Raw genomic sequence first — 72,089 nt, 5'->3', positions numbered from 1 at the left:
CCAAGATATACCAAAGGCAAAGGCAAAGGAAAAGAGAAAATGGATGATTTGAGTGGTATCATAAAAGACAACGCTACTATGGCGGAAAGTGTTGAAACTTCAGATGGTCGAAGTACTCCGGCACAGAATAAGTTGGTCCTACGTTTCGAGCATAAATTCCTGGAACTATAGGGTGAGCTTGAGCAGGTCCGAAATTTTGCAAACCTCTCCCTCACTCTCAATGTCCCCGACATTAGCCAACAAAACCCGACTACCCAGAACCAAACACCACCACAAAACATGCAACACCAAAACGCACCACCAAATCCTCCCGCACTACACCAGCATCCCACACCTCCCCAAAACCTTAACCCGCCACCAGTACTGAATCCTCAACAATTATCCAACTCAATATACACAAACCATAACTTATCACACTCTCCAGAATGCACCACAACCTACTCCCGATCTCCAGAACTTGACCAATGACCACCCTTATACTCAAGTTCCAGGAATCCATCAAAGCAATCCGATATATGTGGAAACCTTACCCCACACCCCACAACAAACCCTATACATTCCTGAATCGACTGAGAAGGATCTGTACATTAAACATATAGCGGAGGAACTCAAGAACTCACTAGTAGAATTCAGAGTGTTGAAGGTGGTAAAGGCATTGAAGGTCTAAACTATGAGGACCTATGTATTCAGTCGGATGTGGAATTTTTGTAGGGTTACAAACATCCCAAATTTGAAATGTTCGATGGAACTGGTGACCCGAAATTACATCTGAGAACGTATTGTGACAAACTTGTAGGAGTAGGCAAGAATGAACAAATCTACATGAAACTATTCATGCGAAGCCTTACAGAAGACGCCTTGTCTTGGTATATTAGTCAAAACCCAAAGAAGTGGGTTAGTTGGGTGAGTATGGTGTCAGACTTCATGGATAGATTCAGGTTCAACACGGAAAATGCGCCAGATATTTTCTACATTCAAAACCTCAAGAAGAAGCCGACAGGAACCTTCCGCGAGTATGCTACCCGTTGGAGATCAGAATCGGCAAGGTAAGTCCAGCACTTGAATAGGAACAAATGAAAAAATTCTTTGTTAGAGCTCAAGACCCGCAGTATTACGAATGGTTGATGGTTATTGAAAATCATAAGTTCCCCGACATCATCAAGATAGGAGAAAGAATAGAAGAAAGAATTAAGAATGGGATGGTGACCAATTTCGAGGCACTTTACGCCACGAATAAAGCTTTGCAATCATGAGGCATTTCGAAGAAGAAAGAAGTAGGTGTTGTGATGGTAGCCCAGGGTCCCAAGTCTCCCCTCACATACCAAACATCTCCACCCACATATCAACCCCCACCCCCAAGATACCAACACCTTATTGCCACCTACCATACCTATAATACTGAACCTTTATATTACCATTCACCTCCACCCGCCCGCCAAAACTACCCGAAGCCGCGTCCAAATTTTGACCGCAGACCTCTCAGATAATACACCCTAATTGTTGAACCCATAGACCAATTGTATGAGAGACTGAAAGCAGTTGTTTATGTTACTCTTATCCTCGCTGTTGTCATGGAAAACCCTTCCCAATGGATCAACCTCAACAAAACATGTGCTTATCATTCAGGCATGAAGGGTTATACTATTGAGGAGTGTCGCACGTTGAAGGAAAAGATTCAGACGCTGATCGATACTAAGGTCATACAGGCAAAAGAAGTTGCACTAAATATTCGTAAGAATCCTCTCCCGGATCATAGAGGTGAAGGAGTAAATGCGATACTGACTGACGAAGAATGGGATCAAGAGGGGTCCATTAGGCTCATTCGAGAGGGTGATACTCCCAAAACATCTCTGGTCACCCTCACGCCAGTTATGGTACAGACCTAGGCGCCATTTGAAGTCTAGGTAACTATACCCTTCACTGTGATGGTAGCTTCCACGCCATCTTGCATGTTCGATGCCATTCCATGGGATTATGTTACGAAAGTGAGGAGAAAAGGAAAACCAAAAATGGAAGAAATAGGTGCCACGCAAGGTATGAGTATAACTGACAGAGTTTACACACCTGGGAATCTTAAAGGAACAAGCAAGGAAGTTGCTCCTAAGTCGCCTGTTGTCGAAACTGGCTCTGATGATCTTTGGAGGAAGATAAAAGCAAGGGAGTATTCTGTTGTTGACCACCTGGAAAAAAAACTCCTGATCAGATATCCATCTTGTCACTGCTGCAAAATTCAGATGCGCATAGAAATGCTTTGATGAAGGCGTTAAGTGAAGCTTATGTACCTATCAACATCACTAGTGGAGAGATGGCTAACATGGTCAGACAGGTATTGGAGAGCCATAAAATCACTTTCCATGAAGATGAATTACCACCAAAAGGACCGAGTCACAACATAGCGCTACACATCACACTGCAATTTGAAGATAAGTTCATCGCCAGAGTCTTGATAGATGGGGGTTCAAGTCTCAACATATGTCCATTGATCAATTGACTACTCTGAAGAGGCTGGATAAAGGCCTGCATGAGATATGGATGTGAAGTATGAATGTGAAGGTGTTTGATAGATCTCAGAGAGACACCATTGGAGAAATTAACCTCAATCTAAAGATGGGTCCGACTTGGTTTGATGTCGAGTTCCAAGTGCTAGACATATATACTACCTACAACCTATTGCTGGGAAGACCCTGGATACATGTTGCTAGGGCAGTGACTTTAACTCTACATCAGGCTGTGAAGTTTTGGGTGGAATCATCAGGAGTTGATCAACCATGGAGATTGAAGTAACCCCATATACACCAATTATATTGTTCCAGTCATCAAAAATAGGAAGAAGCTGGGTGGGGAAACATACCATCGCATTGAATGAGTCAATGCAATTGAAAAGGACCAATGATGGAGCAACAAGATAGAAAGCATACTGCTATGGATAGGGTATGAACCCGGAAAGGGTCGTGGAAAAAATATTCAAGGGATCACCAAACCCGTACAACCACAGTACCATGGTACGACTTTTGGACTCAGATACGAATACACCTGGAAAGAATACTAGGATTGGTCACCACCATGGCGTGCTCCTTATTATCCACTAGAACAAACAGTACCACCTCGGCACCAGATATTCCATCAAGTTGACATGATGTGAGAATCTGAGGAAGATGAGGTTTTAGCTGGCATGAGGAAGCTGTTTCTAGATGAAGAAGACATGGACTGCAGTGCGATAGTTGAGGAGGAGGAGGAGGAGGAAGACCTTACCATTCAGACCATCCCGGGCCCGTCGAGTTCTTGGGTAGCTTGGCAAATTAGCACGAATTATTTTAAAATAGTTTTGAGCATTTGAGACATTTTTCAGTATTTTGTTTTGAAATAATTTCTCGAGCCATCGAGTCGTACTTGTTGACTTTTTCAAAAATTTACAGTACTGATTTTTGTATTTATTATTATCTTTTATATTTTTCTTTTCAGCACAATTATTACCTATCCCGATGAACCTACGATTGTGACATGTAATGAGACAACGCAACATAAGGACAGTGATTCAGAGGATCTGGAAGATGATATAATACCTGAGGAAATCATCAGAGAAGTAGAAAACTTTGAAAACAAGCCAAAGTCTAATTTGGAGGAAACTGAGGCTGTTAACTTAGGAGATTCTGAAACGGTCAAGGAAACACGTATAAGCATTCTTCTGTCACTATCAGAAAATGAAGAATACATCAGATTTCTAAAAGAATATGAAGACGTCTTTACATGGTCCTACAATGATATGACTGGTTTAAGCACATCCATAGTAGCTCACAAGCTACCCACCAATCCTATGTGTCCATCGGTAAAGCAGAAGCTCAGAAAGTTCAAGTCGGATATGAGTTTGAAGATAAAAGAAGAGGTCACCAAGCAAATCAAAGCCAAGGTTCTCCGAGCGGTCGAATATCCGACTTGGTTGGCCAACATCGTGCCAGTTCCGAAGAAAGATGGGAAAGTTAGAGTATGTGTCGATTATTATGATCTGAAAAGAGTAAGTCCCAAAGATGATTTCCCGTTTCCCAACATACACACACTGATTGACAACTATACCAAGCATGAGCTCCAATCCTTTATGGATTACTTCGCAAGATACCATCAGATCCGGATGGATAAAGAGGATGCCGAAAAGACAGCCTTCATCACACCATGGGGAATATACTGTTACAAAATGATGTCGTTTGGCTTGAAGAATGTTGGTTCCACCTACATGAGGGATATGACAACCATCTTCCATGACATGATACATAAGGAAATAAAGGTGTACGTGGATGACGTTATCATCAAATCTAAAAAGAGTTTGGATCACATAGCAGACCTAGAGAAATTCGTCGTCTGGCTTCGAAAATACAATTTAAAGCTGAATCCTGCAAAATGCGCCTTCAGAGTCCTTGTTGGAAAACTGTTAGGATTCATCGTTAGTTGTCGAGGGATTGAGTTAGACCCATAAAAAGTCAAAGCTATCCAGGAATTTCCACTTCCAAAGAATAAGAAAGATGTGATGAGTTGTAGGGCGACTCAATTACATCAGTCGCTTCATAGCACAATTAACTGTGATGTGTGAGCCAATCTTCAGAATGCTGAGGAAAGATGCTGCAACAAGCTAGACTGAAGAATGCCAAAACGCCTTCGACAAAATCAGGGAGTATTTATCTAAACTGCCCGTGTTGGTCCCACCAGAACAAGGAATACCTCTGCTGCTTTATTTGTCCGTGATAGATGGAGCTTTTGGTTGCGTTCTTGGACAACATGATGAAACTGGGAGAAAGGAGCAGGTGATATATTATCTAAGAAAGAAGTTCACGCCTTATGAAGCCTAGTACCCTTTGCTGGAACGCACCTGTTGTGCTTTGACATAGATAGCTCAGAATTTGAGGCATTATTGTTGTGCATACACTACATATCTCATATCAAGGATGGATTCGCTAAATTACATCTTTAAGAAACCCATGCCTACGGGTAAGTTAGCAAAGTGGCAAATATTGCTGAGTGAGTTCGACATCGTGTACGTAACTCAGAAGGCAGTCAAAGGGAAAGCATTGGCAGATCACTTGGCAGAAAATCCCGTAGGCGAAGAATACGAACCATTGAAAACGTATTTTCCCGATGAGGAGGTGTCATTTGTAGAAGAAGATATCACCGAGGCGCATGATGGTTGGAGGATGTTCTTTGATGGAGAAACAAACTTCAAAATGAGTAGGTATCAGAGTTGTGTTAGTATCATAAACCGGTCAACACTGTCTGATATCCATAAAACTCAGGTTTCCAAGCACCAACAATATGGCGGAATACGAGGCTTGCATCCTGGGACTCAAATTGGCCATTGACATGAACGTTCAGGAGTTGCTGGTAATCGGAGATTCCGATATTTTGGTACATCAGGTTCTAGGGGAACGGGCTATGAAGAACACCAAAATATTACCATATTTGCACTATGTAAAAGAGCTGATCAAGAGGTTCACAAAGATAGAATTCAAACATGTTTCGAGGATTCAGAATGTGTTTGCAGATGCGTTAGCCACTTTGTCTTCCATAATACAACGCCCCAGATAAGAATTTCATCGATCATATCCCAATAGATATTCATAAGCAGCCAACTTATTGTGCTCGTGTTGAAGAAGAGATTGATGAAAACCCATGGTTCCACGACATCAAGGAATACTTGGCAAAGGGAGAATATCCAAAGCATGCTACCCATACTCAGAAGCGCACGCTTCGAAGATTAGCCAACCATTTATTTCAAAGCGGGGGAATTCTGTATAGAAGGACTCCTGACCTGGGATTACTACGGTGTGTCGATGCTAAGGAGGAATCCAGATTACTTGAGTAAGTACATGCCGGAATCTGCGGACCCCACATGAATGGTTTCATTTTGGCCAAGAAAATATTAAGAGTAGGGTATTTCTGGATGACTATGGAAACAGACATTATGTATGCTTAGAAGTGTCACTAGTGCCAAATACATGCTGGCATGACACACGTTCCACCTAGTGAACTCAACGCAACAAGTTCACCCTAGCCTTTCTCCGCTTGGGGTATGGATGTCATCGGACCAATTCAACCCGCTGCTTCAAACGGGCATAGGTTCATTCGATTGGCCATAGACTACTTTAGAAAATGGGTTGAGGTTGCATATTATAAAGTTGTAACTAAGAAGGTTGTAGCGGATTTTGTTCGGGATCGCATTGTTTGTCAATTTGGAGTGCCGGAGTCAATCATTACTGACAATGCCGCCAATCTCAACAGTGATTTAATGAAATCCATGTGTGAAACATTCAAGATTAAGCATAGGAACTCCACATCATACAAGCCGCAAATGAACAGAGCCGTAGAAGTCGCCAACAAGAACATTAAGAAGATATTGAGGAAAATGGTGGACAATTACAAACAATGGCACGAAATGCTGCCATCTGCTTTACTTGGGTATCGTACCACAGTTTGCACATCAACTGGCAACTCCATACTTACTGGTTTATGGTACTAAAGTCGTTATTCCTACCGAAGTGGAAATTCCTTCTTTAAGAATCATACAAGAAGCTGAGATCAGTGATGCAGAATGGGTACAAAGCAGGTATGCAAAACTAGCTCTCATTGATGGAAAAAGAATGAATGTGGTATGTCACGGTCAACTCTACTAGAACAGAATGGCAAGAGCTTTCAACAAAAAGGTCAGGTCAAGGAAATTCGCACCGGGGCAATTGGTGCTAAAGCGAATCTTCCCGCATCAGGATGAAGCTAAGGGGAAATTCTCACCCAACTGTCAGGGGCCTTACATGGTTCACCGGGTAATGCCAGGAGTAGCACTTATACTTGCAGAAATGGAAGGAGATGTTTGGCTGAAACCAATCAATTCAGACACAGTCAAGAGATATTATGTTTAAGATTATGTTTGCACTTTCAATTTGATGTAACTGAACTACGCTTGACATGATTCCCATTTAAGAGGGGATACGTAGGCATCCTTGTAGGTTCGGTCACATCATAATAAAATCTTCATTTCCCCCAGAGTTAGAAACTGGGGAAATATCTCGAGTTTGCCCGATTTCATCACGTTTGAAACAACCAAGGAATGTGTTGCCAGAAGTATGCATTTAAACTGGGGAAGAATTTTGAGGAGGACCCTTAAAGTTCTAATGCAAGGAGGTTGCAATATCTCAAAATGCGTCACAGTCACCAATTCATCCAAATTATTTGATCTTGTACATTATCACATATTTCAAACAACTACATTTTCATAAGTAATTTATCAAATGCACGTTTTTTGAAATTTTGTTTCTACAGCAGCCAGACTACCCAGGGTGACTCAAGCAAGGCCTCCAGACAAAAGCAAAAGCGAAGCAAGGAATCAAGAGCACGGACCAACCTCCCCCCTGCAAAACTCATAACTTTTTCACGCAGGCACAATGAACATAACAGGAACGTCCACAAATATATACACACAACAGGATCATTATCTTCACAACAAACAAGAATTGCCAAACTCAAACATATCAAGCTAAGAAACGCTTTGTCCTCTCGCATCTAATCATTGATTTTCTTGCATAGGGCTAAGCACTGCCCTCCTCATTGCATAAGGTTAAGCACTACCTTCCATTACATGAGACTAAGCATTGTCTCTATCCCTTGCATAGGGCTAAGCACTGTCCTCACCTTGCATAAAGTTAAGCATTGCCCTCACCTTGCATAAGGCTAAGCACCACCTTCTTTTGCATGAGACTAAACATTGTCTCTATTCCTTGCATAGGGCTAAGAACTTCCCTCACCTTACATAAGGCTAAGCATTGTATTTCTTTGCATGAGACTAAACACTGTCTCCATCCCTTGCATGAGGCTAAGCATTACCTTCATTATTGCATAAGGTTAAGCATTGTCTTTCCTTGCTTGAGACTAAACACTGTCTCATTTCCTTGCGTGAGACTAAGAATTGGCTCCACTCTTTGCATAGGGCTAAACGCTGCCCTCACCATTGCATAAGTCTAAACTTTGCCTCTCCTTGCATAAGACTAAGCACTGTCTCCACTCCTTGCATGATGCTAAGAATTGCCTCCATTATTGCATGAGGCAAAGCATTGCCTTCCTTTGCATGAGACTAAGCACTGCCTCCATTATTGCATATGGGTAAGAATTGCCTTCCTTTGCATGAGACTAAACACTATCTCTGCTACACTGCATAAGGCTAAACACTATCTCCTTTCTTTGTATAGGGATAAGCATTGCCCTCATCTCATACAAGACTAATCTTTGTCTTGTCTCGTCCATACATATGACTAAGCATCACTTGTTCCTCTATCAAACGATAGATATCGCTACATCTTAGCATTTCATGGGCTGAAACACCGCCACATTATCTAAAGGCGTCATAGTCCAAAGGCACCATCCTCATAGCCTGAAGACACCATTCCACGGCCTGAAGATCCCTCGAAACTGCACATCATTATTCAAAGGCGACATAGTCTAGAGATATCATCCTTATAACCCAAGGATACCATTTCATGGCCTGCGAATCCCTTATCATACTCTTCATGGACCAAGGCGCCATGGTCTAAGGACATCATCCTCATATTCCAAAGACAACCTTCATGGTCCAAAGAGAATTTGCATCATGTTTAAATTTTTGCAATAACCCATATATATTCGCATGCGCCGTGTTTTAAGTTTTGCAGGAAACTCAGGAGGTAACCATTCTACAAGTAGGAGCAATCTTCGCTTTGTTTTCCGTTCATAACGTTCGCATCATTTGACTACCTCAAACGTAACTGACGACCAGTAATTGACTATTTTTTACTCTATAACCGATCAAATGTTTGCCTTGTGATACACCCGTAACGCCCAAATTCGCATTCATGACCCCACATAAATATTCATTACCTATGACACTATCCTACCTAAAAGAACCTTTTCGAAACATATGACCACTCTTATAGCAACTCAATCGGTTTCGTTGGTCGTTGGATCCAAAACTACACACGGTCTAATTTTCATAACACCAGGTATATGTAGGCAACTCAAGAACCAGGGTTCGACCCCATTTTTAAAAATACATCATTCCTCACTCGTTTCAGAAAAAATTGGTCATCATTTTCTTTACCCGACAACTCTTTCATCATTCCCGGGTAAAGAGGGGCAGCTGTTGATACCTAATTTTATTATCATATTTTTTCAAATAGTATATATACTTTCAAGATATCATTTTTTGCATCATTACTTAGTCTACAAGAGTCATATAAGCATTTTCTATACTATTTCATAATTTCAAAGCATTAAAATTGATATTTAAATTAAATGAATATTTATTAATTACCCCTTTAAATTATTTCTTGATGACTTAATCATCCAAATTTATTATTTTCATCCATATATATGTTCAGAATATTTTACTTTATTTTTTATAATTATATTTGTATTTTTAAGCTATTTTACATAATTTTGCAGTAATAGCCTATATGATGTGCATAATTATATTTTATTACATTATTTATGCTCAAAATAACATTTTTATATTTTTAAATGTTAAATTATTATTTTAAAGCATTTTACTACATAAATAATATTTTATCATTTGTTAGTTACTTTTCATAAATTATTTTTGATATATTTTCGTGCATTTAAATTATGGCCCAGCTTTAATATGAATTTCAGGCCAAAAGCAGGCCCAAAAACATATGGCCCATTTCATTTTTCCTTCAGCAACCCAGACCAGACGACCCTTTAGCCTAACCCGGTCGAGACCCGTCTTATTACCCGCCCCACTCCCTTTTAATCACGGTCGTTGATCTAATATGATCAACTGCCCACAATAACCTTCCCCCTTTTCTTACAACTCCTCATCCCAACCCTATAGAACATTTCTCTCAACCAGCCGCCATTAAACCCTCTCATCCTCTCCTTCTCTAAGAAACCCTAGTCGCTTTCCCTTTAATTCCCTCTCATAATCCCGTTGATAATGGGATTTTATCATTATTTGCTTACCATATTTGGGTTCCTTTGGTACTTGTCATACGTTTATGGCATTATTTAGGTATTTTCCCAATTTTGGCAAATAACACCTCTATATCGGATGAGAATCAACGCAATCTTGGAGATTTGGATAATATTTCATCCATATACGCGAAGAAAAACTGGATTCTTCATACCAGTCGGCCGATTTTTTGTTTTAAACCCCAACTAGGGTTTGGAGTTTGTTTTTTTTTCCTTTCCGGTTTCCCTACTGACTTGCATGCGAGATCTTACCTGTTTGTTCATGTTTACGTGATTTCTTTTCAGGTTTATCTGCCTCATTTTATCACTATATAAACCCATCCTCTAATCCCCTTTGGAGAGGATAATCGCATAACAACTACTATTAATCCTTCATTTTCACTTTCTATTATTTATTCTCTCTCTTGATTGTGGCCGGCGGGAAGCTAAGGCCACCAGAATCTTCTCTATTAACCTCCCTAGTGTGAACTCTAACGTACTAGGATTTCGGGGTGTTTTTACTATTTTGTTGTTGTCACTATTGAGATTCTAGGTTACTCACACTTTTGTTTGTTTATCTTCGCAACTGGTTAGCATTCTTGACTCTCATAGCCTTCATTATTATTCCTTTACTTGCTTATGTGTGTACTCTGTATGCCAATACTGGTTGAATTTTAGGCAAGCATGCCTTAAGTTTTTCTGTTATTTATGAACTTATGGTATTATATTATTGTGTATTTTCTATAAATCTATTGTCTTAATGATGTTTTGCAAGTTACATGAACTCTAGTATCGATGTTCATACTAGCCTTAGTGTCATGTTCTGTGTTTGTTATAAGTTCATACTTGTGCCTTAATGTTATGTTCCGTGTTTGCTCAGAATCTGCTTTAATGAATCTCTTCCTATTAAAACCCTTTAAGAATAATCTATTATTTCCTGCAAACTGATTCCTGATTCTCCCATGTTATAGCACTATTTCACTATATAACCAAACTTGTTTATTTGCAAATTGTAACTCTAGTTGTTATGTTCTTTGACTTGTCAATCCTGCACTCTTAGCATTGTTTCTAGGATAAATGTCAATGTGTAGTTTTCTCTCATGTGGGATCGACTGACATGAATCCTAATGTTTGCTTGTCTTGTTGACCTGTAATTGACATGTTCTTTTACTTACCATTAGTTCTTTAGAGTCTTTGTGCTATAGTAATACCCATCATGTTAAGGCTCATGTTCAACTAAGTGATATGTTGCCAACTGTTCTTGACTATGCCCATTAGCCTGACACTATGTTGTTGATGACCATATTCTCATTAGGCTTTCGCTTTAAAAACTTTCATGTGAAAACTACCATCCACTTATTCATGTCTATGACTTTGCTAGACTCTCATGGTAATTGTCTAAAGTCCTTTAGGCTAATTCTGGACTATGCTTTGCTTTGAAACTCTATCTCGCATAGTTTGCTAATTTATGATGTTCAAACCTGTCATTGGAAACTTGTTTTGTTTATACCATATGTGTTAGTAAAGGATTTTATGTAACCTTATTTGCATGTCTTTGTCTGTAATTCCTTGCTCTCTCTGTTAGCTATAACATTAAAAGATGAAACTCCTAAGTCTTAAAGTTCGCCTAGTACCAAGCTTGTCACTTATGTTGCTACAATTATTTAGCATTCCTTGGGTAAGCAAGGCAGTTGTCTTAAAGTTTCAGATTGTTCATCACCTAAGGCTCCAAGCTCAGTTGAAGATCTAGAATCAGCCTAGGGTATCCTGTATTTGCTGTATCTTGGGCCTATAGCCGCCCTATTAACTCTGTAACAATTTTATCCTATTTGGGCCTATAATAATCTGCAGTAACGAATAATGGGGAGATTAGTGGAATTGGGGGAACGGATATATTCCAATGCTTGCATAAAAAGGGTAGAAAACATCCTTATAGGGTCTATGTGCTATATTCGCCTTTTCGTTTAGCATGCCTTAGTTGTTATTTTGTTTAGTGTGTTCCTATTCTGCCACTCATATAAATCATGCTTATAGGAAATCGCACACACTTCACTCAACCTGTCTAAAGTATATTTAAGTATTGGCTACACTTGTTTCTTGGCTTACTATTGTGCACACTTAGACAACATGCCTATAGGATAAATAACACATGTTTCATTACTACCCATCTAGATACCATGCCTATAGGGTTATAATTAATCAATCAATCAATTATTTCTATTTCTCTTAACACACCGCTCCTTTAGATATCATGACTATATGATTTTAATCAATTAATCAATCACTTGTTACTTCGTTGCATTGCCACACTTGGATGACATGCCTATAGGGATAATTTATATAAAATCAATTTCAACTATTAGAAATCACGTCTAAAGGACATTGTCATCTGCCTGAGAAGCATGCCTATAAAACCAACACTGTAATTAGGGATTCTAAGATCACTTCACTGCCTTATTGTAGCAATAATTAGAAATCACGCCCATAGGATTTGCAATGCTTTAATCTGCCTATACGTTGCCATACTGCCTATATAATACTTAGAAATAAGAATCATCTAGAAACTGCCTATAGGACTTAATGACCCTAATGCGTCTGAAAATGTCTACTGCTTAATTGCCCGCATGCATTGTTGCTTATGTGTGGAGGTTAACTCGAGCCTTTAATTGTACTTATGTGTGGTCCTACATATTTTTAAATGTGTGCTAGTTTTATCATTTTGAACATCCTAAGAGAAGTCTAGAACCACCCAAATAGAGTTTCAAAGCCTCCTGAACCATAGGTATTGGGCGAGTAGTGCACGCATAGGGTACGACCTAGAATTGAATTAGAACGCTTTTAGTTAAACAACTTCAACATAGTAATCGGGTAGCAGGAGATGATAGTCTGTGCCCGCTGAATAATATGAGCAACCCCTACCTCAAGGGAGTTTCGAAGTATTATTTATGTTGCACTGGGTGATCCTTTAGGCTAAAAAACATAGGCCTCATCCCCCCATTTTCCTTTGATATACTTGTTATATACGCTTAGCCATTTAATATAGACTAATGTAATTGTATCTTTGTAATCATGTTGAGATCTGTTAAAATAAGACTTTTCAACTTCTAACCCCTCCTTATTTGATCACTTAGCCTAATTACATAATCCACATAGTTTAAAGTTCGGCCAGGACCCACAGTTGTGGATCTCGAAGAGTGCCTAACATCTTCTCTACAAGGTAATTTGAGCCCTTACCTGATCTTTACCGGCGTTGACTAGTCAAACAGGGTTATTCGCAAATAGGTGCCCTAACGCATCTTAAAAATCGTTAGGTGGCAACTCTTCTTTTAATACCTCATCTTTAAAAGAGTTATCACACATCGAAATCAGTTTTCGCGAGAAAACAGGGCACGACACACAATATCAACACATATGGTGTTTTAGAATATTTATGAACTAGACAAGTAGACAACAATTTTGATTAGTTTTATTTCCTTGACCGATATTGTCTACTCCTTCCGTCCCAATTTATAAGTCATAGTTGCTACTTTGGGAGTCAACCAATTGTACTCTTTGACTATATTTTTCATATATATATATATATATATTATAATTTATACTTCCTCCGTTTTAATTTATGTGAACCTATTTCATTTTCAGTCCGTGCCAAAAAGAATGATTCTTTTCCTTATTTGGAAATAATTTACCTTTGTACAATAATTTATAGTCACACAAAGTATATGTGTCTTATTTTACACTACACGTTCAAAAGTCTTCTCTCTTTTCTTAAATTCCATGTCCAGCCAAAAGGGTTCAGATAAATTAAAACGGAGGGGGTAGTATTTTTATGTAATTTTTTATTATAAAAGTTATTTAGAAAAATATAAAAAATCGATACCTAATTTATGGTCAAAGTTAAAAAAATTTAACCTTCATGATTTGAACCTGTCACGACCCAATTTCCCCTTTGCGTGACGTCGTGACAGCACCTAGTCTCTACAACTAGGTAAGCCTAACACTTTGGGGAATAATGAAATAAAAATATAAATTTAACCAACTATTCAAAAATACACAACAATCCCCAAAACCCGGAACATCGTGAATCACAAACTACAAAAGGAAAAGTCTAGTGTCTCTATACATCAGAATCTAACAAGGAAGATACAGAAATAATGGACATGAGAGAGAGTAGAAGGGGACTTCGAGGTCTGCGAACGCGGCAGATATACATTGAAGTCTCCAAAGTTGTCCCGGCTCACTGATAGTGCAGCTGATAAGGTGCCCCTAGATTTGCACACGAAAAACATGTGCAGCGAGTAGCATGAGTACACCACAATGGTACCAAGTAAGTGCCAAGCCTAACCTCAATCGAGTAGTGACGAGATCAGGTCAAGGCCCTACCGGAGTAAAGATAATAAATTAAACAGTAAAAGATATAAGTAAATTTTACGGTAATACGGTTAAAGTACTTCTCGAAAATTTAACAGTTAAAGGAGCCCTCAGCTCAGAACAAAATTAACACAATGGAAAATCTCCCAGGATGCCGTCCTGTAGTCCCGAATGAATATGCAGTACAAGGGGGATCTACCAGAATACGTCTGTAGTCCCAAAGTAAATATGCAGTGATGGGAGATCTCCCGGAATACGTCTATAGTCCCTATTTAAATATGCAATGCTGGGGGATCTCCCGGAATATGTCTGTAGTCCTAAAGTAAATATGCAGTGCTGGGGGATCTCCCGGATTACGTCTGTAGTCCCAATTTAAATATGCAATGCAATATACAATGACAGGTATGGCCTCGAATTTATACAGTTTACACTAATCACATATAAGGAAAATAGGGATTTAACTAAGCATGGCGCACAGAATGTCAATTAGGCAGTTAAAACACGTAAGCATGTTTTTCTTGTCTAAACCAAACAATTAAAGCTCGTGTACTTACTCGTCACCTCACATACATGGTACTCACACACCAAATAATATCGAAATATCCTAAGGGGAAAGTCTCCAACACAAGGTTAGGCAAGCCACTTGCCTCGAATCAAGCTCAATCAATCGGTCACAATGCCTTTCCCACGAATATCCGGCTCTGAATCGCCCAAATCTAGCCAAAAGCAATTACATATCATAAATACAACCATAATAGACTCATCTAATTAATGAAATCAACATATAACAAAAATTCTGAAATTAACTCAAAAATCGCATGTGCCCCCCACATCTCAAAATCGGGTAAAAGTCACAAAATATGAACACCCATTCACTCACGAGTTTACTCGTATCAAAATTGCTCAAATATGATACCAAAATCCCGATCAAAACCTCAAGCTTCGGCCTAAGAACATTTCTCAAATTTTCACCCCAAATCCAAAATTAAACAATGAATTCATGCATAGATTAGTGGGATATAACCATAAAAGGGTTAAGAATCGATACCCAATCGATATCTCTGAAAATCCCTTAATCCCTCGTCCAAAATATGAGCTCCCAACTTAAGTTTTTGATAAAAATGGCATAACCTCCGTTTTTGAAACTTTAATTCTGCCCAGACGCGTCCTTCCTCGCGAACGCGGCCATACCCTCGCGTTCGCGAAGTACAATTTATTTCGACCCCTTCCTCGCGAACGCGATGCACATGTCTCAAACGCGAATACCACTCACGAGGACCATGTAGCGAACGTGTAGCTTCGAGGTTCCACACCTTCACGAACGCGAGAGCGACATTGCGGATGCGTAGAGTAATTCAGCTTCCCTTCCTAGATACCTTACGCGAACGCGAGGAGTCCCTCGCGAACGCGATGAAGAAAATGCCTGCAACAGAACACAAGAAATCTGCTATCTTCCAAAGTCCAAAAGAGATCTGTTAAGCATCTGAAACTCACCCGAGGCCCTCGGGACCTCAACCAAATATACCAACAAGTCCTAAAACACCATACGAATTTAGTCGAGCTCTCACATCATATAAAAACAAATGCTAAAATCACGAATCACCTTCCAATTCGAACTTAAAGAACTTGAAACTTCAAAATTCTACAATTGATGCTGAAACCTATCAAACCACGTCCGATTGACCCCAAATTTTACACGCAAGTCATATTCAATATTACGGACCTATTCCAACTTCCAGAATCGGATTCCAACCCCGATATCAAAAATTTCACTACCGGCCCAAAACTCCAAAAAATTGACTTTCGCCATTTCAAGCCTAAATGAGCTACGGACCTCCAAGACGCAATCTGGGCACGCCCCTAAACCTAAAATCACCTAATGGAGCTAACGGAATCGATGAAATTCCATTCTGTAGTCGTCTTCACATAGTTCAAACTACGGTCCATATCCTAAGGCTTAAGCTCTCATTTAGGGACTAAATGTCTCAAAACACTCCGTAACTCAAAACCAATCATCCCACCAAGTCACAATAGCATAAATAGATATGGGGAAAGAAGTTAATAGGGGATCGGGGCTATTACTCTCAAAATGACCGGCCGGGTCGTTACATCCTCCCCCTCTTAAAATAATTGTGCGTCCTCGAACGAGTATAAAGACATACCTGAAATTGTGAAAAGATGAGGGTACTGGCTGCGCATATCGTACTCGGTCTCCCAAGTCACCTCCTCGACCGGCTGGCCTCTCCACTGGACCTTTACTGAAGCAATATTCTTTGACCTGAGCTTTCTGACCTGCCTGTCCAAAATGACTACTGGTTCCTCAACATAAGATAGATCCTTGTCCAATTGGACTGAGCTAAAATCCAATAAATGAGTCGGATCACCGTGATACTTCCATAGCATAGACACGTAGAATACCGGGTGATCTCCTGCTAGGCTGGGAGGTAAGGCAAGCTCATAAAAAACCTCCCCAACTAGCCACAATATCTCAAAAGGACCAATGAACCCTAGGCTCAGCTTGCCCTTCTTCCCGAACATCATGTCGCCCTTCATAGGTGATACCCGAAGCAAGTTCGCTCACCAACCATAAATTCCAAGTCACGAACCTTCCGGTCCGCATAACTCTTCTGTCTGGACTAGGCTGTGCGAAGACTCTCCTAAATCACCTTCACCTTATTCAGGGCATCCTGGACCAAATCTGTACCCAACAATCGGGCCTCGCCCCGCTCAAACAATCCTACTGGGGACCGGTACCGCCTACCATACAAAGCCTCATACGGTGCCATATGAATGTTGGACTGGTAACTGTTGTTGTAAGCAAACTCTGCAAGTGGCAAGTATTGGTCCCATGACCCTCCGAACTCCATCACACAGGCACGGAGCATATCCTCAAGAATCTGAATCGTGCGCTCGAACTGCCCGTCCGTCTGAGGGTGAAAGGTTGTGCTCAACTCCACCCTCGTACCCAACTCCCACTGTACGAATCTCCAAAATCATGATGTGAACTATGTACCTCTATCTGAAATGATGGATACTGGAATACCATGAAGGCGGACAATCTCTTTGATATAAATCTCAACCAACCTCTAAGAAGAATAAGTGATCAATACTGGAATAAAATGAGTTGACTTGGTCAGTCGATCCACGATCACCCAAATAGCATCGAACTTTCTCAAAGTCCATGGAAGTCCAACTACAAAGTCCATGGTGATCTGCTCCCACTTCCACTCTCAGATCTCTAACCTATGAAGTAATCCACCCGGCCACTGGTGCTCGTATTTGACCTGTTGACAGTTGAGACACTTGGCCAAAAATCCAACTATTTCCTTCTTCATCTTTCTCCACCAATAGTGTTGTCTCAAATCCCGGTACATCTTCACGGCATCAGGATGAATGGAGTACCGCGAGCTGTGGGCCTCCTTGAGAATCAACTCCCGAAACCCATCTACATTGGGCACACATATCTGACCCTGCATCCTCATCACACCATCATCACCAATAGTCACATCTCTGGCATCGCCTCGCCGAACCCTGTCCTGAAGAACTAGAAGATATGGATCATCATACTGGTACTCCCTGATATGGTCATAAAGAGAAGACCGAGCAACCACACAATCTAATACTCGGCTAGGCTCTGAAATATCCAATCTCACGAACTGGTTGGCTAAGGCCTGAACATCCAAGGCTAAGGGTCTCTCAGCTGTCGGAAGATATGCCAAACTCCCCAAACTCTCTGCATGTTGACTCAAGGCATCGGCCACTACATTGGCCTTCCTCGGGTGGTATAATATAGTGATATCATAGTCTTTAAGTAGCTCCAAGCACCTCCGCTGACGCAAATTAATATCCTTCTGCCTGAACAAGTGCTGCAAACTCCGGTGATCAATGTAAATCTCACAGGGAACACCGTACAAATATTGACGCCAGATCTTTAGTGCGTGAACAATAGCTGCTAACTCGAGATCATGAACCTGATAATTCTTCTCATGTACCTTTAACTGTCTAGATGCGTAGGCAATCACCCTATCGTCCTGCATCAATACCGCTCCAAGGCCAATCCTCGAGGCATCACAGTAGACAGTGTAGGAACCCGGACCTATAGGCAATACTAATACTAGGGCTGTAGTCAAAGTTGTCTTGAGCTTCTGAAATCTCTACTCACACTCCTCGGTCCACCTGAACGGAGCACCCTTCTAGGTCAATCTGGTCATAGGTTCCGCAATAGATGAAAATCCCTCTACAAAGCGACAGTAATACCCCGCCAAACCAAGAAAACTACGGATCACCGTAGCTGAGGACGACCTGGGCCAACTCTGCACTGCTTCAATCTTCTTCGGATCCACCTGGATCCCCTCACTCGATACTATATGACCCAAGAATGCCACTAAGTCTAACCAAAACTCACACTTTGAAAATTTTGCATACAACTCCTTTTCTCTCAAGGTCTGAAGTGCAGTCCTCATGTGCTGCTCATGATCTTCCAGAGATCGAGAATATACCAGGATATCGTAAATAAACACAATAACGAAGGAATCAAGATAAGGATGGAACACACTGTGCATCAAATGCATAAAGGCTGATGGGGCATTGGTCAACCCAAATGATATGACAAGAAACTCATAGTGACCATATCTGAAAGTAGTCTTTGAGATGTCTGGCTCCCGAATCTTCAACTGATGATAGCCAGAACGCAAGTCAATCTTGGAAAATACCCTAGCACCCTGTAACTGATCAAATAAACCATCAATATAAGGCAATGGGTACCTGTTCTTTACTGTGACTTTGTTCAACTGGTGGTAATCAATACACATACGCATGGAACCATCCTTCTTCTTCACAAATAAGACTGGAGGCACCCAAGGTGATACACTGGGCCTGATGAAACCCTTATCAAGCAACTCTTGCAACTGCTCCTTCAACTCCTTCAACTCAGGAGGAGCCATACAGTAGGGAGGAATAGAAATGGGCTGAGTGCCCAGCAACAAATCAATGCCGAAATCAATATCTCTGTCGGGCGGCATGCTCGGAAGATCAGCTGGAAACACATCTGGAAAGTCCCTAACTACTGGAACTGACTCAAATGTAGGGGTATCAATACTGACATCTCTCACATAAGATAGATACGCGTCACACCCCTTCTCAACTATTCGTTGAGCTTTGAGAAAAGAAATAACTTTGTTGGGAGTATACTCTAAGGTACCTCTCCACTCTAATCGCGGTAAAACTGGCATAGACAACGTCACAGTTTTAGCGTGACAATCAAGAATAGCATAATGGGGCGACAACCAGTCCATGCCCAAAGAATCCTGAGATATCCCCAAATGTGGAGCAAAATAAGAAGACACATATGAATACGTAGAGCCTGGATAAAATAATACGGATGCATCCCTATGACAGACAAGGACGATACCTGTAATGATTGAATCTAAAGCAATGGCCTCTGAACGGGCTGGAAGGGCATAGTACTTGGCCTGGCCTCCCCCTTTAGGGCGGCCTCGACTTCCCCGACCTCGACCTCGACCTCGAGCTGGCTGAGGAGGTGGGGTGGCAGTTGGTGCTGGAAGAATGGACGGAGGAACCGGTTGGGCACGTGGAGGCTGATAAGTCTGTGGAGGTGCACCCCTCCTGGCTCTGGGGCAATCTTTAACCATGTGACGAGTGTCACCACACTCAAAACATCCCCTCGGAGGATGCGGCAGCTGAGACTGACTCAGACCTGGCCTGCTGGACTGGCCGGTAATAGCACCTCGAGTAGGAGGCATACTGGATATTGGCGGTGCATAATAGGGCTCCTGAGGTCTAGGAGGAGCTGGAACACCGCTGGCTGCTGGAAGAGCTGAATGAACATGGCGACTCACAAATCCCCTACCATAGCGTGTTGCTGGCGCACGAGCTCCTAAATAATGACTAGTCTCTCGAGACCTCTTGGCCTCTCTCTCATCTCTGTCCCGGGAAAGCATGCCCTCCACTCTCCTGGCAATGCTCACTATCTGCTGATAAGTGATGTCCATCTCCAACTCCCTCGCTATACTGGTCTGAATACTGGGGTGGAGTCCCTTAATGAAGCGATGAACCCTCTCTCTAACTGTAGCAACCAGAGTCAGTGCATGGCGAGCTAACTCACTGAAATGGACTGCATACTCCGACACAGTCATAGCACCCTGACGTAACTGCTCAAACTCTGCGTGCCAAGCATCCCTGAGGCTTTGTGGAACATACTCACGCAAGAACATCTCTGAAAACTGAGTCGAAATGAGTGAGGATGCCTCGTCTAGACTACTCAGATCATAGGCACGCCACCACTGATATGCCGCTCCCTTCATCTGGAAAGCGGTGAAAGAAACCCCACTCGTCTCCACAATACCCATAGTGCGGAGAATACGATGACACTCCTCAAGAAAACCCAAAGCATCATCTGAAGCTAGTCCGTTGAAAGTAGGTGGGTGGTACTTCTTGTACCTCTCAAGTTTGAGCTGATCTGCCTCAGAAGTTGCTCCCCTAACCTCGGGCTGAGCTGGAGCTACCGGATGCATTGGTACAACCTCCGAAACCTAGTCGACCTGAACCCGCTGCTCTGGAGTACCGGCGACAGGAGTCTTTGCTCCTCCCCCGACCTGAGATGTGGCAGGAGCAAGTGGAATCAATCCATCCTGAGCTAAGGTGGTGAACATGCTCAGAAACTGGGCTAGAGTCTCCTGGAGGGCTGGCGCAGCAACAGGTATCTAAGGTGTTTGTCCTCCTGCTTGAGCTACTGGGTGCTCTTCTATAGCGGCTCGTGTGGGTGCTCTGATTGCACCACGTAGACGTCCTCAGCCTCTACCCCGGCCTCGGCCTCTCGCGGCTCTAGCAGGGGGCGCGGGTGCCTGGTCATCAGATCCGCTTGTACGTGTCCTCACTATCAGTGAGAGAATATAATACAGAAGTTTAGAATCTTTGAAGTCAAAATTTTAGCACGACAAGGAATCAAAATAGTGAAATTTTCCTAACAGTTCCATAGCCTCCCGAAGATAAGTACAAACGTCTCCGTACCGATCAGCGAGACTCTAATAAACCGGCTTGTGACTCACGACACCTATGAACCTAGAGCTCTGATACCAACTTATCACGACCCAATTTCCCCTCTGTGTGACGCCATGACGTCATCTAATCTCTATAACTAGGTAAGCCTAATACTTTGCGGAATAATGAAATAAAAATATAAATTTAACCAACTATTCAAAAATACACAACAATTCCCAAAACCTGGAACATCGTGAATCACAAACTACAGAAGGAAAAGTCTAGTGTCTCTATATATCAGAATCTAACAAGGAAGATACATAAATAATGGACATGAGAAAGAGTAAAAGGGGACTCTGAGGTCTGCGGACGCGGCAGATATATCTTGAAGTCTCCAAAGCTGTCCCGGCTCACTGATAGTGCGACTGATAAGGTGCACCTAGATCTACACACGAAAAACATGTGCAGAGAGTAGCATGAGTACACCACAATGGTACCCAGTAAGTGCCAAGCCTAACCTCAGTCGAGTAGTGACGAGGTCAGGTCAAGGCCCTACCCGAGTAAATATAATAAATTAAACAGTAATATAAGTAAAATTTACGGTAATACGGTTAAAAAATTTCTCGAAAATTTAACAGTTAAAGGAGACTTCGGCTTAGAACAAAATAAACATAATGGGAAATCTCCTAGGATGTCGTCCCGAATGAATATGCAATACAAGGGGATCTCCTGGAATACGTGTGTTGTCCTAAAGTAAATATACAGTGTTGGGGGATTTTTCGGAAGAGGTCTGTAGTCCCAATTTAAATATGCAATGCTGGGGGATCTCCTGGAATATGTCTGTAGACCCAAAGTAAATATGCAGTGCTGGGGGATCTCCCGGAATACGTCTGTAGTCCCAATTTAAATATGCAAGATACAATGACAGGTATGGCCTCGAATTTATTACACTAATCACATATAAGAAAAATAGGGATTTAACTAAGCATGGCACACAGAATGTCAATTAGGTAGTTAAAACATGTAAGCATGCTTTTCTAGTCTAAACTAAACAATTAAACATTTTTAGTGCAATTCAATAAGAGAACCCATTTATGATGTAAAAAGGGTACACGGGATTTTTGTAATAATAGCCTGTGTACGTACTCGTCACATCACGTACACGGTGCCCACACACCAAATAATATCGAAATATCCTAAGAGGAAACTCCCCAACACAAGGTTAGGCAAGCCACTTACCTCGAACCAAGCTCAATCAATCGGTCACAATACCTTTCCCACGAATATCCGGCTCTGAATGGCCCAAATCTAGCCAAAAGCAATTACATATCATAAATACAACCATAATAGACTCATATAATTAATGAAATCAACATTTAACAAAAATTCTGAAATTAACTCAAAAATCTCCCGTGGGGCCCACGTCTCGGAATCGGGTAAAATTCGCAAAATACGAACACTCATTCACTCACGAGTTTACTTGTACCAAAATTTCTCAAATCCGATACCAAAATCTTGATCAAAACCTCAAAATTCAGCCTAAGAACTTTTCTCAAATTTTCACCCCAAATCCGAAATTAAACGATGAATTGAAGCATAGATTAGTAGAATATAACCATAAAGGAGTTAAGAATCGTTACCCAATCGATATCTCTGAAAATCCCTTAATCCCTCGTCCAAAATCCAAGCTCCCAACTTAAGTTTTTGATAAAAATGGCATAACCTCCGTTTTTTAAATTTTAATATTACCCAAACGCGTCCTTCTTCGCGAACGCGGCCATACCCTCGCGTTCGCGAAGTACAATTTACTTCGGCCCAAAAATCCTCCATCGCGAACGCAATGCACATGTCGCGAACGCGAAGACCACTCAGCTTGACCCTTCGCGAACGCGGGATCTCCATCGCGAACGCGAAGCACGAAATCTCGCCTACCTCCAATTCTTTTTCGCGAACACGAGGACCATGTCGCGAACGCGTAGCTTCGAGGTTCCACACCTTCGCGAACGCGAGAACTACATCGTGAACGCGAAGAGTAATTCAGCTGCCCTTCCCTGATACCTTACGCGAACGCGATGAAGAAAATGCCTGCAACAGAACACCAGAAATCTGCTATCTTTCAAAGTCCAAAAGTGATCCGTTAAGCATCTGAAACTCACCTGAGGCCCCCGGGATCTCATCCAAACATACCAACAAGTCCTAAAACACCATACAAACTTAGTCGAGCTCTCAAATCATATAAAAAAATGCTAAAATCACGAATCACCTTCCAATTCAAACTTAGAGAATTTGAAACTTCAAAATTCTACAACCGATCCTAAAACCTATCAAACCACGTCCGATTGACCCCAAATTTTTCACGCAAGTCATATTCGATATTACGGACCTATTCCAACTTTCGGAATCGAATTCCGACTCCGATATCAAATATTCCACTACCGGCCCAAAACTCCAAAAATTCGACTTTCGCCATTTCAAGCCTAAATGAGCTACGGACCTCCAAACCACAATTCGGACACGCCCCTAAACCCAAAATCACCTAACGGAGCTAACGGAACCGACGGAACTCTATTCCGGAGTCTTCTTCACACAGTTCCGATTACGGTCCAAATCCTAAGCTTAAGCTCTCATTTATGGACTAAGTGTCCCAAAACACTGTGAAACTCAAAATCAATCATTCCGGCAAGTCACAATAGCAGAAATAGATATGGGGAAAGCAGTTAATAAGGGAACGGGGCTATTACTCTCAAAATGACCGGTCGGGTCGTTACAGAACCATAACTAATAAATTGATACGGAGGGAGTATTTACACGAAGATTCATCTTACTGCGTACAAATGAGTTATGTTGCATGAACTCTCCAAAATGCCGCCGCAATCATGTCGGATCCTTCAAAAATGTACTACTCTTGAAGGATCTGACACGCACCCAGAAAAGTTTTCGGACGTTCAGAAGAACACAAACTCCCCCACTAGTTTTGCTTGAGTTGAGCTTATATTGATTAATGAATGTGTTGAGAAGATACCACTTTTTCCATTCACCAGAAAATTTTGCATCTGAACTGATACTGCTGCATTAAAAAGTTAAGAGATAAAAGTAAGAGTAGAGGTTGAAGAAGGAACAGATGTTTCATTGGAGCAGTTCTGCCGCTTAGCTTTCACTTTCAAGGCAGAGAAAATACAGGAAAATGAACAGAGATGAAATGCTGTAAATTTCGTCTTAGGGTTAGGTAACTTACAGTGGAGCTGTACTCTGATTTTTTAACATAGAACAGACTTCTCTGACTGCTTTTCCTTCATTAATATCTTTAGAGAGGAAATCCATTTGTAGCTATGCTTCACTACAAGAAGATACATTTTCTCAATTCATGAATACAAGCTTAATCCCATATCACACTGTTTTCAACAAATATTTTAAAGTTCATATATTGCTTGCAATCACCAGGAGCAAGTGATGATATTAGGGAATCAACAAATATTTGTAAGTCCAAATTTGTAATTTTTGGGTTTAGCTCTTTGTATTATGCCCAAGTTTGTATAAGATTGTACTTTGTATCTTCCCGATTGGGACGAGGTGGATCGGGTATGGTCCATTTATAAATAGTTTCGGGCCTTCCGGAATATTCTAGGTCGAATCAGTTTCTCTCAAAATATATTTTCTCCTCTCTTTGCCGTTTGTTCTCTCACAAAATCCTAATACAGTTATTGATGTTTTGTCATTTTTGCATGCTATTTTGAGCGGACTCTCCAAAATGATACTGCAATCCGACACGCACCCGGCAACATTTTGTGAGAATCCGAGCAACATTTGCATGTTATTAACAGAGTATAATAAAGAACCCTTAATGTTTGATAATCATTAAGTACAGGTAATTAGATATTATGAGCTCAAGCAAAGCATTTATGCTAATAAGGATCGTACAGCCGCTCCAATTAGCTTGGGCCATGTTAATTTCATCCTATATGAATAACCGTGTCTTTGAGATGATTTGTGGATGTTTCCTACTCATTCTCTCTTTATTTCTTTCTTTCTTTCCATTTGGCTCTAATTTTCTGATTTCTTAAATTATTGGACTACTATTATGTTAAGTTTGCTCACCTCCCTTAGCGTAAGGACTGAAACTGAGGGAAAAAAACGAAATAAAGCAGTAATTCAGGGAGGGGGGACGGTATGCACACGCTACAAAGAGAATAGACAGCATTTTGCCTCTTCACGTGTATCATCTACCTAAGCAGAAGGTATGCAACACGACTACAAAGAGAATAGACAGCATTTTCTTCACTTGCATCATCTATTTAGACAAAAAGATCTATCACAAATTGAAATGCAGTAATCACAACGCTAGAAAACAAATAGTACGAAAGAAGAAAAGTTCATTCATGTCAGCATAGTGAGCTAAAGAAACAAGACGAGCATTCAAGGTCGCATGAAACTATTAAAGATGAAGATGACAAAGATAGATTCCACAGCTGTAGAATGTATATTGCTCGACTGGTGGGAAGTTTTCGATGACCATTCAAGAAATTTGATCAGTTTCGTTTCCTGTGCTACTATTTACATGAAATCCATCTCACTTGAACAATTTTCAGTTATTACTATTTACATGAAATCCATCTCAGTTGAACAAATGACCAGTAGTATTCTTGGTACCTTACAGACATGTAAAAAAGAACACAGACTCCTTATGCTTCCATGAGATCAGCGTGCATTCATTGATGAAGCTGTTCCGGAGAGACAACTGCCTTGTGGCAGAAAATCCACTTTACAGATTTGAAGTGATATTGCTGCAGGTAAAAAGATATAATATATATATATATATATATATATCATGTGCATAGATGGGAAGGAAAGAGAAATTGGATACAAAATGCAGTGTGATCACATGGGGAACACAAAAGATTGCAAGAATGAGTGTCATGCTTGCTATCTATTACAGTAAAAGAAGGCATAGTGAAGTGCCAATCACTTCTTTCGAACTCTCAATTGGTGGAAAACTTGGCAACTTTTTTCCATTATTGATGTGGCCATAGTATGGTTATGGCAATTGGAGAAAATGAGATTAGAACTAAACTCCGCTAATTTTATATCTAAAATGTAGCTGCAATGATATATCCACAGATAATCGCCAACCTAGTAATACAACAATATTAGAACATTTAAAGTTACCACTAGTAGAGGCGTCTAACAAAGAGAGGAATAAAAAGGAAGAGGAAATAACACCACAAAGGAGATTATATAAAGTGGGGCTGACACATGAAACGTTGAAATGTAAACCAAGATAAAACCAGTTATTGCGAGACATACTTCTACTGCTGCATTTTAGCTGAAAAGTAACTAAGAAATGAATATCTGAATTTTGCTAGTTGCTTAAAACCATACTTTTAAAAAATCACATTTCGTCAGTTGAGACACAATTAGACAAATGTAATTACAGAGATTAGACCCGAGGTGGTTACTTACTGCAAAGCTGCATCCTCCGTAAACAGTATTTGCAGAACAGGTGCGATCAGAATCATAGACAACATATACTCTGCAGAAGAAAAGTAGAAGTTGAGACGATATAGCATCTGCAGACAGTCTGGCAGCTCTGCCACTTGAGTTTCACTTCCGAAGGGAATGCTTGGAAGGAAAAAAAGACAAAATGAACTGCTGTAAAATTTTCTAAGGTGAGGTGACTTACATTGGTGCTTTACTCAGATTCTTAACTGAAAACAGAACTTTTCCTGTGACTTCTTTTCCTTCATTAAGACCTTCAGTTAGGCGATCGACAGTAGCTCTCTCATATGAAGGATCCACTACAAGAAAGTATTTTTCCATATTTATGGATTAAAAGCTTAATTCAATATCAGATTGTTTTTGGAAAAATATCTAAGACTCATATAAAGGTTACAATCAACAGAAGAAAGTGATGATGCTAGGGAATCAACAGTAGGAAGGGATGATGTTGGAGAAGGAAGCTGCTTAGCATCGTGCAGAACCTAAAAAAAAGGATCAAGTTATTCAACTGCCTTCATAATCTCATGCGCATTAAAGGATCTTAAAGGCATTAGAAGAGTTAGATATTAACAAACCCAAAATCTATGCATGGGATATCATTAGTGTTTTCTCTTGCTTGAGAAAAGGAAGAAAAGAAAGAAGAAAAAATGATAATTTAAACTTGAGGAATACCTACCAGTAAGGTCAGTACATTTTCGAGTCATTCAGCTTATTAAATGGGTAAGAGAAAGAATGATAGACAGACCTGAGAAAACCTCCTATCTTATAGACATGTAATATACTGAATGCATAAAGCTATTCCTGATAGAAATCTCTTTTCCTGTACATTTGATTTTCCTAGATGCCATTTATACTTATCAAGTGTTTCAAAGCCCAAAATTTTGCAGATACAGAACAGTACTTGAATGCATCTCAAAATACCATCATACCAAATGTTCTTTGTTACTGGGAAACACATCCAAAGTATGCAAGTGTTAACTCATATTTGAGTTCCACACTGGTGACAGGCAATATGTGTGAATCCAATAGAGTAACTATAATCCGCTAATAACAAGATTCCTAGCTGGGACCTTCCCTGCTTCATACTTTGAAAAATCAATGATGAATTAGATGTGTGCTCTCATGAATTATGGCACGTTAACTAACTCTTTTAACCTGTTATTGTTGCTGAGACTTAACAGAGATCCCTAAGAGTTCTACTGCATTCAACGATGATTTTCTTAATGTGTCCAGCCTGATCAAATAAAATATGATTGCAAATAATCCTATTAAAAGTAGCCACAACAAAATAACCTTACCTGAAGCAAAGAGTCTATATTATCCAGAACATCACACAGATTCAATGATTGCTTTAGAGATTTAAGACTAGGATCCATTGTTAATCCAGCACTTTCAAATCCAGCGAGGGCCATCCAGTAGTTCTCTAGAAATTTGTACATCTGTAGAACCAAGCCTTTATTACATGCTTTTCAGGAAGTTATGTGCTAGAACAATTCAAAATGAGAACTGGTATGTAGTCTTACCATCGAGCAGTTGTAACAGAATTCAGCATTGCGCTTCATTTTTTCGTTTTTCTCCTGAAACAGAACAAAAAATTAGAGGCTCTGAGTAAGAAACACGAACAAAACAACCTTAAGAAGGTATATATAATTCTGAAGTCCATGAGGAAATTGATAAGAGGCAGACTGCGAAGTATACTCACAGCATTCTTGTTTGCTTTCACTGACTGAACAAGCATATCATGATCCCAAGTTCCAGTCAGAAAATAGACAGGGGGACGTGCATTTCCTAGGGCCTCTGCCAAAAAGATGAAAGATCACTCAAGAAACCCAAGTTTGGATTTAACCAAATCTTGATAATGGATAGCGGATCTTGTGATATCAATTACAGAAACCAACTATACCAAAAATGTTGCAACTTTGATAAGAACATATGCTAGTTTATAGGTCCATTTTCCAACCTACATAGTATCAGTTCCTTCATTTTTCAGCTTTCTACAGAAGTTCTCTGGTATTTCTTAATACCAGAGAACAACCCAGTGGTCTGAGTTACAAGCGTAATTTTCCAAACAGCCCAAATAAACAAGGAGAAGCATTCACCCACACATGTTGAGGGATACTGAAATTAGAAGCAACTGATTTAATTTGCTAATAAATCATCCAAAGTAATTAGTGGAGAAAAGTACATGCATCATAATAAGGTGAGTTACCAGCAAATTTGTATCAGATTAGAAGAAATCCTTTTTTCCTTTAACTTATATAATGTGACAAATTAGATGAGCCTAAGGACAAAAAGACATCTTATTGGACATTCAGACTTTGCAACACAGTTGATAAGCACAAATTTCAGGACTCAATTAGATGAGATTAAAGAAGACAGTTAATCATAGAGTAGTGCAGCTCAGTGGACAGGTGACAGTTAATCATAGACTAGTGCAGCTCAGTGGACAGGTTAGTAGGAAATCATTAATCCTGACATGGACTAAGAAATGTATCATTCTTCCTTAAAGCATTATATATAAGTTCTCAGGAACTGCTACATATGCATCAAATACAAACAAATATATCCAAGGAGCACAAAAATGCAGTCTTACACCATGATATTCCATCCTGGACATCCAGAGCAATTGCTTCCTTGGCATGTTTGATACTTTCACCTGTGATTTCTTCTGGATTTTCAACCTCTGGAAAGTAGAATACAGTCAGATAATGCTATGACACTTGGGAAAAATGTGATTATGTGAGTATAGTCTTTCTATAGAAGAACATCCCATGATTAAGGTTCAAAATTCAAATTGCTAGAAGTTCCAAATGTAGAAATAAAAGAATTATCATATATCGCCACAAAATTTCACCTGTTTCACCTATGCACTGGCTTCTTTTAAACACTGATAATTGACGTAATAACTCCTTGTTCTTCGGATCCTGAATACCACAAATACAAATATATCCATCACAGTTTCTGGACTAAATTGATAACTAATGAAACTTGTAATTAAAATCCAAGAAGCAGCATATAAAATGACCTGTTCAAGGCCAAATTTGTAGCAACTTTTAGCTTTATCAACATCTCCTCTCTTCCAAACACAAGTTCCTAAGCATATCCACGCATCCACCCCAAAGCGATTCAACTTAAGCTATGTTCCAAATTTTATTACGTTAATCAACAGTTAATAGAAAAGCAAAAATAATAATTAGACGTTAGAATACTGAATCAATTCAAACAAACATACACACACACATACAAACTAATGCACAAACTCACTAACTCCGACTCTCTCTCTCTCTCTCTCTAACAGGTCTGGCTCCCCTCCAGTTCATCCAGTACATGATTAAACGAGTAATACTTGTCCACGGTCAATCGATGCTCCAGATTTGATTACGTTAAGTATTTATCTAACTGTACTTAAGAAACACCAGAAATTAAAGAGCTGGAGCATTTAATTGGGGATTCCCACCAGCCACCACAGCCTCAACCTCAATCCCCCACCACATAATCCCCTCCCATCGTAGCTGGGTTTGCAATTTTGTATCAAATACTTTCACCTTCTATAAAACCCTTCAGCACAAGTCGATGGTGCGTTAGTTAACTCTAATCCCATCACAACTGAGACTAAAAACAAAAGCAGTGCAGTACTATCTACTTCATTGTAAGCTTGTATATGGCAAGAACTAGCAAAAACCCAACTCAATTTGTCTAATGCAAAACTCTGAAACAGAAGATATGGTACTAATGCAGACTTCCGGCAAAATGTCCAAGCTGACTCTGCTGTAATTTTACTACAGTACCTTTTTTGATAAAAATAATTGAAACAACAAAAACGACCAAATGCGTAGAAGACTTTAATTCAATTTCAAAGCTCTGCATGGGTATAGCTCGAACCGGCTACTCTATTTTGTTTCGGAGTAGTTTAGGAAGAAATGGAGTTGCTCTGAGATACTCGTTGGCGTGGTTGAAGCTGGCACATTAGGCTATGACATACATTTTACAAGCTGGCACATTAGGCTTGTTCTCTTCTTTCTCATATCGATCAAGGCTTTCCTTGAGTTTGAAATAAGGGGCAAGAAGCAAGGGCGTAGTAGCTGCGCAAAGTTGCGCCAGTTGTTTGACTTGTATGCCACATAGTGAAATATTGCTTAAGTTTTGTCAATTATGTGTGTTTGCTTGACTTGAGAGTTGAACAGAACCGTCTTGATTGAATCATGTGCAATGTGTGTGAGGATTTGTGATCTTCTGTGCTATCATGTGTAGTCTAGAACTTTCCCCGTGTGTTAATCGAAGCGAAATTATTAAGTTGTGCTAATCTAGGAGATGACATAGGCGTTTCTTGCTTGATCATAGATGTGTTTGTCACATAAAAATAAAAAAATTCCATTGCTAGCCCCCTTAAGCCTATAGACCTTTCTTTTGGAACCCACATTACAAGTCATACACCTATTTTGTTCTTTATTTGAGATTATTGAACCTTTACCTCATAAGGCATTTAGTCGCTAAAAGAAATAAGGTGATAGATTGGGGAGTCGCTTTTGAGTGGAACCATGGAAGGGCCCTTTGGTGCACTAAAGTTAAAATCAAAAGTCATTAGCCGATGAACATTAATATATGGAGTGTGTGTAGAAAAACAAAAGAGAGAAAGAAAAAGAAAAATAATTGCACGAAAAGAAAAAAAAAATGATAGTCAAAGTATGTAGAAAAACACACACCTCCTAATTTTACTAATTTGTGCTAGTGGGAGTATAAAAGTGCTTAATGAAAAAAGGGACTATGTTGTATATGGTTTGTGGCAAGTGAATTGGTTAAGAAGAATATGTGCTCGATTTGTAAGTGTAGTGTACTAAAGTGCCTAGGAGGGTTAGGCACTATTCCTAAATGTATCATACCCGCCCCTTAGCATACATTACAATCTTAAAGTCCTAATTGATCCTAGATTTGGCTAGCTTCGATTAGTAGAGATGTACACTACGGGCAAGCTTATGGTACGGCCACGGGATGCATATGAATTCTTTGTGAGAGTAAGCGAATTTTGTTCAATTGTGTGATGTCCTTAATTTATATTCAAAAGCATATTTGAATGTGTGGACTAGTCTATATTCACTCTTTTGTTTGTTGGTGAGGGCACATGATCTCATGAATAATTGGTAATGTTGTAAACTTTTCTTGTTGTGTGAGTACGTGAGTTGAGGGTGCTTAGTGGTAACGAGTTGGCTTTTGAGGTTGGGTGGTTACAAATAGGTTGTTAGAATTGATTGAATTGAAATGTTATACTTGGGCATGCTTAAAACGGGATGAATGTGAATTTTGTATGTCCATGCTTAATTACCGGTATCGATCATAGTCAAGGGTAGAGTGTATGGTTAAAAATGAAGTGCTCCTCTATAGTTGAGATTTGTACGGAGTTGGGGTATATTTGATAGCCATATTGCTCGAGGACGAGCAAGAGTCTAAGTGTGGGATGTTGATATTTAGCTTAAAGTATATATATTTATACGTATATCGCCTCATGTTTTACTCGTGTTTCGTGGATTTCGGATGTAAAATATGTTGATTTATATTAATTCGGAGTATTTTTATGTGTAGGAATCATCCGAAAATCAATTGGGGGCGAAAGGTGCGAGATTAGAGCCAAAATGGACGAAAAAAGAAAAAGTTAGATTTCCAGCGCCACAGGCTTCCACGTCACTTATGTCGCCAGAGGCAGAAGGTTAAAAAAACTAGCGCCAGGGCCAGCGTGGGGCGCTGGGCTAGACGCTGGTGACGTGATTTTGTCCAACTTTGCCTGGAACAAGGTTATTTCGGCCCTAGACCTACCCAACGCGTATAAAAGCAAGACTAAGCCTATTTTTGGAGGAGGGACGCCACTTTGAAGGGAGAATACACACGAGAAACATTCGGGAGCTAAGAGATCTCAGGTTTCTTCATCTTTTCTTAGTATTTTCAATTATCTAACACTTATGAATTTATTTTATACTATCATGAGTGGCTAAAACCCATAGTTCTGGGGTTGTGATTTAGCCACGAATATTGTTGTTTAACGTTAACTTAACCTTGATTACAATTCACTAATATATGGTTGCTTCTTCAATTTTGTGATTAATTGCTTAATTGTCTAGCCAGCAATTAGGTTCTATTTACTATCTATGTTATGCTTGGGAAAGCCATGTTTAGATTAGAGAAGAATTGAAGAGAGCACGATCTTAACTCTCAAGGGGGGCAAATTTGTGGTTAGGATAGGAATATACCTAGTCATCGTGCTTAATTAAATATCTTAATCTTAATGCGTTCTTAACATATTGATTTCATAGGAATATAGACGTTAATCTATTTTGAATAGGCGAGTAGTACTTCATGAGAAGGCTACGAGAGCAATTGTTCGATTAATTAGCAACCATGAGTGAATTGTATGAAAGGGAGAGTTAACTAGAACACAATAAGATTGGTGAATTGATCACAACCCTGTAATATGTTTCTCTACTGAATACGCAACAACCATTTCACTACTTGATAATTTAGTTACTACTTAAAATTATAGTTTAGTATAATCATACTCTTGAACTCGAAAATGGACTGAATAACAATCTTGGTGAATTTAGTGGGTAGTCGATACAAGTCTCTGTGGGTTCGACACTCGACTTATCATTTTATTACTTGTACGACCACGTATACTTGCGTGTGCATTTTGGAGCAATAATTATATATGGTTTAGGGAGAGGAGTATGGGTTCACATGAACCCATACCCTAAGGCCTAGATACCCTAAGGGTTAGAGGTATATAAGACATATTGTTGTCAGAATTCTTTTTTACTTCTTTTAAATTTGAACACCTTTGGGTTCATTTTATATTAGCATTATAACTAAGAGGAATTTTGCCATTATGAACGAAGTTTTAAATTTATTTACCCGACTTTATCTTGGTTTTTCTATATACAAAGGTTTTACAAATTCGATCAAAAACTATATATTGTATATAATTTAAATATAACTTTTTGTTGTAGAAAAATCGGTCAAAAGCTACAACTAATATATGTACAGAATCCGATCAAAAATTAATTTACATACAACTTATATACAAATATATTAGTTGTATATATTTCATATATTGTTTGTATATCCGACATACAAAATATATACAACTTATTTATATCTTCTATAACGACCCGACTGGTCATTTCGCTTTATAGATCCTCATTCCCCTAAATAAGGCTCCACGTATGTGCTTTTACTATTTTATGACTTGCGGGATGGTTAGTTCAGGTTCGGAAGGGTTCAGGTTGAAATCAGAACACTTAAATCCTTAAAAAATTGGCTTTAAAAGGTTAAGTTTGACTTGGGTCAACATTTCTAGCAAACGACCTCGGAACCGGGATTTGACGGTCCCAATAGATTCGTATGATGATTTTGGACTTGGGAGTATGTTCGGATTGAGTTTTGGATGACAAGGGAACGTTTCAGCGCTTAAAATTGGAGGTTGTCTCATTGAAGGTTTTAAAGTTCTTTAAATTTGGTTTGGAGTAGATTTTGGTGTTATCGAGGTCCGTTTGGGATTCCGATCCTGGGAATAGTTCCGTATGGTGATTTAAGACTTGCACGCAAAATTTGGTGTCATTCTTAGTAGTTTAAGTATGATTCAGAGTAAGTTTGAAGAGCTTGAAGTTCATAAGTTATTTCGATTTGATTTGGAGTGTGATTCTTCGTTTTGATATTGTTTTATGCGTTCCGAGGGTTCGAACGAGTTCGTTTTATGATCACAAACTTGTTGGTATGCTTGGGCGAGGCCCCAGGGTCTCGGGTGCCATTCAGACGATGCACGGAAGTCATTTGGACTTGGAAGGATTGGCTGAAGCATCAGGCTTCTGGTGCAATCGCACCTACGGAGGGCTAGACGCAGGTGTGAGCTCGCAGAAGCGTAAGGGAGAGGATTGTCATGTGGTCGTAGAAGCGGGGAATGAACCGCATATGCTAAGGCACAGATGCGGGATTTTTATCGCAGAAGCGGTCTAGGACTGTGGCATGTAGACCGCAAAAGCGGAGGGTGTTTCACAGGAGCGGACACGCTTCTGCGAGGAAAGGGACGCAAGTGCGAGATAAGGCTGGCCAGTCCTGGACCACAGATGCGACGTAGCTTCCACATAAGCGGTTCCACAGAAGCGGGAGACCGTCCGCAAAATCGAAATCTCTGAAGGCAGTGAGGTCGTTTAAGACGAACTTAGACCATTGTTTTGACTCATTTCTTTCATTCCTTGGGTGATTTTGGAGCTTTTGGAGAGGGGTTTTCACCTAGATATTGGAGGCAAGTAATTGTTATCCAATGTAAGTTAAATACATAGATTATGGTTGGATTTTAACATGAAAATTTGTAGAAATTATAGATTTAGTTGAAAAATCTAAGTTTTGATAAAAATGGAATTTAACAACGAAAATGATTATGAAATTGAGTGAAAATGATATATTTGAGTTCGTGAGGTTATGGGTAACAATTATCTTTGAAAATTTTCGGAATCCGGGCACGTGAGCCTGGGAGGGTGAATTTTAGGAATCTTCCAATTGGGGGTGGGTAATTGCCCTAATAGTTATATTGTGAACTTTTGAGTATATATTGACTTATTTATATAATATTTGGTTAGTTTCAGGTTGTTTGGCACCGAGATGAGGATTTAAAGTGTATTTGTGGATCAGAAGTGAGCTTGAGAACAAGGTAAGTCTATTGCCTAACCTTGTAAGAGAGAACTCATCCCCTTAGATGTATTTTGTTGTGAATTAGTTGTGTGGGGAGCTACGTACGCACTAGGTGACGAGAGTCCGTGTGCAGCTATATTTCATGTGATGTCCGGGTAGTCTTAGATTCACATCATGCTTTGTTTGCACTGTTATGTTGATTATGCATATTAATTGTCTTAAACAAAGCTGAGATTAAGGATTTTAAGATTTAAAGTATCCAGTTTAGATTTCTTATTTTTGGAAAGAATTGAAGAATTATGTAATAACTTTAAAAAATTCATGTCCACTCGCGTCGCAAGTATTTTCGCGAGCGAGGTAAATTCCTCTGCTCTCAAGGGATCGGGCCCTTCTCCTCGGCAGGTTAATAGATGCATCTATGGTTCATGTCGTTCGACCCTCGGCAATGCACACCGTTTATTATTAAGATCGGGTCGTACGACCTCAGCATAAATCGTGCGTGACAATACTCGAAGCCTAAGTATACTTGATAATATGTTATGGCTCGAGAGGCTATACTTCTTTAATTTAAAACTTGACTTGGGAATTACTATTTGTCGAAAAATTATTCATTCACTGCTTGTTATTGAGTTCTTACTATTGTTTACACATTCCATGCTTATTTAGAATTTCTGTATTTTATTTGTTAGCCCATAGTAAGTGTCGTTGTCGACCCCTCGTCACTACTTCTTCGAAATTAGACTGGATACTTACTGGGTAAATGTTATTTATGTACTCACGTTACACTTCTGCACTAATCATGCAGGATCTGAGGCAGGTGCATCTGGCATTCACACCAACGCGTACCACCGATACCCCGAGGCCTGGTGGTGAGCTGCTTTTCCTTAGCCGTTCTGCAACACCCTGAGCCTCTCTTTTGCATTCAGTTTCTGTCTATTTTATTTCAGACAGTAGTTAGAGTTTTGTATATGCTACTACTTGCTCATACACTTGTGACATCGGGTCTTGAAATTTATGCTAGCAGACACTTGATGACTTTTGAGTATTTATTTCGTCACATGTGTTCTTATAATTGTTTACTCTTTATTTTATTAAATTTCTCACTTCTTACTTATCTAATAATTAAAAATCAACTATTTCTAAATTGTTAAAAGGAACAATCACATGGTTAGTTCACTGTTGGATTGCTTAGCGTTAACGTTGGTCGTCATCGCGGCCTATAGGAGCAATTGGGTCGTGACATCTTCTTCTTGGAGTTTCTATTTGAAATTACAACCAAAACTAACTCGAATCTTGTAACAACCGACCAAGCATTTTGAGTTCTAGAACCTAATTATACTCCTTATAACATAGGCGGACCTAAGAAATCTAGTACATTGGTGCACTACTAAAAAAAGGAGAAAAGATGTGTAAAGTGGGAATTAATCTCTAACCTCTTGGTAAATAACTTAACTTTCAACCAAGTGCACCATTCCATCTTCTTGCAACATAGGTGCCAACGGTTAATATTGTATCAATTTTAAAAAATGCGTACATAAAATATTTAATTTTGCGGAGAAACCATGAGTTTACGTGCCCAATAATCTTGCCTATGCATCCGCCCTCGCATATATATATATATTTCAAATATCTCTTTGGAATGCACGTGACCACTGTTTTAATTAAGTCACATTTGTGTTCAAAAACACCATAATATATGTATGTCATCATTGATTTGCATTGTTAAGCATATTAAAATAAGTAACTAGATATTGCATTTTATGATAATATGAGAAACCAACCAAAAAATAGTACTCCAAGTTAAGAGCTCATTACATGTAAAATACTCTTTGTAAAGCATGTTAAATGTGTATTAACGGAAAGCATACAAATATATACAAATACTATAAGCTTTTGCAAAGCAATATTATAATTGCACATATTTTGCATTCATTCGAGTAAAAGTTTTCCTCGAAAATAGTGCATGAGACTACATGCATTTCTCGCTGTATATTTTTCCCTAGTTTCTATAGTCCGACCGTTAAATCTTATCTAATTTGTTAGATCTAGTTTAGAATTTCTTCTGCCGTATGTGTCTTAAAGCTGCACAACTAATTTCAATAACCTTAAGTAAACTAATTTATTACGATACTCATCTAGTCATCTTTTTCTATTTTTTACCCTTCTATTCCCTTTAATTTTCATAAACAATTTTTTTTTAATAAATTTTCTTAAAAAGCTTATATTCAAATGTTACGATATGCTCTATTGAGCTAATGAACAAGATCAAAGAAATTCAAAATCAAAGATAAGCTGACAATTATCAAAATCAGAGGTTTCGGTTCGAATAAAAAAAATGAACCTTAAAAAAAAAGATATATATATAAAGGTTTTCCTTTAGGGAGCCATATGTCATTGAAATTCGGATTAATCAAGCAATAGCAGATTCAGGCGAAATTAGTCTTCAATTTAGCGAAAGAGAGCCTTTCTTTTTTAGCACAAGACTGATTATTTAGCAGGAAAACAAAGTAATATAAATTCTCTCTCTCTGACACCAACTTCTCAAAATGAAAACCATGAAACTCACTTTACCCCTAATTATCCTTTTCATATTCATCGCCTTCTCTGTTCCTTCCTCCGCACGAAAACCCCACGTCATCAACTTCCGATCACGGAATTTCTACCCGGAATCATTCACCTGGGATCTTAAATCCCAGCACTTCATCGTCGGAAGCACTCGCCGCCAGAAACTCCTCTCCGTCTCTGACGCCGGCGTCGTCGAAACTTTAATCTCCGACACATCTCTTCCTCCAAACTCCTCCTTCCTCGGCCTTGCCATCGACCGACGCAACAACCGCCTCCTCGCCTGCATCCACCGCATGCCGTCGTCAGAATCTCCCGAGCCTTTCAATGCCCTCGCCGCCTACGACCTCCGATCACGCCTCCGCCTCTTCCTCTCCCCTCTCGTCGACACCGTCACCGAGGAAGCTCACTCCGCCGTCGCAAACGACGTTGCTGTCGATTTCTCCGGTAATGCTTACGTCACGAATTCCGGCGGTAATTTCATTTGGAAAATTGACATAAACGGCAACGTTTTAGTCTTATCTAAATCTAAGGCGTACAAATCCCATCCCGTGGACACGACCACAGAGTATCACAAATGCGGCCTAAACGGTGTCGTTTACAGCTTCAATGGTTACTTACTAGTCGTCCAATCAAATACGGGGAAAATGTTCAAAGTCGACGTTGATGACGGAACGGCAAGGACCGTTAGATTAAACAAGGACTTAACGGCAGCTGATGGAATGGCCGTTAGAAAAGACGGCGTCGTATTAGTCGTGAGTCAACACAAGCTGTATTTCTTAAGGAGCAATGATGGGTGGGGAGAGGGAGTGGTATTTGACGAAACTGCCCTTGAAGGGGAGAGATTTCCTACATCTGTGGCAGTTGGAGATCGGAATAGGGTATATGTGTTATATGGGCATGTAATGGAGGGTAAAATGGGAAATACCGAGAGAGAAAAGTTTAGTATAGTTGAAGTGGAATCTGAGGAAGAGAATAAAGAAGATAATATTTGGTTATATGGATTGATTGGATTAGGATTAGCTTATTTCTTGTTTTGGAGATTCCAAATGCGTAAGTTAGTGGAAAATATGAACAAGAAAACTGCTTGAATTCTTTTTTTTTGGGGGGGGGGGGTTTATATTTGTTTGTAGTTTATAGTGAGATATTACAAGTATTTGTTGTTTCCACTATAATAAAATGATTTTATGGTTGTTAACTTATTATATGCACTTTGCTCTACATTAGACTAACAATACTTAATCCTAGAACATGCTCCAACTCCATCCAAGCAAGTTAGATAAGCTATTTGAATCCTAATGTCCATGTCCTACTTAAACTCGTCTTAATTCAATATCATAAAAGATTAGCTTCTCTAGCATTAGAAGTTCTTTACATTTTCTACTGTCATATAAATTTCTAACAAGGCTGAAAGATTCATAGCAAACATTGTAGCTAAAGTATGCATACTAACATAACTAAAACTTAGTCTCAACTAATTGGTATCATCTCTATGAATCTTTTTCTTTCATTATAACCCTTTTTTTTTCCACAAGGTTTGCATGATATTAATCATGTAAGGCATTGTAATTTAATGAAAAGATAGAATAAAAATCTTTTAACTGAAAATACTTCAATAGTCTTGACATTGAGGTCATTGATCCATACAAACCTTGTCTAACGTAATCATTTAGACATGAGTTTAGCTACAATGATTTGTAGCACAAGAAAAGTTTGTCAAAGTTTCTTGAAAAGCTATCTGAGGACAACAGCATTTCCAAATGAGAAGTTAGGGAACTGAGGAATTCAAAAGATTGGGAAGGGTTGGTGCAGCAGAAGAAACTGACACTTTTGCCTTCTCTGAGTGATAAGGGGTTGGTGCCTTCTTATCATCTCCAATTTTTGGCTTCTTTTCATCAGCTTCATGCTTTGGTTTGTTTACATTGCCTTCCATTTTTGCCTTCTTTTCATCAGTTTCACTCTTCGGTTTCTTCCCATTGTCTACTACTTCTGGCTTTTTTACCTCACCTTCACTCTTTGGTTTCCCTTTTTCATCCATTTTTGGTTTCTTGTCATTTTCAACTTTTGGATTCTTTTCGTTGCCAGCTCCAGTTTTTGGCTTGCCCTTGAAAATCCCCAGCAGCTCCTTGAGCGAACTCCCGATATCAGCTACTTCAAGTGCCTCTGCAGGCTCAGTAGCAAAAAGGGCAAGTCCACCTAATGTTGTAGCTGCCAAGCCTATCAATTCTCTTCTTGAAACAGCAGCTGCGGTCGTCTCCTGCAGATGTAGCTCCTTTTCTTTGCCTTTCAACTGGAAGGGAAAGAGACATGCTAAGGTACAAAAGAAAGAACATCTAAATACTGTTGCAGAACCAACTACACCTGTCTACGTTGAAAAAAAACATTTATCCTTGGAATTACTCATTTAATGACACTCAACTTCATATCTGATTAGCAGAAGGAAATAATATCACGAATGGAAAAGCAGAGCAACTTTGCAAATAGCACACGGAAGCTTAATCGTTGATTTTGCTTGTACACATATCAATCGGTTAGTAAAAAAAAAGTACATAGGAAGCATATATCATAGCACACATCTCATTTGCTATAGTAACATGCATACAAGGCTCAGTCCTTATCAAATTTTACATGGAAATATGCATCTTTTTCTAGTTTATGACTTTATGTAACAAGATCCTGGTTCCTACACTAACAAAACAGGAAAAAGGTGGTTTCTGCCTTCAGAATCAAAAGCCAAGTAAAAACACCTATTATCATGGGGTGCTGATTAATACACTTGACATAAAAACGTGCCACATGATTTCATCAATTACTTCAGTATGCTGTCTTTACTTTTGTCTTATGATATTTACAAACATTTAGTATTATGGACACTAATGAGTCTGCTGCAACATGAGTTGCTTACATGTTTTACAATAGTAAACATTTGAAAATCCTAAACTCTGCATAGGCCACCATGTAACTCAAGTAAGCCAATGTTATATTTCCGGTGACGATTCGATCGATCTAAAATAAGGAAAATGGTATAGCAATCGGAACTCAACATTTTAGAAGTCTTCATGAGGTAATCTATGGTTGTTAGACTATCCTACAGACCACTTCACATCTAGTTAGAAAATGCTACTCTCAAGTCACTTCCCAAGAAGCTAACATCAAACTCCCCCCTACTTGTCAACCCACATTCCACTTTATGTAGCAAATTTTCTAGCAGGTTGGTATTACAAATATTTGGTATATTTCTTCTATAACGCTATATCACACACAGTTCAAAAGTTCAACTCCTTGATCCCTATACTTTATCAAATCATGTGCAGCGATAGGGTAGATAGATTAACATGCAGCAACTTTTAAGCGCTCAACATTAACAGAACAAGGGCATCTAAACTGCCATAGGACAATAGAACAAACAGAGGGAGACTGCAGAAAGTCTACTATACCAGTTTGATTGATATAAAAAGATAAAGAAGTGGTTGATCTTGCATTTAATTTGAAGCACAAAGAGCAGGGACATATCTCAGAAGCAGATACCAATATTTGGTCTCTTATAGCTACAAAGATCCAAATTGTATGTTCTTTACCTCAATATTCTCCCATTTAAGATTTCTATAAGAAATAGATGTGACTGAAAAACGGAAAATGCTGCAAGCTGCCCAAATGTAAAATTCCAAGCTAATATTGACTTCTCTTTCTTCTTTGAAAATGCAAGTGTTAAGGGTATTAGGACTCATTTGTGCTGATCTATTGTAGATAGATGATAGCTTGTAGGTAATATTGTTAGATGTTGCACTCATCTTATACATGATGTACTTGCCTCCTCTTTTTTTTTTTTTTTTGGGGGGGGGGGGGGGGTGTTAAGGTAGGTGATGTACTTATCTCTTTTATGCATTCCTCTCACTATAAATAGCAATGCAATAGTGGCTCAGTTTAATGAGCCATTCACCAAAACATTCTCAGAGAGAACAATTTCCACTCTTCTAAAGGTTGTAACTTGTAACCCAGGGCATGTCCTAGTAGCATGATGTACATTTGCGGAAGGGAAAGTTACTGACCTGATTTTCTTTATTATTATTAAAAAGTGACTGGTCTGATTTTAGTGGAGAGGGTCAAGAGAAATTATGCAAGTCTGTTTCCAGGCTTACATAAAGAATTGAAAGATATATTTTCTCTACATCCAGCTAGATTTATTCAATGTTGTTCCCTTCATATAAGTTCAAATTTTTACTGGTACACGGAAGTGTTAAGAGTCAAGGTTGAAAGTAGTTTTTGTTTGGAAGGAGAATGAGCAGAGTAGATCAAATACTGTTCAGCATGACTGTGGTTTGGGTAATATGACCGGAAAGAGGTCGGAGATGCTATGAAGGCAAGGCTTAACCAGTACATAGAATTATATAGAACAAATACTATTCAACTGATCAAATACTATTCAACTGATCATGTTTTGGGTAATATGGATGAGAAAGAGTGAGGGCAAGGCTTAACCAGTACATATACTTATATAGTATATACAGATGCTTGTACCTTTTGGCCTTTTGGTGTAGCTTATTGAATATATACATATGACTTAGATACTTCACAGATTTTCTCAGCTCCTTTCATGATTAACGAGAAGCTGTGTCTTTGTAACCGTAACGATTCATCCTTGATGCTGCTTGATGAAAAGAAATTGCTTACTTAGTTAAAAGGTCAAACATAGTTCTCTACGTAACCTTCCATCGATTCTCAAGTGTGTTAGCTTGCTTGGATGCTTCTCAGCTCTACATATATATCTAGCTTTCCTTAAACAACATATATGCTGCAGTCAAGTCTCATCCTCGGGGCTCAGCTATCCCAGCCTTGAATTCAGAATAAAACTAACTTGGATATGTGCTTGAGAGAGAACAACAGGCAATGCTCCAACATGCAAGTTAGTTAGGCTCAATGAATAGCATAAGGGAGTTCTAAATGTTAGGAATGCTATAACTAGTAACAGTAGCAACATGAATAGGGTACTACTTGTTAACACTTGAGCGGTAATTAATTACATTATCCCTGACATCACCTTCAAGAGAGAGCGGCAACCTTGTTTTGAACTGCTCTTCAGGAGTGTAGGCAGATATCTACATCGGATTAAGTCTGGACCTGATCCAATGGGGAATAATAAGTCTGAGTGTATCTGGTAATGGGTGAATCCTCTTCTGAGTTCTGACCTTAAGATCCTCACATATAACAGTATCACGAGGCTGATACATTAAATGATGTGGACTGACCAGTAGACTAACTTTTGTTATTCACATTCACTCTATTGACACCTTAATTGGACCATTATTCTGTTCATAACCAAATACACCATATGAGGAATATAACTAGCCAGTTTTTTGTTAGTCAATTGTCATTCATTTAGACTGTAAAACCAAAGAATTAAGTGATGTTGCTGCCAAATTGGCACTTCATGTGCACGATTGGCATGAGTCTCTAAAGGAAATGTTAAACCTTTTAAGTTGGTATGATCTGTGAATTTATGATATGGACCTCTTATGTTAAGGAAGAACATTCTCCTCGTGGTAACTTTGAGTTGTGAACTAGATATTAACTTGATTACCTATCCTTTTCTCTCCTCAGTGCCTATAAACATCTGCGAATATGGCGGGCTCTTAGTAATAATCTCTACCCCTCTTGCTAATGATTTACAGAGGAAAGTGAAGGCTGGGGCGTTACCAGCCTAAAGGAAATGCCATGTTTCGGGATAACCAGTGAAATCAGTTCAGTAGCTAAGGATAACAAAGGAAAGTCGAAACAAATGAAGAGGAGATTGTGAATATTTACTATAACGAACCTCCTAGATAGCAATACGCTCAACCTCAATCTAAGCTACAATCATGTCCTTTATTATCCTTGTGGCTCAAATCACTCATTTGATTTGTTCCAAACACACCAACAAATTGACACTGATGAGAGACCTTCATAAGTTACAGCGTTTCATGTAATCACTTGTCAAAACCAGTGTTTTGGATAGCGTGCGGCGACAAATAGCGACGAGGGCCCGCTTCACTGAGGCGAGAGGCGAACAGCGAAGCGCTCACCTTTTTAATGTGAAGCGACAATTTATACAAAAAAATAAAATATTATATATATAACTAAAAACTCAATAGCAATAATATATTAATAAATATATCAATTCAAAAATTAAAAACTCAATAGATAGTCATAGTAGATTCATAAACTATAAGTCTAAAACAAGCAACATCTATTCTTCTTCAAGATTTTCAAATTCTTGAATTTCAAGAATGTTAGCATTATATTGGCTATCATCTTCTTCATCCTCGGAATCTTCATAAAAAAAACAGAGCTTTTCTCGGACTGTTCTGTTGAGTGCAGCAGCAGTGATAAAAAACAGAGCCAAAAAAAAAAAAGAAGAAAAAGAAAAAGGAAGAAAAAACAGAGCAACATAGACTCTGTTCTGTTGCAGCAGCAGCGATCAAAAACAGAGCCCAAAACAAAAAGAAAGAAGAAGAGAAGAAGAAAAAGAAAAAGGAAGAAAAAACAGAGCAACACAGACTCTGTTCTGTTGCAGCACCAAGAAGAAGAAGAAGAAGAAGAAGAAAGAAGAAAGAGGAAAGAAGAAAGAGGAAAATTGGACAGAGTCACAGAACATAAACTCGAAGAAAGAAGGAGAAGAAGAAAAGAGATGAAGACAAGCATACCTGATGAAGAAAAAAGAAAGGAAATTGCTGGCCTGTTGTAGGTCTGCTGTCGACTTGAAGGAGAAAGAGTTAAGAAATCGCGAGCCCTAATTTTTTATTTTAATAGATCGTTGTTGCTGACTTCTTCTTTTCTTTTTTGCAAAAAGCGATGCTACAGCTCGCCTCACGCTACAGAAGCAGAGGCGCTCGCCTCTTTGAAAATGGTACACCACACTGTAAAATAGTGATGGCAGCTCGCATCGCCTCACGCTATTAGCGCTGAGGCGAGCGCTATTTACAACACTGGTCAAAACTAATATGACCAACTACAAATAAACATAGTCAAAAAGCACTAAATGCACCGCAAACCCCTAACACTTGAAGCATAATCACCCTCCAACACGAATACCAACATTTTTTTCTGATACGACTTAGATGTTGCAGAACATTCTTTACTATCTACACGTATACACTGAGTGTTACTAACTCGAAAGTCAAAGCCTTCTTGCAGCCCAACTTTCATCCTTTCACTTGTACAGGTGCGCAGTCAGCTACATTCCCAACCATGTTGCACAGCCACCTGAACCCGAGGAAAGCACTCACTACACCTGTAATGAGGACTAAGGTGGTCTATCAACAGAAGTTCATCAATCTAGTACTTGCTTTTTTCTAGGATTGAGATAGTGAGAATGATGCTTAATTAAGCTTAAAGGGTCAACATCAGAACCCCCTAATCATTTATCAAGCTCCATTCTTCCATTTAGCTGGTAAAGAATACGCAACACCTTTTTTTCTTTTCTGATAAAGTAAGTTGCTTCATTGAAAGGCATCAAGCAGATGCAGTGATTACAAAAATAGAGATGCTAGCTCCTTTACAAGATGTTATGATAGGATCTAGGAGCTAGCCAACAACCAAAATATTATACCTTAAAGAGGCTAGTCTAGAATACACAACACATTATACTCTATTCTGTTTTTTTAAATCAAGAAATCCCCGAAGACAAGTGGCGTCCGGGTCGGAACTCGGTCGATAATGGGTCCGGCCCTCTACCCCTCTCTACCTAAATACCAAGTTTCTGTCTACAATGGGGTTTATTAGGCACAATGCTCTTAGCACTAGACCAAAGCCCTGGGGGCATATAGAATATACAACACATGCTCAAATCAGTATAGTAAGTGTTTCCAAGTCATATGCTACTCCATTCATTACATTAAAGTTTTGGGTGGGATGCTCAGATTCTTTCACAAATAGCTACTCCACTTAAAAAGCACTCCAAAGGAATTGGAGAAAATGCTCTGACTTGGGAACCGTGCCCTCAATCTTTTTAGATAGCTTCTCTTTGACATGGGTGATAAGTTAATCCTTATTACAGGTGTTAAATCTTTTGAAGTAGCGGCTATTAATGATGACCGAATTAGATAGTTCTCCATCACAGAAAGAAGCAGACGGTTTACAAGCACAATAAAGGTGGACGAAAGCAACCTCCGGTGGATTTGCTCAGTACTGCGTCAAGCATCAAAGGGGTCAGGGGATTTATACAGAAGATGGGGGAAGAAACAACAAATTTATCTTTACAGGGTGTATCAAAACTACAACATTCATGGACGATTCTTGAGAGTAGAAACTTGGCTGGGTGCTCGGAAGTCCGCCATTATTATCCCTGAACCAAAATATGGAGCTGGTTGGGAGGAGATCGCAGAAAGGATCTTCAGACATTTGGGGAATCGAGTGTGTACTGTGACTGCTCCAGTACCTCAAACAAAAACCTACTCAGAAGCTGCAGATATACAGAAATGGCCAGACTCTGCACCAACTTCATCTTGGACAGATGACAACCATCCTCTTTCAAGAAGTCTAGTTGGAAGATTCAATGATGCTTTTAATCTTAGCCCAAAATCGGAGACTTCACAAATGGTTCACCTCTAGATGGAAAGTAACGGCTGGACTCACAATTACACCCATGGACCATAATCTCTCTCTTTGAGTTCCCCTCAAGACAGGAGGCAATGAGAATCCTAGCAGGTGATTGGTTCTGGAACGGTCGCCATTTAACTTTGGAATGGTGGTCACCGGCGATTGATTCAACCTTAACGAATGATCGGCCACACTGGGTTAAAGCCTTCGGTATTCCTCTTCATGCATGGTGCTTGAGTACTTTCCGCACCATAGGAGATCTATATGGGGGGTTTGTCGATACAAACCTGGACACCAAATATAAAATACACCTTCTCTGGGCTAGAATTTGTGTGAAGAATCCTATAGGCCAACAACCTGAGAAAGTAAATATTGAGGTTGGTGACTGGAAATATGAAATCACTATTCTGTCAGATAAATTGGTAAAGCTCAGTCCAATCGGAAAAAGTGATGCCGGCGAAAGCTCATTGGGCTTATCGGAGAAGAAGGTACTGTCGACTGATGGGGTTGGTACATCAAGCCAACAAAAAGTGAATCCTACTACTTCAGAGAGTAGGCACGTGGGAGAGCAGGTGGCTTCTTCTAATCCATCGATTAAAGCCAACTTAGGTTTTAATCAACTGGGCCAGAATGTGGACCAAAGCTACTATATGGTCGGCCCAAAGCATAAAGCCCAAGTGAAAAATACCAAGTCTTATTGGAACAGGATGGGCCTATTTAACACTACCCATTGCTCCAATCAGTTCAGTGTATTATTAGAGGAGCCCATATCCGAACCGGCAGATGGCGATATAAACTCTAATAGAAATATTAAAGTCCCTCCGCCAGCTAACTCTCTTCTCTCTACTATCTCTGACGCAGATGACGAAGCCGACCCAGAGGCAGTGTTGAGAAAACTACTAAGAAGCGTGGTTCCAGCACCAGAGAGGTCTCTCACCACTCAATCCGACTCTGACTTCTTTTCTCCTTCTGATTTTCTATCTCTCCCATGGCATGAGGAAGGCCAACTACTCAAATTATACAAAACCCTTATGTGGCCGAGACTTCAAGATGGACCAAAATGGTGATGGTGAAGGCTAGCAAAGCCTTCGGGGTCAACATGGCTGGATTCGAACATGAGTTTTTGGACATTATTCTGCGTATGGAGGAAGGACGGCAATTGCAAATACAACAGAAAAAATTATCAGAGAAACCGACAAAGAAGAAAAAGTCAAAGAAGGAGGCAGAACTAGAGAAGCTAAAAAATTTGGTGAATTATGAAGGTGGACAAAGTTTAGAAAGAGGAAGCACCAGTATTGAAAGGGGCAGGCAGGATTCACAAATTCCATTCAGAATGAAATTACGAATTCTGAGTTGGAATGTACGGGGGCTCAATGAAAGGGAAAAGAGGAGAACTTTGAAGTCTTTAATTCAAAGTTGGAGAGCTGATATTGTGTGTATTCAGGAGACCAAAATCAATGAATGGTCAGATTGTCTTTCACAACATTTGATGGGATCTAGATGGGCTGGATGGGCAGAGCTACAAGCTATTGACAGCAGGGGCGGGGTGGTAATTTTATGGGATAAAAGAAACTGGAATTGCATAGACATTCATCAGGGATCCTATACAATCTCCAGTATGTTAGAAAGTGCCCATGAAGACTTCAGGTGGTGTTTTACAGGGATCTATGGCCCACACACAAATCCTGAAAGAAGGGTATTTTGGGATGAACTTGCAGCAATCCGAGGGCTATGGAATAATCATTGGGTGATTGGAGGTAATTTTAATGTATGCAGATACGAGCATGAAAGGATCAATTGCAATAGAAGATCAAAGGCAATGAAAAACTTCTCTGATACAATTGAAGATCTTTGCCTTATTGATTTGCCCCTTCATGGTGCTATTTATACTTGGACCAGGGGTGAGAACATACATCAGGCTTCCAGAATTGACAGGTTCCTCATAGCAAATGACTGGAGTGACACCTTCAGGAAGCTAACTCAGATGGTGCTTCCTAATGTTATTTCAGATCATAAGCCTATAATGCTGGAAAGTGGAGACTGGGAGGTTAACCCCTCATACTTCAAATTTGAGAATATATGGTTACAAACCGAGGGATTTCTTGACAGAGTAAGGGGGTGGTGGCAAAGCTATGCAGTCAGTAACAATCCTAACTTCGTTCTGACTCAAAAATTAAAGCTGCTCAAGAAAGACATCTCTACCTGGAATAGAGAAGTTTTTGGTAAGGTGGAAGTACAAAGAACCAATGCTTTGAATGATCTTTTAGCATTGGAACTGCAGAAATCAGGACCCTCACTGCAGCATAACTTTCCAGAATGGTAACACTAAAGTCTGACATCCAAAAATTAGCTCATGCAGAAGAGATTTCATGGAGACAGAAATTCAGATGCCTCTGGCTTAAAGAAGGGGACAGGAACACCAAATACTTTCAGAAGATAGCTAACTCCAACAGAAGAAAATACAACATTGATAAACTCAAGATTGGTAATGACTTGATCGAGGAGAAGGATCAGATCAGCGAGGAAATTGTGGGATTCTATCAAACACTCTATTCTGAGAATGAACCTTGGAGGCATACGGCTAATTTTGAGGGTCTAGCAAGTATCACAGAAGATGAGAGAATTGAGCTGGAAAAAGATTTCACAGAAGAGGAAATTCTAGCGACCATCAAAGCATGTGCTCCAAATAAGGCCCCTGGCCCAGATGGATTTACAATGGCTTTCTTCCAAAGTGCATGGGAAATCATCAAATCAGACATCATTGGCACCGTGAATCACTTCCATCAAAATGGCCAGATGGAGAGATATTACAATGCATCCTTCATCGCTCTGATTCCAAAGAAGAAAGGGGTTATGGAACTCAGAGATTTTAGACCAATAAGTCTAATAGGAAGTGTGTATAAAATCGTTGCAAAGCTGCTTGCTGAAAGACTGAAGAAAGTCATTTGGAAACTTATTTCTGGGCAGCAAATTCTTTCATTAAAGAAAGGCAGATTACAGATGCATCTTTAGTTGCTAATGAGATTCTGGATTGGAAATTTAAATCAGGGGAAGCGGGTCTCTTATGCAAACTGGATATAGAGAAAGCTTTTGACCAGCTAAACTGGAATTTTCTCTTTATGATGCTGAGGAAAATGGGTTTTGGAAACAATGGATTAAATGGATTAAGTTCTGCACAACCACCGTGAAGTACTCCGTCTTGGTTAATTCAAGCCCAGCTGGTTTCTTCTCTCCTCAAAAGGGTCTTTAGGCAGGGGGATCCTTTCTCACATTTTCTCTTCATCGTTGCCATGGAAGGTCTCAGTAACATGCTAAACAAAGCCAGGAATTTACAATGGTTCAAAGGGCTTGAAGTTGGTGGCAGATCTGGGAATAGAGTGACTGTCTCACATCTGCTATATGCATATGACACCCTAATTTTCTGTCGGGCTGAAGAATCTCAAGTGCTGCATTTAAATATGACCTTGCTTATTTTTGAAGCTCTTTCAGGTTTACACATTAATATGATGAAGAGTGTCCTTTATCCTGTCAATGATGTTTCTAATCTGGAGGGCATGGCTGACATCCTATGCTGTAGTACTGGCACACTACCAACTACGTATCTGGGGCTTCCGCTGGGAGCAAAGTTTTTTTTTTTGATGAAGTAAGTTGTTTCATTAACAAAAGGCATTTAGGAGATGCAACGTTACAAGGAAATTGGAATGCATAAATACTACTACATGTCAGTCCTTCTACATCTTATCAAAGACAAAGGAGCTAACAAAATCCATTAATTGGTCAGTACTGATTACAGTAGCTAACTTAGTCCAGCAAAAAAGATTGAGTAAGCATTTAGCTTTGAGAACGTGATTTGGAGTTGAGATTCCATCAAAACATCTGTAATTCCTCTCATTCCATAAACACCAAAAAATAGCAACAGGGATCATCAACCAAATTTTTTTGATGGTCTTATCAACTCTCCATAAACTCCAGCTCATGTGTGCATCTCTCAAATTCTGTGGCATGACCCACTTCAAACCAGAGAGACAGTAGAACATGTTCCAGAGGTCGGTGGCCACTGGGCAGTGCAAAAATAGGTGGTTGATAGTTTCCTCATTCTCCATACAGAGGTAGCATCTGTTGACCAACTGAAAACCTCTTCTGTTTAGGTTGTTTTGTGTTAAACATGCCTCATTGAGCGCAATCCAGTTATGAAAAATGACTTTAATAGGTAGCTTAGTCTTCCATATTAACTTCCAGGGCCATGCATCTAACACTTGATTCTGAGTACCAAACTGTCTGTAACATTCTTTCACTGTGAAGGTGCCCATTCTCCCCCAACATATGGTGTCGGGTTGGTTCATATCCATATTGAACCCTTCCACTTTTGCCATCATATCCATCAGGCTATCCACTTCCCAGTCCTGCACTGGCCTTCTAAGATGAACATCCCAATTACTGCCATTTCTGTTATGTGCTATGGAGGAATTTTTGTCTAGAGCAATCTGGTATAAGCTAGGATACTCATCCATGAGTGCTGTATAGTTTAGCCATTTGTCTTTCCAGAATCTGATGTGAGTCCCATTACCTGGTTTGAAAGAGATATTTTGAAAGAATTCATCCCCCAGTTTACTAATATACTTCCAAGGACCACTCCATATGGTGCATTAGAACTATTAGAACTCCAGTTGTCTCTTTTCCCATGCTTGGCATTGATCACCTGCTTCCAAAGGCTTGACTCTCCTGTTCCATACCTCCAAAGCCATTTCATTACCAGACATTTGTTGTGGAAAGCTAGATCTCTGACTCCCAGACCTCATTTAGTTTTAGTTGTGTGACTTTGCCCCACTTTATTAAGTGGTACTTGTGAGTGTTGCTATTGCCCTCCCAGAGAAAGTCTCTCTTGATTTTATCTAATTGCTTTAGCACCTTCTTGGGAATAGGAAACAGTGACATGTAGTATGTTGGAATGCTATCTAGTACACTATTGATGAGAGTTAATTTGCCCCCCATAGAAAGATATTGAAGTTGCCAAGAAGTTAATTTCCTCTCGAATTTTTCAATAACACCATTCCATACCTCATAATTTTTGAATTTGGCTCCCAATGGAAGACCCAAGTATGTGGTAGGTAGTGACCCAATACTGCAGCCCATGATACCTGAGAGCTCATCTATGTTGGGCACATGATTGACAGAATAAATTGTACTCTTCAATACATTGACATGTAATCCTGATAGAGCTTCGAAGAGGAGAAGTGTTAGATTCAGGTACATAACTTGAGATTTCTCGGCCTCGCAGAAAATCAAAGTGTCATCAGCATATAACATGTGAGAGATAGTGATTGAGCTCCCAATATCTGAGCCTATTTTGAATCCCTGAATCCAATGTAATTCTCTTGCCTTCTCCAACATCTTGCTTAGCCCCTCCATGGCTAGAATGAACAAGAATGGGGAGAGCAGATCTCCTTGCCTAATCCCTTTCTGGGGTGAGAAGAAGCATGTTGGTTCTCTGTTGACAAGCACCGAGTACTTGACCGTTGAAATACTGAATTTGATCCACCTTAACCATTTATCTCCAAATCCCATCATCCTCAGTATAGAGATTAGATAAGCCCAGTTCAAGTCATCTGATATATGGAGTGGAGTCACGGAAAAAATTGAAAGAAGACTAGCTAACTGGCAAATGCAATACCTTTCCATGGGAGGGAGACTCACACTCATCAACAGTGTATTGGATAGCCTTCCCACCTATCTTATGTCTTTATTTCCCATCCCCGGAAAGGTGCTGAAGCAGATAGACAAATACAGGAGGAATTTTTATTGGGAAGGAAGAAGCAAAACTCATAAATTCCACTTGGTTAATTGGAAAAAAGTAACACTACCAAAGTCACATGGTGGCCTGGGAATTAGAGATCTCACGGTCCATAATAAGAGCATGCTTATGAAATAGCTGTGGAGATATTCACAAGAGGATCACGCCCTTTGGAAGGAGGTGGTAACTGCAAAACATGGCAATAAAAATCACTGGAGTACCAAGGTTGCTAGATCACCATATGGAGTAGGGCCTTGGAAGTATATCAGCAAGCTAGGGGAGGCGTTTTATCACCAATGCAAGTTTAAAGTAGGCAATGGAGCAAAAATAAGATTCTGGGAAGATAAATGGCTGGGGGACTCAACATTGCAAGCTCATTTTCCGAACCTCTATTCAATATCCACAAGTAAACAGTCAACCATTTCACAAAACAGAGCTGATTATTCCTGGAACCCTACGAGGAACATACAAGATTGGGAGCTGCAAGATCTTCTCAACCTGCTGGATAGACTAGGGACAGTCTTATTGGATGATCAGGCATCGGACATACTCATTTGGGGGAATAAAGCCGATGGTAAGTACTCTGTGAAGGCATACTACTACATGCAATGTACTCAAAATGAATTGTTAATCGATTGGCCGTGGAAATTAATTTGGAAAACTAAACTACCTCCAAAGGTGATTTGCTTTAGTTGGATAGCCCTCTGTGAAGCATCGCTCACTCAAGACAATCTTAGTAGAAGAAGCATCCCCACAGTCAACAGATGCTACATGTGTCAACATGCCTTAGAGACCAATAGACATCTTTTTTTACATTGTACAGCTGTTGCAGATGTATGGAACATGTTCATCTTAGCTTTTGGTCTTAAATGGGTTATGCCTGAGAGTGTTAAAGATGCCCTGGTTAGCTCGAGCTCATGGAAGGTTGGGAAATTCATCAGGAAAGTTTGGAAGATGATCTCTGCTTGCATTTTCTGGTGTATCTGGACAGAAAGAAACACTAGATGCTTTGAAGGCATTACTACTCCAAATTACGTTCTTAAGGCTAGATGTTTAACAAGTCTTTGTAGTTGGAGTAATCTCTCCCCTGTCAACTCCCCTGAATCTTTTTTGGACTTTGTTAGCTCCTTAACTTTAGATTAGGCCCTTTGCAATAGAGCTAACATTGTCTTCTTCTTTTTTCTCTATTCCTTTGCTCTGTAAATTCTGAATTCTGCATCTTCTTGATGCTTTCTATGAAATACATTAACTTATCAAAAAAAAAAAAACTACTCCACTTAGTCCTTGCAAATACTACCAGCCAACTAGAAACTTCAATATAAAGTCAAATACACATTAAACCAACAATAAATTACAATTACCCATCTAACAAAATATGAAGTTAAAACAGCTACATAACATAAAAAAGATCAGAAGACAAAGCCTGAAGGGAAGGTGGTAATGTTTTGTTCTAACTTCAATATCAAAGCCAAATACACATTAAACTGACAATAAAGTACAATACCCATCTAACAAAATGTGATCTTTAATCAGTTTCATAGCATTAAAAGATCAGAAAACAAAACCTGAAGAGTTTTGTTAAACTTGAGCATTGGTAGTGAAAAGGGAGCCGCTTTTGGTTTGGACCCATTTGGTTCTTGACCTGTTGGAAGTGAACCCACTACTACTTGTTTCAATGTAGAAGATGACAACATATTTAGCCGACCAGAGCTTTTTCCGGCGAGATCACAGTCTTCGAATTTAGTAGACAATAGCCTGTTCTTGAGTAGTGTGAGTTGGACACAAAAAAAATGAAATTTTTACGGACAAATGTGGTAGGTAGCTACTTTTGTTTAATGTTATTTTTGGTACGGTCCACTATACGCAAAAAACGTTTTACTACTATTAAAATCACATTTCTCCAATTGTCATATTTTCCTTTTTCTTTTGTTTGATCGATTTTAATAGTTTATGTTCAAAGATTATATTTATATTTAAAAACTTATTAAATATATATACCATATTAAATTTAGAATAGCACATGAAATTATTATTCTAAAATTTAGAATCCGTAAAATTAAAATCTTTGACTTCCTCTTTGGGAATACAATTTTTCAACCATAGTATTTAAAAGCAACAGAAAAAATCATTGCATTTAGTTCAAAATGTAGTGCAAAAATTTAGGTATGAGCTACCCATTACTGGCCTACGCCCTACTGTACGCAATGAAGAGAAAAGACGGTAAATGAAACATGTGAGAGACCAAACCCATGTTTCTTTTATGTATCCATATTAATTAATGTTAAAAAAGACCACTAGGATTTTTGTTTGGTAAAATAGAGGTCTGTGATTAATACCTAACCAAATTCGATTATCCAGATTATACCCTACATCATTGAAATCTCATGCGGGTTGGACTGATTTTGGATCGTGAAAATTAGACGTGTCAATAAATAGATGAGTAAATGACCTGCTCAAAAGTTGATTGAGCTAAGATGCATTGGTTCGGACCTAAAATTTAGGTCATACCCCCGCCGTCAAACTCTTACCAAATTTTAGTTAATGTGTGTTATTTTCTTATGAATTGTTTATTACTCTTCCGGTCCACAATAAGTGACCAATTTGTCATTTTATTTTAGTCCAAACTAAGTGTCCATTTATATAATCAAGAAAAAATTCAATTTATTTTTTTTTTTCAAAATTACCCTTATGTACGTATCCCTAAAAAGTCTTTTTGCTCCTTACATTAACTACGCAGCAATATTTAATTAAGGGTAGTTTAGTCACACTAACTATTTTTGTCTAGAATTTTGTATTTCCTTAATGGGTGTGCCCAAGACAAATTGGTCACTTATTGTGGATCAGAGAGAGTATTAAATAAGATATTTTTCTTTTGTTATGGTAATATATAACATATCAAACGAAAAAAAATTATTTTAATAATATTTTAGCAAAGTTGCTTATGGATCAATTTGGACTAAAAATTAGCCCAATTTATATGAGTTGAGATGAGTTAGGTTAAGATAGACTGAATTCAACATTAAGCGGATTGGACATGTTATATAGGTTTGGGCTTAAATTGCCGCTCATAGTTAAATGCATGTAAATTAGTGGGATGCACTCTACTACTAACTATTAAGGCAACTCAACCCCCAAAAATCTTTTCATGTATCCCCTTCTCTTTAGAAATAATCTTTTCAATTGTTCTATTTATCCACAACTTTAATTTCTACTCGAACAAAAAAATTATTTAAGAAAATAACCCCTATGATTTGCGAACTTGCAAACTGATTCTCTAGTATGCATACCATGCTTTTGAGTCTTAAAAGTTAAAACTATTAAGAAGAACAAAGCCGAAATGGAAGAGTCTAAAATTATGGTACCAATATTGTTTAGTGACATTTATGTAACAAGGGTGCAAAAATATACTTGAATATAGTGACATTTATGGTAGTCATGCATTAGCCGAATATCAATTAGCTAGGTTAATTTGGTGTTTTCCTTTTGCACTTAATTAGCAAGTAATTTAGTTTGGTTAGTTCGTAGTATGTCAGGATGTCAGTGTATAGCTGTCAGATCTCTCTATAACAACATACATATATAATAACCATTCACTATAAAAGCCAAGTCTTCCTCGGAACTGATATTTTATGTTTTGTTATAATATATGTCCTCTATAATAGCATTTCACTATAACAGCCAAAAAATATTGAAACAAACGAAATTGTTATAGAGAAATTTGACTGTATTATATTGAACAATGTATATAATATATAAAACTAATTAAGAAACTTGAAGAAGGGAACGTTATACGGTACAGAAAATACACGAGTTCCTTCTTTTGCAAGTTCTCACAGTTACTCTTCGAGCATAAACCTAACAAATAACCATCCATATTTATATTCTTCTGCTCTTAATTAATGTCTGTTTGATCTTATCTTTCCTTGATTTTATATATGTATACGGTCGAAATAGATTCCGGCCTTCGTACGATCAAGCGAGACCAAAACATAATGGATCGAAGTAGGACTTCGAGATGGGTCCGGAGATGGTACAAACAAGTTTCGAATCCCAATGGACCGATCAATGTCAAGCTCGATATCATTATCAAGCTCGAATCCAAATCGAGTTACGATGCAGAGAAAAGTTATCGAGCTTATGATTCAGAGACCAACCAATACACTAGTTCCTTCTTTTGCAAGTTCTCACAGTTACTCTTCGAGCATAAACCTAACAAATAACCATCCATATTTATATTATTCTGCTCTTAATTAATGTCTGTTTGATCTTATCTTTCCTTGATTTTATATATGTATACGGTCGAAATAGATTCCGGCCTTCGTACGATCAAGCGAGACCAAAACATAATGGATCGAAGTAGGACTTCGAGATGGGTCCAGAGATGGTACAAACAAGTTTCGAATCCCAATGGACCGATCGATGTCAAGCTCGATATCATTATCAAGCTCGAATCCAAATCGAGTTACGATGCAGAGAAAAGTTATCGAGCTTATGATTCAAAGACCGACCAATATTGACCCCGAATAAATTCAAGGATCCGAGTCAGAATCGAGTTCAAGTCAAGATCGAGAGCCCAAGTCAAGACCGAAAACTCGAGTCAATATCGAGCTCATAGACAAGAACCGTTGCGATCCCACTAGAGGAGAGAATCTTGGCAAGAATTATGGAAAAGCTGATTTATCATGGGTCTCCCACTATGTATTTTTAATTATATCTAAAGTAAGATTCCTCTACTATAAAGGGGATGGTTATTATTTCTGTAAGGGGCAAGTTTTTCTTGGCTTACATGGGAACAAAAGCATCATAATACTGAAGAGTTATTCCTTTAAGCTTCATACGCCGATTCATCTTGCTTATTCCTTAAAAATTATCTTCTTTCCAACCTTGTTTATTTAGTATCCGTATTTAAGATTCTATTTATCCTTATGATTTGTATTAAGTTATACCACATATCTTTAGAACCACGTACAAATTTAACTTTATCCGATTTTCGGATAAACAGTTTGGCACCCACCGTGGGGCTAAGGATAACAGTGGTTATTTGATACGAATCCGTAAAAACATGCCATTTTGCGCTTATTTCCGAAAGTATTTTGAATTTTGAATTAGCAACGATTAAATCAAATGGCCTTACCTAGCGACAACGAAGCTGGTCTTCAAGATGAAAACAATAACCTGATCAATGACATTGGAGCTCGAATCGAAGTACCGATAGACATCAACTCGCATGTGGCTATTGAGACGAACCTACATTCTGAACCTGAAAATAGCATTCATGGCGGTATTCGATCTGCACCTCGAGACACCCATAACATTGAGGAAAACAGAATCAAGTTGCGTATGATTTTTGAAATGTTGCAAGCTCAACAGGTAGCAATAGCCCAGTTGCAGAGTCAAATACAGGTACCGAGCAGACTGGAGCCTACTCCACCCCGAGAGATCATCCGCAGAACAGAGCCAGTTCTAGCAAGGTCAAACGATCAAGAATCGGGGACTAATCTCGAAGTTGTTAAGATGTTCGATGAACTGTCAAAACGGATTGAAGAAAACAACAAAAAAGTGGAAGCATACAACTCCAGGGTCGATCAAATCCCGGGAGCACCCCCGATACTAAAAGGCTTAGATTCCAAAAAAATCGTACATAAGCCTATCCCCCCAAGCGCGGCCCCTAAACCAATCGTGTCGACTATCGGACGCATCAAGGACACTAAATGGCCTCGACCCATATAGACCGATCCTGCTTAGAGGAACCCCAATCAAATGTGTGAATATCATGGCACCCATGGGCACAAAGAAGATTGTCGGCAACTAAGAGAGGAGGTAGCCCGATTATTCAATAAAGGGCACCTTCGAGAATATTTAAGCGACAGAGCCAAGAACCATTTCAAAAACAGGGATTTTGGTAAACAAAACGATCAGGAAGAACCTGAGCACGTCATCCACATGATCATCGGTGGTGTCGATACTCCTCAGGGGCCAGTACTGAAACACATTAAAACACCGGTTATGAGAGAGAAACGATCTCAAACTTGGGATTACACACCCATAAGAACCTTGTCCTTTAATGACGAAGATACAGAAGGGGTCATGCAACCTCACAACGATGCACTGGTAATATCCGTACTTATGAATAAAATTAAAGTTAAGCATGTGTTAATTAATCCAGGTAGCTCGGCCAACATAATTAGATTGAAGGTCGTACAACAACTCGGTCTATAGGACCAGATCATACCCGCAACCCTGGTTTTAAACGGATTCAATATGGCATGTGAAACCACCAAAGGCGAGATAATTCTGCCGATAAACGTGGTCGGGACCATCCAAGAAATGAAGTTCCACATGATCGAAGGCGATATGAGGTACAATGCCCTTTTTGGAAGGCCATGGATCCACAGCATGAGAGTTATACCTTCGACCCTGCACCAGGTTCTTAAATAACCAACATCGGAGGGAATCAAAACTGTACACGGGGAACAACCGACCGCAAGGGAAATGTTCGTCGTCGAGGTAACAACTCCGATATCATCGCCTTCATCGACAAAGGGTTCGGGCTCGAAAGGGGAACAAGATACCAAATAGCAATCATAGACATCGGCTTTAGCCTGACCAGATAATCAGAAGATCGACGAAGATGATGATCAAAGGATCCCTCGATCCTTCGTGATCCCGAAGATTCCGACACTACCAAATCAACGATTGAGGAATTGGAGCAAGTCACGCTAATCGAGCACTAGCCCGAACGGAAGGTATACATGGGAACGAAGTTGACCCCCCGAACTCAGGAAAAAAACTTTTTCAATTTTTTATCAATAACATTGATTGCTTTGTCTGGTCCCATTTAGATATAATAGGGATCTCACCGGATATAACGATGCATCGTCTAAGCTTGGACCCTAGGTTCAGAACGGTAAAGCAAAAGAGGAGACCCCAGTCCGAGGTAAAGCACGCATTCACAAAGGACGAGGTAACCAAACTTCTCAAGATAGGGTCCATTCGGGAGGTGAAATATCCCGAATGGTTAGCCAATGTAGTTGTAGTGCCTAAAAAAGGGAACAAACTTAGAATGTGTGTAGATTATAAGGATTTGAACAAAGCATGCCCCAAAGATTCCTTCCCACTGCCCAACATCGATCGCATGATCGATGCCACAACCGGCTACAAGATCCTTACTTTTCTCGATGCCTATTCCGGGTATAATCAAATCCAGATGAACCCGAAAGACTAGTAAAAAAATTCATTTGTCACCAAATATGGAACATGTTATTTTAATGTGATGCCCTTTGGGCTAAAAAATGGAGGAGCTACTTACCAACGCCTAGTAAATAAAATGTTCGAAGAAAAGATAGGTAAATCAATGAAAGTTTATATTTATGACATGGTAGTTAAATCCCTACGTGCAGAGGACCATTTGACCCATTTGCAGGAAATGTTTGAGATTTTAAGGAAAAACAACATGAAACTCAACCCCGAGAAATGTGCTTTCGGGGTCGGTTCGGGCAAGTTTTTCTTAGCTTACATGGGAACAAAAGCATCATAATACTGAAGAGTTATTCCTTTAAGCTTCATACGTCGATTCATATTGCTTATTCCTAAAACTTATCTTCTTTCCAACCTTGTTTATTTAGTATCCGTATTTAAGATTCTATTTATCCTTACGATTTGTATTAAGCTATACCACATGTCTTTAGAACCACATATAAATTCAACTTTATCCGGCCTCGGCTTCATGGTGTCAAATCGGGGGATCGAGATTAACCCCAATAAGATCAAGGCCATCGAAGACATCACCATCGTGGACAACGTGAAAGCCATACATAGGCTAACGAGACAGATTGCAGCCTTAGGCCGATTCATTTCGAGATCGTCAGATCGAAGTCACAAATTTTTCTCTCTACTCAAAAAGAAGAACGATTTCGTTTGGACCCCGGAATGCCAATGGGAATTAGAAGAATTAAAACGATATCTATCGAGCCCACTGCTACTTCATACTCCAAAAACAGACGAAAACCTTTGCTTGTACTTGGCAGTATCGAAAACCGTGGTAAGCGTTGTCCTAGTTCGAGAAGAGCAAGGTACACAATTTCCCTTTTATTATATAAGTCGTACCTTAGGAGAAGCAGAAACTAGATATCTGCACCTAGAAAACCTGGCACTTGTACTGATAAGTGCCTCTAGAAAGTTAAGACCGTACTTTCAATATCACCCCATATGCATATTAACCACTTACCCGCTTCGAAATATTTTGCACAAGCCCGAACTATCAGGCCGATTGGCCAAATGGGCCGTTGAACTCAGTGGGTATGATATCGAATATCAACCCCGTACGACCATCAAGTCTCAAATTTTAGCAGACTTCGTGGCCGATTTCACGCCAACCCTCATACCCGAAGTCGAAAAAGAACTCTTATTGAAAGCAGGTACGTCATCGAGGGTGTGCACCCTTTTTACGGATGGGGCTTCGAACGTGAAGGGGTCCGGGCTAGGCATAGTTTTAAAGCCACCCACGGGTAACACTATTAGGCAATCTATCAAAACTACCAGGTTGACTAACAACGAGGCCGAGTATGAGGCCATGATTGCAGGTCTCGAGCTAGTTAAAAGCTTGGGAGCAGAAATCATTGAAGCCAAGTGTGACTCTTTGCTGGTGGTAAATCAAGTAAACAAAACTTTCGAAGTTCGAGAAGATAGAATGCAAAGGTATTTGGACAAATTGCAGGTCACTTTGCACCATTTCAAACAATGAACTTTTACAACATGTTCCATGAGAGCAAAACAGTGAGGCTGATGCACCTGCGAATTTGGGATCATCGGTCGAGGAAGGTGAGTTGGGCTCGGGGACTGTTGTTCAACTCTCGAGATCCGTGATCGAAGAAGGTCATACCGAGATAAATTCTACAAGCTTAACCTGGGATTGGAGGAATAAGTATATTGAATACTTAAAGAATGGAAAGCTCCCATCAAACCCTAAAAATTCGAGGGCCCTACGAACCAAAGCTGCTCGATTCACATTAACTGCAGATGGAATGCTATATCGAAGGACATTCGATGGACCATTGGCAGTATGCTTAGGTCCAAGAGACACTGACTACGTCCTACGTGAGGTGCATGAGGGAACTTGTGGAAATCACTTCGGTGCCGATTCATTAGTCCGAAAAATAATCAGGGCAGGGTATTATTGGATCGATATGGATAAAGATGCAAAGGAGTTTGTTCGAAAATGTGACAAATGTCAAAGATTTGCACCAATGATCCATCAACCCGGAGAGCAACTTCACTTAGTCCTATTCCCATGGCCATTCATGAAATGGGGAATGGATATCATCGACCGTCTGCCATCGACCCCAGGTAAAGCTAAATTCATTTTATTTATGACTGACTATTTATCTAAATGGGTTGAAGCACATGCTTTCGTGAAAGTAAGAGAGAAAGAGGTTATAGACTTTGTCTGGGATCATATTGTATGTCGATTAGGGATACCCGCCGAAATAGTGTGTGACAATGGGAAACAATTTGTCGGCAGCAAAGTGACAAAATTACTCAAAGACCACAAAATAAAGAGGATATTATCAACACCGTATCACCCCAGTGGGAACGGATAGGCCGAATCAACAAACAAAACTATCATTCAAAACATAAATAAGAGGTTGAACGACGCTAAGGAAATATGAATAAAAATCCTACCTCAAGTTCTTTGGGCATATCGAACAACATCAAAATCTAGTACGGGGGGACCCCATTCTCCTTAGTATATGGCTCCCCCGTTCTCCTTAGTATATGGCTCTGAAGCCTTGATCCCAGTCGAAGTCAGAGAACCCAGTGCCAGGTTTTGGTATACAACAGAAGAGTTAAATAACGAGGCTATGAACACTAGCCTCGAATTATCGGATGAAAAATGAGAAGCTACTCTCGTCCAATTGGCCGCCCAAAAGCAACGAATCGAAAGATACTATAATCGAAGAACCTAGCTTCACCATTTTAAACTCGGGGACTTAGTGCTAAGGAAAGTCACCCTCAATACCCGAAACCCAAACGAAGGAAAACTATGACCAAACTGGGAAGGACCGTATCAAGTTCTCAAAAATGTCGGATAAGGATCCTACAAGCTCGGTATTATAAACGGCAAACAACTATCAAGCAATTGGAATGTGCTGCACCTAAAATGATACTACTGCTAAGGTACGACCCTCCCATGTTCATTTATATTTCGAAACTAACCCTTGCAGAAGCCCGATCAGGAGCAAGGATGGATCCTTTAATACAAAGCCATAGGCCTGAAAGCGCACGTTGCACTCTTTTTCCCTTAGATCGGTTTTATCCCAAATGGGTTTTTTGGCAAGGTTCTTAATGAGGCAACCATTGATCGTGCTAAACTTAGAAACAATTTGACAGTATCCGAAGCCTCTTTACAATCGACCTCGAATACTAGGGGCATTAGCCCTCAAATATATCAAGTTCTGATGCAAGAAATTTACTTCATAACAATAGGGTTCCAATAGGAAAAATTATAAAGAGCCAAGTGGTCAAAACGAACCTTGTTCATGTAGTTGGCCCGAGCCCTGACGCAAAACATGAACATATGTATAATGACTTGCAAAGAAAGTTTTCTTCAACCGATCTATTATATCCAAGAAAACTTCCTCTATTTCGAGGTTTATTACAAAACAGGATTGAGATAAATCTCCGAGTTTGAGCAAGCACTCACTCGACCATTACGCCTACGGGATACATTACTTCGAGTTTGAAACATTCACTCGACTACTAAGCCTACATGCTACTTTTATTTCGAGTTCGAGCAAGCACTCACTCGACCATTAAGCTTACGAGCTACACTACTTCGAGTTCGAAATATTCACTCGACTACTAAGCCTACTGGCTACTTTTATTTCGAGTTTGAGCAAGCACTCACTCGACCATTAAGCCTACGGGATACATTACTTCGAGTTCGAAACATTCACTCGACTACTAAGCCTACGGGCTACTTTTATTTCGAGTTCGAGCAAGCACTTACTCGACCACTAAGCCTATGGGCTACATTATTTCGAGTTTGAGCAAACACTCACTCGACCATTATGCCTACGGGCTACATTACTTCGAGTTCGAAACATTCACTCGACTACTAAGCCTACGAGCTACTTTTATTTTGAGTTCGAGCAAGCACTCACTCGACCATTAAGCCTACGGGCTACATTACTTCGAGTTCGAAACATTCACTCGACTACTAAGCCTACGGGATACTTTTATTTCGAGTTCGAGCAAGCACTCACTCGACCACTAAGCCTACAGGCTACATTATTTCAAGTTCGAGAAAACACTCACTCGACCATTACGCCTACGGGCTACATTACTTCGAGTTCAAAACATTCACTCGACTACTAAAGCCTACGAGCTACTTTTATTTCGAGTTCGAGCAAGCACTCACTCGACCATTATGCCTATGGGCTACATTACTTTGAGTTCGAAACATTCACTCGACTACTAAGCCTATGGGCTACTTTTATTTCGAGTTCGAGCAAGCACTCACTCGACCATTAAGCCTATGGGCTATATTACTTCGAGTTCGAAACATTCACTCGACTAGTAAGCCTACGGGATACTTTTATTTCGAGTTCGAGCAAGCACTCACTCGACCACTAAGCCTACGGGCTACATTATTTCTGGTTCAAGCAAACACTCACTCGACCATTACGCCTACGGGCTACATTACTTCAAGTTCGAAACATTCACTCTACTATTAAGCATACATGCTACATTATTTTGAGTTTGAGCAAACACTCACTCGACCATTATGCCTACGGGCTACATTACTTCGAGTTCAAATCATTCACTCAACTACTAAGCCTACGAGCTACTTTTATTTTGAGTTCGAGAAAACACTCACTCGGTCATAAAGGCTACGAAGTCCAAATTCGATCAAATTTCCTAAATCCTTATGAAAACATTCGTAAGGCATGAATGAAGTCTTCACAAGGCAAGAAACAAAACGGAAGCAAGTTAGGAAAAAGATATTTGTATATATATACAATATTGTTTACATGATTGATTGCAACATAAAAACTAAGGGCTAAGCTTCTGGGTTATCACCGGGAGCGGTCTCTTCTCCACCAGGCTCCCCCCATTATCGGACCCACTCTTACTTCCATCACCATCATCATCATCGTCGTCGTCATCGTCACTATCAGAAGCCAAGGCTTCAGCATCGACTTCGAGCTTTTTGCCCCTTTTTATCTCTTCAGCAAGATCGAAACCTCAAGCATGGCTCTCCTCGAGGGTCTCCCTCCAAGATCGACACTTAGAAAATTTAGTGACCCAATATGCTCGAGTGTCGGCAGTTTCGGCTGCCTCTCTTGCCTCTATCTGGCCAACTTCAACATCAACCCGATAGATGACCACGAGTGCATCCGCATCAGCTTTTGCCTTTTCGGCATCAGATTCGGTCTTGGCAAGTTCGGAGGCCAACTGAGCCTCGAGATCCTCTATTCTTCTTGCTTGAACCAAGACTTTTTCCTTCATTATTTGAAGTTGGGTTTCGGCCGATGATAATTGGGCTCGAGTAGTTTCTTTCTCTGCAGCAAAGCGGTCCATACCTTCTTTCCGCTGCAGAGACTCTGCTTTTCCCGATCATCTCATTTTTTTGCTGCAACTGTGAGACCAAATAATTAGCCATCGTTCTGGTATCAAGCCCATAGGCTTTTAAAAGTATCATTACCTACTCTAACAGATCTGTATGATCTCGGTAAGACTTGGCCAACTCAGCCCGTAGGTCTTTTATTCCTCCCCCATTTTCCCTAAGAGAAGTTTAAGGGAGTTTCTCTCCTCTGTAACCCGCTGAAGGTCAGCCTCATATTGACGCAGCTCATTTTGGGACCGAGAACATGCTTCTCGATGAACTGCCGCTGCCTGCAAAGAAATAAAAATGAAGTTAGAAACGAAAAGTAAACATGAAGGTAATACCGACAAAATAATTTAAGGCTTACCTGATTCAAAACGTGTTGCACCCCGTGAAAAAGATCTGATGCATCACTAGTACTGGTAACGTCCTCGATACCGGTAAACAGGTCACGAAAAGGATCTTCTCCATCATGAGGCATGTCTAGTTCGAGGGCCCCCAAAGCTTGGGCTTCCCGAATCACCCCTACGGAAAAAGCGGGGAAGGTGGGCGAGTCTTCGATTGCTGCTGCCCCAAATGAATCACTTAGAGCATTCTCTTTGGTTCGAAGAGATTCAAGGAGAGCCCCTTCAGATGTATCCCCCATCTGTTGGCTCCGATAGGATGCATCTTCGATCTCCGATAACTCAGGGACTCCGCCCGAATCTTTCTATGGTATACCCTCAGTTCGAGGCGGAGCCTTATGAAGCATCATCGATCCAGCTGCCGATGGGACATTAGTGGTTATCTTCGTTCGGGCCGCCAGCGCGGACCCATCATCTTCTTCTTCTTCGTCTTCATCCCTTAGACACATAAATGATTCTACTGTCAAAGGAATGGCATTCTTGTTCGGCTTACGAGCCGTCCTCCTTTTTGGTTTTGGATCTTCGGGAACGGAGGCTCTTTTCCTTTTGTTATATTTCACTAGTTTTAGGACAGAGGCCAGAGCCTCTTCCTCATTGGACGAGGGCCTCAAAACTGCATCGTTTCCCAAACCTACATATGAGAAATTTTATTAAAATATAAGGAAAATATCCCGTTCGAATTACCAAAAAGTACGAGAAAGGGGTTTGCCATGAGCATGAGCTCTCGGCGTATGTGGAGGTCGAAGCTAGAGCTCGTACCCAGTTCTTGAGACTGAGAACTGCTCCGGGAATCCAGGGAATCGTTGCATCACAAAAAGAAGAGTATCGATGAGAAAAGAAATGAAAGAATAAAATAGAAGGAAGTAACAACAGAATTACACTTACGTTTCATATTCCACTCCTCGGGAAAGGGCATCTTTTCATTCGGAATGAGGTCTGAAGTCTTCACTCGAACGAACCTGCCCATCTAGCCCCGATCCCTGTCCTCGTCAATACTCTAGAATAGAGCCTTGGTAGCCCGACGCTGAAGGTTTATTAACCCTCCTTGAAAAAGTCGAGGACGGTATAATCGGATGAGATAGTCGAGGGTGAACGACATCCCCTCGATTTTGTTCACAAAGTATCGAATCAAAATAGCGATCCGCCAAAAAGAAGGATGGACCTGGCTAGGGTTATTTGGTATTAACTATAGAAGTCAATAATAACAGAGTCGAGGGGGCCTAACATGAAAGGGTAAGTATACACATTCAAAAACCCTTTCACGTAAGTAGTGATATCTTCATCAGAAAAGGGATTATTATTTCTTTTTTCTCCCAATTGCAATATCTCTTTAGCTGTTTGAGGTGCTTCTCGGTTATCGAACACATGTACCTCAATACTGGCTCACATCGGCCAGGGACTGATGAGCCTTTATCGACCTTAAAATCAGAAGTAAGAACACACGCCCTGGAAACGCACTCCTCAGGCCATGACTCTACCGGTGTCTCATCGGCGGCACAGTGTGAAGATGAAGCTTTCTCTTTCTGAGGAATGGTTTGTGATGTTTTCGCCATTTTTGAATTCAAAGGTCAGGAATAGAAGAAAGTGACAAAGATTTGGTAAATTTGAAGAAGGGCTTTTTGCAAAGAGAAATCACATATTTGCGAGTAAGTTTGAGAATATGAAAAGGGACTTGGGAAATTTGGAAGATTGAAGATGTAAAAGTGGTAGATGATGAAAGGAAGGGCTATTTATAGGTTAAAACAATGGCGGTTCAGTATCAGCAGTGGCCGACCACCGTCTGACATTCATTAAATGCCTTGAAAGACAAAATCGATGGGACAACTATCACGTGCGTCATGGTCGAGCCCAGTATAAATATCAGTTTATAATCCGACAAAGTCGTTGAAAAATTATATCATTTCTCACCACATCCTTCCCGAGACTATCTGTATACAGTCGAAATAGATTTCGGCCTTCGTACGATCGATCAAGGTCAAAACATAATGGATCGAAATAGGACTTCAAGATAGCTCCGGAGATGGTACAAACAAGTTTCGAAGCCCAAGGGACCGATCGATGTCGAGCTCGATATCATTATCAAGCTCGAATCCAAATCGAGTTACGATGCAGAGAAAAGTTATCGAGCATATGATTTAGAGACCGACCAACATTGACCCCGAAGCAATTCAAGGATACGAGTCAGAATCGAGCTCAAGTCAATATCGAGAGCCCAAGTCAAGGCCGAAAACTCGAGTCAATATCGAGCTCATAGACAAGAACCGTTGCGATCCCACTAGAGGAGAGAATCTTGGCAGGAATTATGGAAAAACTAATATATCATGGGTCTCCCACTATGTATTTTTAATTATATCTAAAATAAGATCCCTCTACTATAAAAGGGATGGTTATTATTTCTGTAAGGGACATGTTTTTCTTGGCTTACATGGGAACAAAAACATCATAATACTGAAGAGTTATTCCTTTAAGCTTCATATGTCGATTTATCTTGCTTATTCCTAAAAATTATCTTCTTTCTAACCTTGTTTATTTAGTATCTGTATTTAAGATTCTATTTATCCTTACGATTTGTTTTAAGCTATACCACATATCTTTAAAACTACGTACAAATTCAACTTTATCCGATTTTCGGGTAAACAATATAGTGGAAAAAATCTCTTGTAGAAATGTTGGGTAAGGCGGCATACAATAAACCATTGTGGTTCGACTTTTTCCCGGACCCTGCCCATTGCGGGAGCTTACATGGGTGAATGTTGGCCCAAGGGTGGTCAACTGACCACCATTCTCCGAAACATTATACTACTTATAAGGTAAATATTACTTGTTATTGATTAAAAATAGACTTTGAACACCCTTGCATAGCCCACTGTTCTCCACTGGGAGCTTAGTGCACCTAGCTGAACTTTACTTGATTTTATATATTTAATTTAAGGGAGACATTAATATATATATATATATATATATATATATACACTCGCCGGAAAAAATTACGCTAGATTATTATTTCAAAGCTCTGGCTCCAGTTGATGCTTGCATCAGGGTAGGCTGTCTACATCACACCCCTTGGTGTGCGGTCCTTTCCCGAACCCTCCATGAATGAGGATGCTTCGTGCACCGAGCTGCCCTTTTTTATTTCATGGAAGTTACGAATCAAGATACATTACATATGTCAATATGCATGTGATCCTATGAATTTAATATATTCGAATGTTTCTATGTGCAGTTATTTATATATATATATATATATATATATATATATATATATGTATTGGTAAAAAATAAATATTACACGTGGAATTATATAAGGATGACAGGGCAAAATACGTGGATTACTAAGAAGATGACAACTGGAGTGTCGCATTAAAAGAGTCGCAATTTACAACAGGTACGAGCAAATTACTCACGAGAAGAAAAGGTACGGTTGTCCGAGCCTAAATTATTCAGTGAACAGACACATGCAGGATGAATCAAGATAGTAAAGAGGGAAGTTCATGAACCTCAAATTAATGTGGAAGAAGAATCGAAACCGTTACAGAATCTTCATGAACAGTTACGGTTGCCAATTGTAACGTTTCATTAATGTCATTAATGCTTATAATGATTCTGTCATAAAAGGTAAGAAATGTTATATTTGTAAATTCCTATATAAGGGAAGGGAATTTCACTTGTAAGGACACGTTCTGATGAACATTGGAATATAACTATTTTCTTGTGCTTTCTATTGATTACTTTGCCATTTCTGATTCCAATATCCTTTTTTATATTTGAGAGAATATTGAATTTCTTGGTTATCAGTAACCTGAGTACTTCTAAAAATAGGCTTTGACTGAGAATCTAATTCTTTGGTTACACAAATTGGTTCCGTTACCGGGAATCTGATAATCTTCTCTTACTTTTCAAATCACTCTCTCTCAACTGAATCATGTCGAATGTCAATGACAACAACCAGCAGGTGGAAGGAACTCCAATTTCGTCACCTCAAGGAAGCCCACGCAATTCAAGAGAAGCATCACTAGAAAGATCTACTACTCATAACAATGAACAACATGGAAATGAACAAACTGTCGAGTAGGATGTTGTGAAGCAGCTAATTGCTGAGTACGTGAATGATGCCCTCCAGGCTTTCGTGAGGGGATTACCAACTGTACCACCCACACCTCCACCAAACAATACTGCAACTGTGGAAATTCCACGATCAGGGTTAGCTAATTCTGGAAGCGGGGGAACTCCTAACGAGTCACGTGATGGGAGACCAGGCACGCCTAATAATTCAGATTTACAATCTTTAATACTAACCTTGCAGAAACAGGTGAAATAACAAAACGGCCGTATTGAGAAAATACCCGGCGTACCACATATGATCAAAGGAGTTGATTTCGACAAATATTCACAGCAACCATGGAAGCCAAGCGCAGCTCCATTACCAATTCCTAAAAAGTTCAAAATGCCTGACATCCCGAAATACGATGGAACGACCGATCCACATGACCATGTTACTGCATTCACCACGAGAGTAAAAGGTAATTATTTAACCAAGCAGGAGATTGAATCTGTAATGGTCAAAAAGTTTGGGGAAACACTTACTAAAGGAGCGTTAACATGGTACTCTCTTTTACCTGAAAATTCTATTGATTCTTTTGCTAAGCTTGCAAATCTATTTATAAAAGCACATTCGAGTGCACAAAAAGTTAAAAAGAGAATAGAGTACATATTCAAAGTAAAGCAAGGAGATACAGAATTGCTTCGAGAATTTGTAGACAGATTCCAATGTGAAAGAATGTTGCTTCCAAGAGTACCTGACAATTGGGCGGACATGGCATTTGCAAGCAATTTAAACGAGAAAAGTTCAGAAGCTACGAGGAGGCTTAAAGAGAGCCTACGAGAATTCCCTGCCACGGCATGGAATGATGTCTATAATAGGTATAGTACCAAGTTACGGATCGAAGAAGATACTGTAGCTCAGTCAAGTGTTGAAGAAAAAACAGGTTCGAGGCGGTCAAAACCTAAGAAGAGGTTCGGTAAAAGTAGGAACGAGCCTTATATGGGACCTTCGGGGCGAGAAGCTCGTTCCAAATTCGAAAACGTGCGGGCTGATCACAGGTTCTCAAATAGAGATTCAGGTTCGTCATCAAGATTCAGAAAAAATCAAGATGAACGTAACAGAGATGCTAATGCAAACGCAAGGATTGGGGACTACAATTTTAACGTGATTACCTTCGAGTTGGTCGTTGTTTTAAGAAGCATGGGAGATAAGGTACGATGGCCTAAAGAGATGAGATCAAACCCAAATAGAAGAAACCCAAACTTTTGGTGCGAGTTTCATAATGATCACGGCCATAGAACATCAGACTGCATATTATTACAAGGTGAGGTGGAACATTTATTAAAGCAGGGCTATCTGACAGAAATATTCAGCAAGAAAGGTAAACAAGCTTACATGAAAAATAGGCAAGAGCCCCCAAAACCTCCGTCTCCAAAGAGAAAAGTAAATGTGATAAATGGCGAAGACGAAGCCAACGGTATAACCTATACAGTCGCGAGAAAAACAACAAAGTTCACAATAACTCACGGGAAGCAAACTCGCCAAACTCTGGAAGACGACAACATAACCTTTGATGATGCAGATGCCGATGGATTAATGATTCCTCACAACTATGCACTGGTAATATCTTTACTTACATGATACTATCGTAAAACAAGTTTTGATTGACCCAGGTAGCTATGTGAATATTGTTCTATTACGAGTGGTGAATGAAATACTGATGGGCGATCGTGTAGTTCCTAAAGCATGTTCCTTATCTGGGTTTGATAACTCAACCGTTATTACAAAGGGCGAGATTAAACTAAGAACATACGCAGGGGGGGTCATCAAAGAAACAAAATTTCAAGTGATAGACACAGATATGGCCTATAATATGATTCTTGGGAGGCCGTGGATTCATGATATGGATGTTGTGCCATCCATATTGCATTAGGTTATCAAATTCCCTTAAAAATGCAGAATTCAACAGATTCGAGGAGATCAACAAACTTCAAGGAGCAACAATTTGGTGATACAACCAAGTCAAAAAGATATGAGTGCAAATCAAAAAGATGCGGGTGCAAGTGAGAAAGATGCGGTAAATCAAATTTCAACAGAAAATGTATCAAAACAAACAGACGTGGATTCCAAACCAGATGTAATTCAAGAGTAGAGGAGAATGAAAACATTAAAACAACGATTGAGGAGCTTGAAGTTGTTCCACTATTCGAACAATAGCCAGATCGAAAAATTCATATCGGAGCAAGGTTAAACCCAGATATGAGAGGTAAGTTAATTGAATATTTAAAAGCTAACACGGATTGTTTTGCATGGTCCCATTCAGATATGACATGTATACCTCCGGAGGTGATGACTCATAAATTAAATGAAGATCCATCATTCATATATGTAAAACAAAAGAAGAGGAAGCAAGGATCATTCAAAAATCAAGTGGTCGATGAAGAGGTACAAAAACTCTTTAAAATCAATTCAATACGCGAGGTAAAATATCCTAATTGGTTAGCCAATACTGTGGTAGTTCCGAAAAATAACGGTAAATGGAGAGTTTGTGTGGATTAAACTGACTTAAATAAAGCATGCCCGGAGAATTCATTCCCTTTA

The 72,089-nt window shown here is 39.7% G+C and overlaps 2 protein-coding genes across 2 annotated transcripts; one reads left to right on the top strand and one right to left on the bottom strand.

Moving 5' to 3' along the window:
- Positions 1 to 37,892: 37,892 nt before the first annotated feature.
- LOC104093832 (uncharacterized) lies at positions 37,893 to 39,275 on the top strand. The gene has a single exon (XM_009599647.4). The coding sequence runs from the start codon at positions 38,055 to 38,057 to the stop codon at positions 39,159 to 39,161; it is 1,107 nt and encodes a 368-aa protein (XP_009597942.1). The 5' UTR covers positions 37,893 to 38,054; the 3' UTR covers positions 39,162 to 39,275.
- A 390-nt stretch (positions 39,276 to 39,665) lies between these two features.
- Positions 39,666 to 54,346, bottom strand: LOC104093833 (uncharacterized). The gene is made up of 2 exons (XM_009599648.3): positions 54,001 to 54,346; positions 39,666 to 40,360 (listed from the first exon to the last, which is right to left on the bottom strand). Exons 1-2 carry the CDS (start codon positions 54,127 to 54,129, stop codon positions 39,839 to 39,841), a joined length of 651 nt encoding a protein of 216 aa, XP_009597943.1. The 5' UTR covers positions 54,130 to 54,346; the 3' UTR covers positions 39,666 to 39,838.
- Positions 54,347 to 72,089: the final 17,743 nt, after the last annotated feature.

The sequence above is a fragment of the Nicotiana tomentosiformis genome, chromosome 10, assembly GCF_000390325.3.
Source record: "Nicotiana tomentosiformis chromosome 10, ASM39032v3, whole genome shotgun sequence".
Lineage (NCBI taxonomy): Eukaryota > Viridiplantae > Streptophyta > Magnoliopsida > Solanales > Solanaceae > Nicotiana > Nicotiana tomentosiformis.
This window is presented reverse-complemented; position numbering and strand designations above follow the sequence as displayed.

What these genes read in the sequence shown, in the direction of transcription:
- LOC104093832 (XM_009599647.4), top strand. Translation starts at nt 38,055, where the DNA reads ATGAAAACCATGAAACTCACTTTACCCCTAATTATCCTTTTCATATTC.
- LOC104093833 (XM_009599648.3), bottom strand. Translation starts at nt 54,129, where the DNA reads ATGTTGTCATCTTCTACATTGAAACAAGTAGTAGTGGGTTCACTTCCA. An exon ending in AGTTTAACAAAACTCTTCAG is followed by an intron (nt 40,361 to 54,000) that starts GTTTTGTTTTCT and finishes TTTCCCTTCCAG; the next exon opens with TTGAAAGGCAAAGAAAAGGA.